The following is a 72,089-nucleotide window of genomic DNA, read 5'->3' as shown; positions in this document are numbered from 1 at the left end:
ATCGATATAGGTCCCGGACTAGACAAAAGACAAAACTGCAAATGTGCAAACTATGGAGACACAAGAGATTCTGCAGATGCTGGAATCTGAAGCAACACACACAAAGTGCTGGAGGAACTCAGCAGGTCGGGCAGCATTTATGGAGGGAAATAAACAGTCAACGTTTCGCATCAAGGCCCTTCATCAGGACTGGAAGAGGGCAGAAGCCAGACTCTGATTTTCTCACACATCCCAGGAGCTAAGTTAATTAGCTCCTGTAAATGATCCTCAGTATAGGTGGGAGGCAGGAGAGTTAGGGGGAAGTTAATGGACACATGAGAGTGTGTAGATTGCAGGGAGGTTATTGACAGTAGGTCTGAGAGCCAGCATAAACTCAATGGCCCAAATGGCCTCCTTCTGTAAAGAAATAGGAGAATGTGAGGTGATGCTGGTTTGTCTGCTGACCAGATGATGAGAGATACACCTGATGGAGGAAATTCCCAGCAGCTGGACACTCCTGAAATGTGCTCGTTGTACATGGGAGAGGAAATTCTACACCCCAGAGCTGTGGTGTGAGGGAGAATAAAAAGCCATCTGATCAGAGATCGTGAATAACTTTCAGCTCTAACAAAACAGCATCAACCTGAAACATTAACTTTCCATAAGATATAAGACCATAAGACATAGGAGCAGAATTAGTCCATTTGGCCCATTGATCCTGCTCCGCCATTCAATCACGGCTGATTTATTTGTCCCTCTCCACGCCATTCTCCTGCCTTCTCCCCGTAACCTTTGACACCCTTACTAATCAAGAACTTATCAACCTCCGCTTTAAATATACCCAATTACTTGGCCTCCACAGCCATTTGTAGCAATGAATTCCACAGATTCACCACCCTCTGGCTAAAGAAATTCCTCCTCATCTCTGCTCTAAAGGGATGTCCTTCTATTCTGCGGCTGTGCCCTCTGGTCCTAGACTCTCCCACTACTGGAATCATCCTCTTCCCTGAAGAGGTTGCCTGACCTCCTGAGTATTTTCAGCGTTTTCCATTTTCACTTTCAGGAGGAGATGTCTTTTGCCAAAGCATTGGAATTGGAATTGGTTTATTATTGTCACATGTACCGAGGTCCAATGAAAATCTTTGTTTTGCATGCCATCCATACAGATCATTTCATTACATCAGTGCATTGAGGTGGTGCAAGGGAAAAGCAATAACAGAATGCAGAATAAAGTGTTACAGTTACAGAGAAAGTGCAGTTCAGGCAGACAATAAGGTGCAAGGGCTATGACGAGGTAGATTGTGAGGTCAAGAGTCCATCTCATTGTACAAGAGGTCCGTTCAATATAACAGCGGAATAGGAGCTGTCCCTGAGCCTGGTGGTACGTGCTTTCAGGTGTTTGTATCTTCTGCCCGATGGGAGAGGAAAGAAAAGAGAATGTCCGGGGTGGGTAGGGTCTTTGATTATGTTGGCTGCTTTACCGAGGCAGCGAGAAGTGTGGACAGAGTCCACGGAAGGGGAGGGATGTGGAAGGATGTGGAATGTTGAAATCATTCTCACAAGGAAAGTGGCAAAATTGTGAGTACAAGAAGCCGGATGTACAAGAACAGAAGAGTGAGTGGATGGAGTAGACAGGAATGGTAGAAGGGTGCTCATGGGGAATACAAACACTCACACACAATAAATTACCCACTCATTGTGTTGCAAGTACCATCCCACAATAACACGCAAGAAGTAGTTGTATGAATACTGGAAAGGCAGAGGGTCTAATTAGATAACTATTCCAAAGAACCTGCAGGGTTGCATCGCGCTGCCATTATTATATTTAAAACCATCCAATATATATGATTACATTGCATCCTGTAACCCATTGCAAAGTATTTTTCTGCAAAATTCCTTTCATGTTGTTCTTCAGCTTCTGAAGATTATATTAGTCGGTAACTCAATTCCAGTACATTTCAAGGAAGCAGTGACAGAAAATTGTTTTAATGGAATAAAAGAAGATTTGTTTATCATTCTTCAGTCGAGTATAATGAAGCTATTAATGCTCTGGCAGAAGTAACAGTTGTCTAATCCTCTCTCATTAGCATAAATAGTTAAACAATTGTAGTTCAATAAAATGATGGGAGTCACCAAAATATCATAATGGGATGTTAATGTATCTTTAACACAAAGTGCTATTATGTCACACATTATGTTAATCAGTCAGGAAAATAACACTTAAGATAATTTGACATATTGAATAAAAATCATAAGAATTACAACACAATGTATATTGGAACATAGAACAGTACAGCACTGGACAGGTCATTCAGCCCACGATGTTGTGCCGATCTTGATGCCAATTTATATTAACTGCCCTCCTCCTGTGTATCATCCATATCCTTCCATTCCCTTCACATTCGCGTCTATCAAAATGCCTCTTAAACTCCACCAAACTGCCTGCTTCCACTACTACCCCTGGTAACCCATTCCAGGCACCTACCACTCTCTGCATAAAAAATTTGCCCCTCACGTTGCCTTTAAACTTCTTCTCTTAAAAGCATGTCCTCTGGTGTTTGACATTTCTCCCCTGGGGAAAAGATCCTGTCTACCCTATCTATGCCTCTCATAATCTTAAAAACCTCTATCAAGTCTCCCCTCAGCCTCCAATGCTCTAATGAGAACAACCCAAGTTTGTCCAACCTATATTCATGTATATGAACTCAAGTATTATTCCTCTACTTTTTCAGTATAGAATTGTACAGAATGTATTCCATACATTAAAAGAATGATCAAATATTAACAATAAACTGCATGACGCAAAAGGTTAAACTCTTTGACCTTTCTCTTTAAGTTTAAATCCAGAATGGTATTAGGTGGCTGGAAATCAGTTTATTGGAAATATCGGAGAAGATAGGATTCATTGTCTTTGAAGAGAGAAAGTTAAGGGAAGGTTTGAAGAGGGGTTCAAAATCATGCAGGGTTTTGACAGAGCACATAAGAAGGAACCATTTCCACTGGCAGAAGAGAAGCCACATGGATTCAATGTAAGTTATGACTGCCAAGAATACATGTTAATGTGAGGATTATTTTAATTCCCACTATTCCCTGATATATTAATAGATAATTACAGGAAATCCATTGTCCACTTGAGTTCCACATTCCTTTCAACTTAGCAACAAGAATGACCAGTATTGGAAGGGGATGACTCATGTAGGAATCAAGCCTCTCTGTTGCCTTACCATATATGTAATGAGGGACCTAACATAGTGATCCAAATGTGGTTGTACTGAGGTGTTATTGACATTCTTAGGATTACTCCTATTACATATTCTATATTTTTTTCCCATCTAATTCAAATAAACCCACCAAAATGGATACCTGATCAATAACCAGTTATTTTAATTGTGTGGGTCTTTTCTTCTGGTGAAGCACCACATTTTGTGGATAGATTCCATGCATCAGAGTGCTCATGTCATCAACAACTCGTTAGAAATATGCTGCAGGCACACTTAGCCTATATCAACAGGATTGTTGAAGACAACTAGTGATTTTACACGATGATGCTGGAAGAACTCAGCAGGCCAGGCAGCATCTGTGGAGAAAAGCAGCCAGTCAACATTTTGGGTCAGGACCCTTCTTCAGGACTGCCTTTCTCCACAGATGCTGCCTGGCCTGCTGGGTTCCTCCAGCATCATTGTGTTTTTCACCTCGATTCCAGAATCTGCTGTCCTTTGTTTCACCGGTGATTTTAGTTTGTTTGCAAATTGCAGAGGGATGTGAAGTGGAGAGGTCTAAAGATCCGATTTTAAGGATATCAGGAAAATTCTCCCAGTACTGGGGTCATGATTATTATTACGGGTTGTTATTATTGGTGAATGTCCCTTTAAGACAGTACAGTAGTGTGTACGTGTGGTGTGATTACAACAACAGGAGATAAGGATGGGATGATGTGTTTCAGAGTCAGAGGAGAGAGAGGGAGAGACACCTTGCCTGCTGGTCTCTGTATCACTGGATGAAAAACAATAACTGTGTCTGTCACTACAATCGACATATGGATTTTTGGAATAATCCAATGGAGTCCACTTTGTCGTTAACCTGTAGAAAGAAACAGGTATTTGTGTGGACGGCCATGTCTCGAGTGCCTTTCAGGGTGGCAGATACTTCAGAACAAAGTAGTGGAGTCCACTTTGTTGTTAACCTGTAGTGGGAAACAGGTATTTGTGTGGACAGCCACGATCCGAATGGTTTTCGGGGTGGCAGTGTCACAATGTCAAGCGAAGAGCGAGCTCGCGGACGACCCAAATGCAGTGCACTGGTACAAGACAGGAGTCGGGATGCTTCCTCAGAACAGAATGCAGGCAGCGACCGGAGGGAATCTTGCCTTGGGGTTCTGAGGCAGAGTCCCGACACGGAAACTAGAAATCCTAAGAGGAACAACAAAAGTAGGACTGCTCCAGAATCGATAGCCCTAAGCAGCCAGGAGATGAAGTATATCCAAAGGTTGACCAATACTCTGGCAACTAATTCTAGTTGACCCAGGGTTCTTATGCCTGTCTCCTGATGGGGCGCAGGTGTGTGTTGTTATGTGATTAGTAGCGCACGGATTCCATGTGCTGCACAACGAGGCACCATCAATGGAGCTGAATCCAGGGCCAGCACTTAGAACCATGACAGTACCCCCACCCAATAGGAGCCTCCAGGCAACCCACCGGGCTTGTCCAGATGGTTCTGATGGAATTCTCGAATGAGGGAGGGGTCCAAAATGAAGAAGCGAGGAACCCAGGAAAGTTCCTCCGACTATATCCCTCCCAATCGACCAAGTACTGCAGGGACAAACTGGGGGCCCCGGTCAGAGACAATGTCTGCAGGGATTCCGTGGAGGCAGAAGACGTGTTGGTCGACCAGGTCAGCTGTCTCCTGAGCTGTAGGGAGTTTGGGAAGGGCCACAAAATGCACTGCATTGGAAAAGTGGTCCACTATGGTGAGGACAGCAGTGTTCCCGTGAGAAGGGGGCAGTCCCGTGACAAAATCCAGGGCGATATGGGACCACGGACAGCTGGGTAAGGGACAAAGCAGTCCAGCAGGTGGTCAGTGGGAGGCTTTTCCACAGGCACAGAACAGGCAGAAACAAAGGAACAGGTATCAGCGTCCATGGAGGGCCACCAGAAGTGTTTCTTCAGGAGGAAAAGCGTCCTATCAATCCCCGGATGGCAGGCGAAACGAGAAGAATGTCCCTACTGCAGAACCCGAGACCACACAGACTCTGGTACAGAAAGGTGGTTGAGTGGTCCTTTACCTGGGTCAGGTTGGGTCTGCTGGGCATCCTTCACTATGGCCTTAATCTCCCAGGTGAGGGCCACCACCACACAGGACCGGGGAAGGATGACCTCGGGCTTAGGATGGTCCTCGTCGGTAGTGTATTGCTGGGAGAGAGCATCAGGCTTCCTGTTCTTGGACCCAGGATGGTATGTTAATGTAAATTGGAACCTGCCAAAGAATAATGCCCACCAGGCTTGACAGGAATTCAGGCGTTTAGCGGTTTGTATATATTTCAGATTCTTGTGGAATATCCAAATGATAAATGAATGTTCCGCTCCCTGTAGTCAGGGCCTCCAGTCCTCTAATGCAAGCTTTACTGCCAGTAACTCCTGGTTCCCCACGTCTAAATTACATTTGGCGGGGGACAACCGGCGAGAAAAAAAATCACAGGGGTGCAGTTTCTGATCCAAACTTGAGCATTGAGAGAGGAATGCTCCCACCCCGGAGTCAGAGGTGTCGACCTCCACAATGAATTGGCTGGACGGGTCTGGTTGGACCGGGATGGGGGAGGACGTGAAGCATTTCTACAGGTCCAAGAATGCTGAGTCAGCTTTGGGGTTCCACAGAAATGGGGTCTTAGGTGAAGTGAGTTGAGTAAGGGGCGCCACCACCTGACTATAATCCCAAATGAAACAGCAATAGAAATTCGTAAACCTCAGAAACTGTTGGAGTTGCTTGTGTGTCGTGGGTCAAGGCCACGTCACCACCGCCCGGATCTTTGCGGGATCTGCCCTTACTCATCCGCTGTCAATGATGTATCCTAAGAAGCTGACGGAGGGGACGTGGAATTCACATTTCTCAGCCTTGACGAAGAGCTTGTTTTCCCAAAGCCTCTGGAGGACCTGATAGACCTTCTGGGTGTGTTCCTGGAGACTGCTGGAGAAGATCAGGATGTCATCCAGATAGACAAACACAAAACGATTTATGAAGTCTCGTAGGACGTCATTTATCAGAGCTTGGAAAACAGTGGGAGCATTGGTGAGGCTGAATGACATTACTAGGTATTTGAAGTGGCCGAGAGGGGTATTAAATGCTGTTTTCCACTCGTCTCCTTCCCTTATCCTGACTAGGTGGTAAGCGCTTTGTAGATCAAGTTTAGAGAATATGGTGGCCCCGTGAAGTAGTTCAAAAGCAGAATTGATGAGAGGCAGTGGGTACTTGTCTTTGATAGTTATGTTATTTAGGCCCCAGTAGTCAATGCATGGACGCAGTGAGCCATCCTTCTTCCCTACAAAGAAGAACCCTGCATCTACCGGGGAGGATGAGGGACGAATAATGCCTACTGAAAGAGATTCATTGATTTACTCCTCCATTGTTTCTCTCTGGTCGGGACAAATTATATAGCTGACTGGTAGGTAGTAGGGCTCCAGGGAGACTGTCAATTATACAATCGTATAGCCGACGTGGGGGCAGGGAAAGACCCCTGTGTTTGCTAAATACTTGCCCCAGGTCGTGATACTCCGCTGGGACCCAAGACAAGTCTGGGGTTTCAGTGGCCGACAAACTAGCAGTAGCCTGTACTAGAAAAGGGGCCAGCTGGAGACGTGGAATGGCAGAACAGACTCCAACTGACTATCCTGCCCATGGCCCAATCGAGGTGGGGATTGTGGCGGCTCAACCAGGGGTACCCAAGGACCATCGGCGTCTGTGGGGAGGTTATCAGGCGAAATTGGACCTGTTCCCGATGGTTTCCAGAGATCGGCAATGATAGTGGAGGTGTATGGTGTGTGACTCAGGTCAACAGTCCGCCATCTAGTGCCCGAACTTTTAGAGGGGTATTCAGTGGCTCCTGAGGAATCCTGGCCTGGGAGGCTACATCTTCATCCAACAGATTTCCCTCGGCGCTGGAGTCCAAGGTGGAATGGGACAGGGACCGTTGGAGGTGACTTATGGTAGCTGGGATCAACATTCGATTCTGGGGGACAATAGGGAAAGTTGCCTGGCTCACCAGGACCCCCCTCTGTACTGGTGAGCCCTCTCCTCTTGGCCAAAGGGGAGAGGTAGCAAGAAAATGGCCAGGCTGGTCACAATAGAATCAACTCCCAGCTCTTAACCTCTGATATCATTCAGAGGGAGAAAAGCAGTTGCATTGGTTGCTTTACCTGGGTGGTGCAAGTGGCTGGGTCAGGAGCACCTCTAGCAGTGAAAGGAGCACAAAGACTCGGGGAGGCTGGGAAGGTGTCCCATGGGGTGAATGGAGGTGTTGGACAAACTGTCCTCTCTCTGCCATTCTCAAAGTCAGTTGTCCAGCCTGGTGGCTAGAGAGATCAATGCATCCAGGCTGGTTGTCTCATCTCACGCCACCAACTCATCCTTTATCCTGTCACCAAAGCCTTGCCGAAAAACCCCCTGAAGAGCCTCCTCATTCCACCGAGTCAGCCGCTAACATCCAGAACTCCAGAGTATTCCTCAACACTGCAGGGGCCCTGACAGAGGGCAAATAGTTATTTGGCTGCCCCTTTGCCCTTGATGGGATGGTCAAAGACCTCTCATTTCCTCAATAAAGGTGTAAAATGAAGAGCAGGTCTCTGGCTGATTGTCCCAGGTGGCAGTGACCCATTCCAGCACACGTAACAACCCCACAATAAATGCAATCTTGGATCTCTCAGTTGTGTATATGGAGGGCCACTGCTCAAACACTAACAAGCATTGTAGCAGGAAGGACCAACATTTTCCCAGATCCCACTGTAGGGTTCTGGGTTAGGTACATGCAGTTCCTTGGGTGGTCAGGTCATCAAACCATATGGTGGTGCTCTTACGGATTGTCTGGGCTGGTCAGACAGAATTCCTAGAGTAGAATCAGTAAGAAGGGCAGAAACTCAGCTGACCTGTTCACTGAGCTGCCCAACAGTCACTGTTAGGGTACACAAGTCTGCCATAACCTCCCAGAGCTGCTGGTCACGCTGGCCGAGTAGTCCAGAAGTAAAACCTGGCTGGGGAGGGCTTCTGGCAGGGAATTCACATCCACTGGGTTCATGGTGGCCAGAGTATTCCACTACAATGTCAAGCAAAGAGGAAGCTTGCAGAGAACACAAATGCAGCACACTGGTACAAGACTGGAGTCAGGATGCTTCCTCAGAACCAAACACAGGCAGCAACCAGAAACAATCTTGTCTCAAGGCTCTGAGGAAGAGTCCCAACACAGAAACTGGATATCCTAAGATGAAGAGCAAAACCAGGACTGCTCTAGAGTTGCCAGCTCTAAACAGCCAGGAAACACAGCATACCCAAAAATTGACTAACACTCTGGAAACTAGTGCTAGTGAAGCCAGGGTTCTTATGCTAGTCCCCTGATGGGGCTCAGGTGTGTGTTGTTATGAGATGAGTAGTGCATGGAAACCATGTGCTGCACAACAAAGCACCATCAATGGAGCTGAATCGAGGGCCAGCACTTGGAACCATGACAGGCAGATCCTTAGGAACAAAGCAGTGGAGTGGTCACTGCTGAGTAGACACTGAGGTGTCGTATGGGTTCCATCATGGAACATTTGGATTTCGTGATGTCTCTATTTTCTCTCTACATCTTGTCTTCAGTTAATGGTGGTTGTTGAGAAGCCTTTGCTCACGTTTCACCTTATGGCTTGCTGAACTGAACTTTGAGAACTATTCCTAGACTTGGAGTTTGGGAATTTGCCACACACACACTTCGAGTTTAGTTTTTGGGGTTAATGTTTAAGATCTAACATTTTTACTTTTAACATTCTAAAATTTTTACTTTTATTTTTCTTATTATCATAAGTAGTTATTAATAAAACAGTTTCTAACACTTATACTTGACTCGGTGTGTTCCTTTTGTTGCTGGTACGTAACAATTATCACCATGAGATTCACGTGCACCTCTTCCAACCTCATCTGTTGCATTCAGTGCTCTCAATGTGGCCTCTTCTGTATTGGTATTGGTTTATTATTGTCACTTGAACCAAGGTACAGTGAAAAACTTGTCTTGCATACTGTTCGTACAGATCAATTCATTACACAGTGCATTGAGGTAGCACAGGGTAAGAACAATAACAGGATACAGAGTAAAGTGTCGCAGCTACAGGGAAGTGCTTTGCAAGTAGACAATAAGGTGCAAGGTCAAACAAGGTAGATTGTGAGGTCAAGAGTCCATCTCATTGTATAAGGGAACTATTCAATAGTCTTATAACAATGGGATAGAATCTGTCTTTGAGCCTGGTGTTATGTGCCCTCAGGCTCCTGTATCTTCTGCCTGATGGGAGAGGGGAGAAGAGAGAATGACTTGGGTGGGTGGGGTCTTTGATTATGCTGGCTGCTTCACTAAGGCAGCGAGAGGTATAGACAGAGTCCATGGAGGGGAGGCTGGTTTCCGTGATGTGCTGGGCTGTGTCCACAACCCTCTGCAGTTTCTTGCGGTCCCGGGCAGAGCAGTTGCCGTACCAAGCTGTGCGAGACCAAGCGTAGACCAGGTGATCATTTTGCAGAGCACCACAGCTCTGTCCACAATGGCCATCTTGAGTTTGCAGTTGTATGTCATTTGAACTTCCCTTTCCAATCCCATATCAACCTACCTGTCCTTGGCCTTTTCCATTTCCGTGGTGAGACCAAATGCAAACTAGATCATCATATCCTACTTGGGAAGCCTGCAAATCATTGGTATGAATACTGAATTTTCCAGTTTCAGGTAACCCACACCCCCTGTGTTCCTTTCACTCATCCACCTGGGTTCCTTCTAACTTGCCCTACCCCTACTCCCCACCCGGTTCCTTCTGCCCGTCACCTCGGCCATATCTCGCTCCATATCACCTCCAGCCTCTTGTCTTCCCCCTTCGATCCCCTCAGCCCATCATCCCCCACCTCACCTGATTCCGCCGATCACCTTCCAGCCCCTGCCTCACCCTTCCTTCTCACCTACTGGCCTATCTTCCCTCTACACTCTCAGTCCTGATGCAGGGTCTCGACCCGAAATGTCGACCGTCCCTTTGCCTCTTGCAGATGCTGTTTGAACCACTGAGTTCCTCCAGCGGTTTGGTCCACCAGCATGAAAAGATGGACCAGCTATTCATCAGCTTGTACATAAAAACACGAGGAAATGCACGAGGAGTAGGTTATTTGGTCCCTCAAGCCTACTCTGTCATTCAGTAAAAGCATGGTTCATTCCGTGCATCCCTCACTTCCTTGCCCTATCCCCATCCCTGGATTCCTGGTGCATCCAAAGATCCATCCATCTCCTCCTTAAATAAACTCAACATCTGAGCACATTCAGGCCTCTAGGACAGTGAATCTGAAAGACTTATAACCTCTTGAATTTAAAAAAACGTCTTCACATCTCAATTCTAAATCATCACTGGCCATCTTAAGGCAATCGACGTCAACAGGTTGGAATAGACACCCGGAGATGAGCAGCCAGCCAATGAGGAATGAGGGGACGCCTCTACGCAGATCCACCACTGCAGGAAGTTGATGGAAGTCATTCAGGAGCCCCCGAAGAACAGCGTTAGAAGTGAGCAACACCACTGTGATTTCCCCAGGAAGAATTCTAGCAGGAGTGACCTGCAGATCTGGACAGCGGGACCAGTGCGGGCACATGGGCAGTTAAGTAGCTTCCTGCAGATACAGAGAAGTCGACCGCCTCTGCCTCCCCACCCTAGTGTCAGTCCAGATCTGACATAGTGAAACGTAGCCACGCTAAAAGATCCAAGATCTACGATCGTGGTGACAGGTAGACCACATGGCACATTTTGATCTGCCCAAGGTTAGACCATACATGATTTGGGATCTTGCTGAGGTCAACTTGAGACCTTTGCGCTAGACCTTTCAATGGAGAGATTAACGGATGCAAAAAGAAATCCCAAGGATCTCTGGCCTGAAGCATTATCTCCTTTGTTTCTTTCCACAGATGCTGCTGGCATTTTCTGTTTTTATCCAAGAAATCCTAAATAGCCAACACCTTTTCTTGAAACTTGTGATTCAGGCTAAGTAAATATTCTTGGGATTCAAGTCCACAGTGCCCTGAAAGTGGCTACACAGTTTGGTAGGGTGGTAAAGAAGGTGTGTGACATGCTTGCCTTTATTAGTTGAGGCATTGTGTTCAAGAGTCGGGAAGTTATGTTGCAGCTTTATAAAATTCTGGTTAGGCTGCATCTGAGGTATTGCATGCAATGCTGGTTGCAGGAAGGATGCGGAGGCTTTGGAGAGGGTGCAGAAGAGGTTTACCAGGATGCTGCCTGGATTAGAGGGCATGTGCTATAAAGAGATGTTGGACAAACTTGGGTTACCTCTGGAGCAGTGGAGGCTGAGGGGAGACCTGATAAAAGTTTATAAGAATATGGGAGGCATAGACAGAGTAAGCAGCTGATTTCTTTTTCCCAGGGTTGAAATGTCTAATACCAGAGGACATGCATTTAAGGTGAGGGGGGGAAAGTTCAAAGGAGATGTGCAGGGCAAGTTTTTTACACGGAGAGTGATGGGTGTCTGCAATGCGCTGCCAGGGGTGGTGGTGGAAGCAGCTACGATAGAGGTGTTTAAGAGTCTCTCACATAGACACATGAATGTGCAGGAAATTGGGGATATGGACATTGTGTAGGCAGAAGGGATTAGTTTAGTTGGGCATTTGATTACTAGTTTAATTAGTTCTGCACAACATCGTGGGCCTAGGCCCTTTTCCTGTGCTGTACTATTCTATGTTCTATGTCCAAATTTATAGTTTACAGTTCCAAGAGGCACAACATTGTGGGCCGAAGGGCCTGTACTGTGCTGTAGTGTTCTATCTTCTATGTTCTATATAACAATGGAAAATAATGAAAGGAATGAACTCTCCATTTAAAGTCCCAGAAATCCCCAGAGAAGAAAATGTTATGCCAAAAACACTTACAGATAATTTCAACAGGATAATGGGGAACTAACTGGTTTACTGTATTACACAAGGGTTTCCAATTTCTAAGTGCCAAAGTCTAGGATGTAAAAGCTCTCTTGCCTAGCTTGAGGGAATATTTGTCGAATGCCTGTGCTTTGCTCATTTTCTCCCTGTGTAGTCTCACTCGTTTTCACATGACACGATCAAATCAGACTAGTCAGGCACCCCGGGCAACCCTGACAGGAAGTAGCACCAGTTTATCATTGTTTCGATGTGTCTGAACATGAGCATGCCAGTTAACCATGTCCTGATATGCTCCAACAAGAAAACGTCACTTAACTATGCTTTAACACCTTTCAGTGGGATCATGATTAATATGCATGGAAAAGTTTCAACAGTTATCTCAACAGGAAATTTCATCAGTTAACCATGTCCAAACCTGTTGCAACAAGAAATGTCACCATTAACCATGTCCAAAGCTGTTTTAACAGGAAATTTCACCATTAACCATGTCCAAAGCTGTTGCAACAGGAAATTTCACCATTAACCATGTCCAAACCTGTTGCAACAGGAAATTACACCATTAACCATGTCCAAACCTGTTGCAACAGAAAATTTCACTGTTTAACCATGCCCAGACCTGTTGCAACAGGAAATTTCATGGATTAATCATGCCCAAACCTGTCTCAATTGGAAATTTCACTAAGTTAACCATGTCCAAACCTGTCACGACAGGAAATTTCATCAGTTAACTGTGCTCCTACAAGCTTCAACAGGAACAACTCACTCAACCGTAAATTGATCTGCTTCAACAGGTAACCCTACCAGTTCATCATGTGCTGACATGCCCTAGTAAGGAATAACAAATAACAGAGGGTATTCACAAAGCTTTGCAATAAATAAACAGGGTGTTTTTTTTCTACTGTCAGTGGATTCACTCGGGAGAGTCATCCTAGGAACCAGGTTTGTTATTCGGTAAAAACAACAGAATGTAAAATCCTCCAGCGCATTACTGCAATGACCAGCTGGAATTGTTTTAAATATATTTTGTTCTCTTGGCCAACATTCCTTTCTCAACCACAAACACCACCAGAAAAATACGGACTACAAAAGCTCGTTTGCTTTATTGTTGATTGTCGGCTTTTGCCTTACACAGAACGACTTCTACAAGTGTTAACATGAGACAAGTCATTAAAAACTCCCAAGTTATTCATCATATGTAAATTTCTTTGATTTTTATTTTTCCAGCTGTATATAAATGAGAGTTTATTCCTTACAATATCTGCTTCAGACCTCTGACAGATGGTGTGGGGCTCTGGCAGAGATACACTTCCACAGCTGACACCCCTCACTGCTTTCACTCTCCCCCTCTTGAGTACAGAAGGGTTCTATAAGTTGCTACACTGAGGGATTTGATAGACTTCATTTCCGGCTCTTAAAACACAATGGGTTGCCAACTTTCTATGAAAACTTAATTTTGTTAAGTTTTGTTGTGTTTATTTCACTGTATATTTATGCTTTAATTAAATAAATTATTTGATTTATTTTTTAAAATTATTATCAATATTTTATTTTTTTTATATTAATTTAAATCAATTTCAATTGCTTTGGAGAAATGGAGGGCTATGTGGGAGGAAAGGGTTAGATAGATCTTAGAACAGGATAAAATGTGGGCACAACATTGTGGGCCGAAGGGCCTGTACTGTGCTGTAATGTTCTATGTTCTATGTTCCTAACCTGCTAGGATATCATCTGCCCTTCATCATCATTGGGTCTAAGTGCTGGATCTGAGAACACCTTCATCAGAAGGACTACAGTGGTTCAAGGCAATTAGTAAAAGTTGGTCTTGCTAGTAATGGTCACATCCAATAAATCTAAAAACTAAGCGTGAGTATATAGAACATAGAACACTACAGCACAGTACAGGCCCTTCAGCCCACAATGTTGTGCCGACATCTTATCCTTCTCTAAGATCTATCTAACCCTTGCCTCACACATAGACCCCTATTTTTCTATCATTCATGTGTCTATCTAAGAGTCTCTTAAATGTCCCTAATGTATCTGCCCCCACAACCTCTGCTGGCAGTGCGTTCCATGCACCCACCACTCTCTGTGTAAAAAACTTACCCCTGACATCCCCCTTATACCTTCCTCCAATCATCTTAAAATTATGTCCCCTCGTGTTAGCCATTGTCACCCTGGGAAAAAGTCTCTGACTGTCCACTCGATCTATGCCTCTTATCATCTTGTACATCTCTATCAAATCACTTCTCATCCTCCTTCTCTCCAAAGAGAAAAGCCCTATCTCACTCAACCTATCTTCATAAGACATGCTCTCCAATCCAGGCAACATCCTGGTAAATCTCCTCTGCACCCTCTCTAAAGCTTCCGCATCCTTCCTATAATGAAGCAAGTTTTATGGCCCATAATATATCAAGGGCCATTTCCAGTAATATTAGTGTTTGTGTGTAAAGCAACCTAAACCAATGAAGGCCAGGATGGATTAGATTAACATGCCAAGTCAATGACAGATATACAACATGGGGAGGAACTCGACAACTGAGTCTATTCAAAGCTATGAATCACTCTGTACAGTTGTAGCGTACATTATTGAAGTCAGATGATGACAAATGAGAAAAAGCTGAAAAACTCAATAACATCTGCCCTTACTGCTCTGTAGTTTCCAACTAATCACATACAGATGCCATTGTCAAGCACTTGATTCCAGTTCAGAGATAACTGAGGCATCAGAGAACTTCCTGCTTCGCTCTGAGTACAAAGTGACACCAATATTAAGCTCCACCATTACAACATCACTTTCACCAACTCATCTGTTCCAGTCCTTTCCTTTTTGCACTTTCCTCTTCCCACATCCCTGAGCTCCATCACAAAACGGTTAGCGTCTGCAGTTCTGGTCATTTACTTCTGTGACTCTATTTCGTGCTGCAGATGCTGCCCAACTATTGGGTATTTCAGTCATTTCCTTGGATTTTCAACACCAGCTTTTGTTTTGTCCAGTCAGGGTAGGTCGTGCTGACAGCTAGCTGGCAGTTCCGTAGCTGGCCAGCTACAATGTGCCTGGCAGTGCATTCTAGACCTCCTCACTTGCAAAGCTTGAAAAACAAATTGGTATTGGTATTGGTTTATTATTGTCACTTGTACCGAGGTACAGTGAAAAACTTGTCTTGTATACCGTTTGTACAGGTCAATTCATTACACAGTGCAGTTACATTGAGGTAATACAGAGTGCATTGATGTAGTACAGGGTAAAAACAATAACAGTACAGAGTAAAGTGTCACAGCTACAGAGAAAGTGCAGTGCAATAAGGTGCAAGGTCACAATAAGGTAGATCGTGAGGTCAGAGTCCATCTCATTGTATAAGGGGATTCAATAGTCTTATCACAGTGGGGTAGAAGCTGTCCTTAAGCCTGGTGGTATGTGCCCTCAGGCTCCTGTACCTTCTACCTGATGGAAGAGGAGAGAAGAGAGAATGACCCGGGTGGGTGGGGTCTTTGATTATGCTGGCTGCTTCACTAAGGCAGCGAGAGGTAAAGACAGAGTCCAAGGAGGGGAGGCTGGTTTCCATGATGCGCTGGGCTGTGTCCACAACTCTCTGCAGTTTCTTGCAGTCCTGGGCAGAACAGTTGCCATACCAAGCTGTGATGCATCCAGATAGGATGCTTTCTATGGTGCATCGATAAAAGTTGATGAGTGTCAAAGGGGACATACTGAATTTCTTTAGCCTCCTGAGGAAGTAAAAGTGTTGGTGAGCTTTCTTGGCCCTGGCATCTATGTGATTTGACCAGGACAGACTATTGGTGATATTCACTCCCAGCAACTTGAAGCTCTCAACCTTATCGACCTCAGCACCATTGATGTAGACAGGTGCATGTACACCGCCCCCTTTCCTGAGCCAAAGAAATGGATGCATTTCATACCTGACCCCTCAGCTCTACCCCAGTCACAGCTGAACATCCAGCGTGGCCTTATTGTGGCTGTGGAGGCCAAGTCATTGGGTGTATTTAAGGCGGAGATTGATAAGGTCTTGATTGGTAAGGGGGTTAAGGGTTACAGGAAGAAAGCGGGTAAATGGGGTTGGAAACAAAAATCAACCATGATTGAATGGTGGAGCAGACGATGGGCTGAATGGCCTAATTTGGCTCCTATACCTTATGGTCTTATGGCCTTATTCATTTGAATGGATTCATCAACCTACGAACAAAATGGGTATTTAAAGGTAAGCTGCTATATTCCAATTTATATTAAAATTTGAATTTATTATCATAAGCTGGATATGGTTTTAAGTTAGCCTTACCAGCATTTATTTTTATTTTTTTTAGTTTTGTCATTATTTAAATGTTTTTCAGCAATATCTAAAAACCTATGATCACCATTGGGAATGACCTTTGACAGCTGAGCTGACTGACAGCTGTCAGGATGGTCAGGGCAGAGCCTCAGTGTCTGCCATCTGAAGCCCAGTTGTTGATCATCTCTGATTGTCTATCCTATCGATGCCCCTCATAATTTTCTAAATATCAATGAGGTCTCCCCTCAGCCTTCTACGTTTTAGGAAGAATAAACCCAGCCAATGCAATCTCCCCTTAGACTTACAACCCCAGGCAACATCCTTCTGAATTCTCTCTATGGTGACCACATCCTTTCTGAACCATTCGTACCATTCCAAGTGCTATCTAACCAAAGATTTGTACAACAGCAACATGATGTCCTAACTCTTATACTCAGTGCCTTAGCCAATAAAAACAAGAACACCAAATGCCTTTTCTCATTTACTAATGTTTCATCTCTCTACTAAGCTAGAGAGCTTAGTGACATGTGGAGTACAGGAAGGAGATAGAGAGCTTGGTGTCATGACAACAAACTTTCCTTCAATGTCAGCAAAACAAAAGAGCTGGTCATTGACTTCAGGAAAGGGGGCAGTGTACATGCACCTGTCTACATCAACGGTGCTGAGGTCGAGAGGGTTGAGAGTTTCAAGTTCCTAGGAGTGAACATCACCAATAGCCTGTCCAGGTCCAACCACGTGGATGCCACGGCCAAGGAAGCTCACCAGCGCCTCTACTTCCTCAGGAGGCTAAAGAAATTTGGCATGTCCCCGTCGTCCTTCACCAATTTTTATCGATGCACCGTAGAAAGCATCCTATCTTGGCTTGGTAAGGCAACTGATCTGCCTAGGACCGCAAGAAACTGCAGAGTTATGGACACAGCCCAGCACATCATGGAAACCAGCCTCCCCTCCATGGACTCTGTCTATACTTCTCAGTAAAGCAGCCAACATAATCAAAGACACCACCCCCTCCCCCAGACATTCTCTCTTCTCCCCTCCCTCATCAGGCAAAAGATACAAAAGCCTGTAAGCAAATTGCACCAGGCTCAAGGACAGCTTCTATCCCACCGTTATGACTATTAAACGGTTCCCTCGTATGATAAGATGGACTCTTGACCTTACATTACACCTCGTTATAATCTTACACCTTATTGTCTCCTTGCATTGCACTTTCTCTGTAGCGGTTACACTTTATTCTGTATTCTGTTATTATTTTTCCGTGTACTACCTCAATGCACTGTGTAATGAATGGATCTGTATGAATGGTATGCAAGACAAGTTTTTCATTGTACCTCGGAATTCATTGGAATTGGAATTGGAATAAACCAATTCCAATTCCAATACAAATTCCAATTCACTATCCTATCCACCAATGTCATGACTTTCAAGGAGGTATGGACTTGCACCCCGAGGGCTCTCTGTACATCAACACTCCTCAGGTCCCTGCCATTTACTCCATATGTTCCACCAGAATTTGATCTCCAATGGATAAGAGCATTACCTCACAGTTGTCTGGATTGAATTCCATCTGCCATAGCTCCACCCAACTTTCCAGCTGATCTATGTCCCACTATACCCTTAGACAACCTGCTCTGCCAGCAATGACTCCACCAATTTTTGTGCTGTTTGCAAACTTGCTAATCATGCGTCCTACATTCTCAACCAAGTCACTTATATGTATTACAGACAATAAAAGCCCCAGTGCCAATCCCTGTGATACAACACTCATTACAGATTTCCAGTCAGAAAAACACCCATCTACCTCAAATTAGTGTTTCAAACAATGGATGAAAGGAAGACAAATAGCGAACTACTGGGCAATAATAAAGGATATTGAAGGTTTGACCAGGAAGAAGAAGGAAGCATATGCCAGGTATTGGAAATTTTGAACATTAGCAGCTTGAACAAAACAAAACACATGTTATTGCTTATTACTTCTTTGATAGTTGACTTGCTATTTATATCTTCAATTAATCAACTTATTGTAGCACTCAACTGAGCTGGCTGTACAATATTGTGGATTGCTTGCTGTATACTGCAGAGCTCCAGAGAACTAATCATTCCACAAAGCTTTCCAATCATAGATCAAGGTGCCAAATGTGGACCTTTTATCTGTGCTAAATTCTTGACTGGTACTGTTGGAAAGCACATTCTCTAAATGGTGAGAGATTGCTGAGCTCTGAGATACAAAGGGATTGTGCTTTCCTGGTGCATCAGTCACAGAAGTCTTGAATGCAGATGATTAGGAGAGTTAACAGAATGATATTGTTTCTAGCAAGTGAAATTGAATACAGAAATAGGGATGTCTTGTTTCAGCTACATATGGCATTGGTGAGACCATTTCTGGAGTATAGCGCACAGTTTCTATCGCTTTGCTTAAGGAAGGATGTTATTGGATTGGAAGCAGTTCAGAGAAGGTTTACTAGACTAATATCTGGAATGGGTGGGGTGTCTTCTGAGGAACATTGGACATGCTAGGCTTGTTTAGAACACTTGAAGTTTAGAACAGTGAGTGACGACTTGATTAATTGATGGGTTTTGAGAAAGTGGATGTAGAAAGGATGTTTCCTCATGTGGGAGAATCTAGAACCAGGGCTCACCATTTGAAAACAAGAGGCCCATTTTTCCAGAGATGAGACACCATTATCTTCTCTCAGAGGGTCAAGAGTGTTTGGAACTCTCTTCCTCAATGGGCAAGGGAAGGTCTTTGAGTTTCCTTTAAGCAGAGGTAGATGGGTACATGAAAAGCAAGGGGGTGAAAGGTTACCAGGGGTAGATGGGAGTGCAGAGTTACAATGACAATTATATCAAATGGTTGAGTCTTGCTCTTAATTTGCATGCTTGTGTGAACAGAGTGCTGGAGGAAATGTCTAAACTCATACAGTGGTTCTCAGCATGGCTCAGTCTTGCCACAACAGTAGAAGGGACATTTATAAACCTGCTGGTGGTTGAAATAAAATGGGATGGGTGTCAGGGCATAGTATGTGGAAATTAGGCCTTGCAGTGGATGAGCTGACATCGGAAGGGGTGCTGGAAGGTACAAGGGATGGCAATAGCAACAGATTTCTTCTTGGTGGACTGTTGAATTAGTTTCGTTCATGTAGTTTGACGCCAGTGCGGTACGGTTTATTATTGTCACATGTACCAAGATACAGCGAAACACTTAGTTTTGAAAACCATCCATGCAGATCATTTCAAAACATCAGTACTTCGAGGTAGCACAAGGGAAAAGCAATAACAGAATACAGAATGTAGTGTTCCAGTTCCAGAGAAAGTGCAGTGCAGGTAGACAAATAAGGTGCAAGGGCCATGACAAGGTGGATTGTGAAGTCAAGAGTTCATCTTTAACATACAGCAGTCTTATAACAGCAGGATAGAAGCTGTCCTTGAGCCTGGTGGTTCGTATTTTCAAACTTTTCTATCTTCTGCCTGATGGCGTGGGGTGGGAGGTGGGGTTAGAAGAGAGAATATCTGGAGTAGGAGGGGTCTTTGATTATATTAGCTGCTTTCCCGAGGCAGTGAGAAGTGTAGACAGTGTCCGTGGAGGGGAGGCTGGTTTTTGTGCTGGACGGTGCTTTGTCCACCACTCTGCAATTTCTTACAGCCTTGGGCAGAGCAGTTGCCATACCAAGCTGTGATGCTTCCAGTTAGGATGTTTTCTATGGTGCATCGATAAAAATTGGTGACAGTCAAAGGGGACATTCCAAATTGAAGAGTGCTAATGATTCAATGGGTATCACAAACATTTTTTGCCATTGTGAAATTTGTTCAGTACTGAAACATCGAAATATTGAAAGTAGGAGAAGGCATCCGCCCCTTTACGCCTGATCCACTTTCATTGGCCAATCATTCAAATTCAGTCGCTGATCTAGAATACCCCTCAGACCCATTGATCTCTTCAGCTCTAAAAACAATATCTAATTCTTTCTTGAATATATTTAATGATTTGGCTTGAACTGCTTTCCATGGTAGACAATGCCACAGGTTCAAGCCTTCAACCATTCGGTTCTTGAACAAACTGGCACAACCCTAATCACTGGAGTTTAGCAACACTATGACCACTATGAACATTATGATTTTGATCATTTTGCACTAAAAAGGACTTTTTTTTTGTTCTAATTGTGTTCCTTCTTGTAAAAATCGTGTTTAATTTATGGTTAGTTTATGTTTTTCTTGTGATGGTAGTGTGGCTGTTAGTGTAACGCTATTACAGCGCTAGAGACCCGGGTTCAATTCCGGCCACTGTCTGTAAGGAATTTGTATGTTCTCCCCGTGACTGAGTGGGTTTCTTCCGGGTGCTCCGGTTTCCTCCCACATTCTAAAGACGTACAGGTTAGGGAGTTGTGGGCATGCTATGTTGGCGCCGGAAGCGTGGTGACACTTGCGGGCTGCGCCCAGAACACTCTACACAAAGATGCATTTCACTGTGTGTTTCGATGTACATGTAACTAAGATATCTTAATCTTAATCTTATCTGATGCTATGTGCCTGTGATGCTGCTGCAAGTAAGTTTTTCATTGCACCTGTGCGCACATGTACTTGTGCAGATGACAATAAACTTGACTTTGACTCTGATTTTGCTTTCTGTCAGCTGGTCAGTGTATAATATGTCTCCAGTGAATCAGGATCTGGCTTCCACTTACGATCATCATTTACTGTCTGTTCCTGTTCTGGTTTTCATACAGTAACAAAACTGTAGACACGATAGTGGTGTTTAAGAGGCTTTCAGATAGACACATGAACGTGTAGGGAATGGAGGGATATGGATCATGTGCAGGCAGAATAGATTTAGTTTAACTTGGCATCATGTTCGGCACAGACATTGTGGGCCGAAGGACCTGTTCCTGTGCTGTACTGTTCTATGTTCTACAGAAAGCACGTTGAACTGAGCAAAACATCATGTTGCTTTGCTGGAGCGTTCTCAAAGCAAATGTAATCCTGAACCACATCGAGGCGTTAGGATTAGTGGCCAAAAGTCTCAGTCAAAGGAATGACTTTTAATGAGGGTCTTAAAAGAAGAGAGTGCGGCAGAAAGGAGGACTGGTTTCAGGAGGGAATTCTAGAGCCCAGGTAGCTGAAGGCACCTGCTTCCTATGGTGGAGAGGTTAAAGTCAGAGGTGAACAAGAGAAGTGCATTCTCCCCGTGTCTGTGTGGGTTTCCTCCGGGTGCTCCGGTTTCCTCCTACATTCCAAAGACGTATGGGTTAGGAAGTTGTGCGCATGCTATGTTGATGCTGGAAGCGTGGTGACACTTGCGGGCTGCCCCCAGAACACTCTACGCAAAAGATGCATTTCACTGTGTGTTTCGATGTACATGTGACCAATAAAGATATCTTATCTTATCTTAACATTTAAAAGACATTTGGATGGGCACATAGATAGGAAAAGTTTAGAGGGATATAGGTCAAACACAGGCAAATGGGACTAGCTTAGATGGGCATCTTGGTTGGCATGGACCAATTGGGCCGAAGGGCCTGTTTCCATGCTGTATTATTCTATAATTCTTTTTCCCAGGGAAGGGGAACTTAAAATTAGATGGCATACGTTTAAGGTGAGAGGTGAAAGATTTAACAGGGACTTGAGGGGCAACCTCTTCACGCAGAGGGTGGTGTGTGTATGGAATGAGCTGCCAGAGAAAGTGATTGAAGCAGGTGCAGTTAACAACATTCAAAAGACGTTTGGGTAAGTACATGGATAGGAGGGGTTTAGACGGTTATGGGCCAAATGTAGGCAAATGACACTAGCTTGGTGGGCACCGTGGTCGGCATGGACAAATAGGGCCGAAGGGCCTGTTTCCGTTTTGTATTACTGTATCACTCTATGACTCTCACTGACCATCAACCACCCATTTACACTAATCCTACATTAATCTGATGTAAAAGGTACATTGGACTGTATTGAGAACATTGGGCTCATGCACTGGGAGCTCACAGAAGCTCTGTGTAAATAGCAGAAGGAACATAACACCTCACAACTACCTCCTCAGCCATCCTGCCAAACACCTCCTGCCCCGCATCTGGCAGAGTCTGTGGAACCCACACTGGCCTCAACAGACCTGGTGTGAAAGCAAATCATTCTCAGTCCCAAGGGACCTGCCAAGAAGAGGAAAATTTGGGATTGTGGATTTGCCCAGTGTTTTTTTTTAAATCAGTCTTTAAAATAGCTGAAATACTAATGCAAAACTGTCCACACAACAAGTGCCAAATTTGTTTCTAATAATTGTAAATGTGCTTATATCTGCATGCAAATTTAAATACACTGTAAAGTGACACAAGGTGATGTGTGGGTATCAACAGCAGATGGTACCAAAGGGAAAAACATCTGAAGAGCTGCAAAACAGTGCTTCTGGCAGCCAAGCTCTCTGGCTCTGATATAATCCTTTAAGAACGCTGTGATACCAGTAATAGAGTCATACAGCACGGAATCAGGCCCTTCAGCCCAATTCGTCCATGCTGACCAAGATGTCCATCCAAACTAGTCCCAATTGCCTGCATTTAGCCCATATCCTCCTAAATCTTTTATATCCATGTAAGGTAAGATAAGATATTTTTATTAGTCGCATGTACATCGAAACACACAGTGAAATGCATCTTTGCGTAGAATGTTCTGGGGGCAGCCCACAAGTGTCACCGCACTTCCGGCGCCAACATATCATGCCCACAACTTCCTAACTCGTACGTCTTTGGAATGTGGGAGGAAACTGAAACACCCAGAGGAAACCCACGCAGACACAGGGAGAACATACAAACTCCTTACAGGCAGCAGCGAGAATTGAACCCGGGTTGTTGGCGCTGTAATAGCGTTACGCCAACCGCTACACTAAAACAGTGCAATTGTACCCACCTTTACCACTTCCCCTGGGACTGGAGGACTTGGAGAGACTGGATAGGCTAGAACTTTTTCACCGGAGCGTAGGAGGCTGAGGGGTGACCTTATAGAGGTTTATAAAATTGTGAGGGGCACAGATAAGGTGGATGGTCACGGTCTTTTCCCATGGTAGGGGAGTCTAAATCTAGAGGGCATAGGTTTAAGATGAGAGGGGAAAGATTTAAAAGGGACCTGAGGGGAAACTTTTTCTCACAGTGCTGCCAGTGTGGAGTTTGCAAGCTCTCCATATAACATGTAGATTTGTCCCAGGTACTCTGATATTCTCCCACATCCCAGAGACATCAGGGTAAAAAGATTCTTCCTTTGATCCTCTCTAAACAACCTACCACTTACCTTAAACCTATGCCTTCTAGTTTCAGACACCAATGTTGTGGGACAAAATTTCCTGCCATCTAACGCTTTCTACGCACCCAATAATTTTGTAAGGAAAATTTATTCTGAAAATCAATTTGCCATATTATCCTGATGCATTGATATTTTCTGTCTTTCAAAGAATAGAATCATAAAATTGTCATGGCACAGAAGGAGGTTATTTGGTCCATTATATTTATGCTGGACCCTGGTAGAACAATCCTATCAGTCCACTTCCCTGCTCTTTCCCCACAACCAATCGAATTATTCTCTCTCATGGGCCTATCCCGTTTCTGAGAGCCCTGACTGACTCTCCTTCTCCAGTCAGTGAGTTTCCAGACCATAACTTCAAAAAAACAATGCTGTTTCTCCTCACATCCCTCTTATGTCTTTTGGCTCAAAGGTTTAAATCATTACCCTTGGTCCTTAAACTATGGTAGCACGACACTTTTAAACTGCAGTCATGATGTAGGGAACACAGCCAAGCTGTGCACAGCAAGATCCCACAGCCACCATGGTGGCATTGGGTGGGGTGGCCACATTGACCATGACAGGATTGACCTAGAGTTTCAGTGTACTCAACGTACTTAAATATTACATAAATCAGCTTCATTTATGCAGTCCACTAAACCTGCCAAGGTTGCTTTATGGGAGCATAAACCAAACAGATTTCGTTCAGACAGGTGACCTACAGCTCCAGCAGAGGGGGAGGTTTTAAGGATCGTCATAGTCCTGGTGAAGAGGTTTGATGAGGGAATTCCAGACCTTAAGGTTCAGTCAAACAAAGAAGTGCCAACAATGTGATGGTGAATATCTTATGCAAGGTCGCAGGATGGGATCACAGAGATAGGGAGATGTGTAGGGATCAGTGAGGTTAGAGAGATGTGGGGATGGGAGGAGGTTACAAGGATAGGCAGGAGTTATAGGCACTAGTAGGGCAAGCATGGTAGTGTAGCGGTTAGCGTAATGTTTTACAGCGCCAGCGACCCAGGTTCAATTCTGGCCGCTGTCTGTAAGGAGTTTGTATGTTCTCCCCGTGTCTGCGTGGGTTTCCTCCGGTTGCTACAGTTTCCTCCCACATTCCAAAGACGTACGGGTTAGGAAGTTGTGGGCATGCTATGTTGGTGCCAGAACCTTGGCAATGCTTGTGGGCTGCCCCCAGAACACTCTACGCAAAAGATGCATTTCACTGTGTGTTTCAATGTACCTGTGACTAATAAAGAAATCTTATCTTATCTTAGAGGGTACTACTTGGGGGGAGTTTAAGGATTGAAGAGAATTACAGAGTCAGGGAGAGGTATAGGGACTGGAAGGGGTTACAGAGATAGGCATGGGTGTAGGAAATAAAGAAGGTTCCATTGATAGGGAGACGGGTGTAAGCGCTGGAGAGATGGGGAGGATTATACAGACAAGGAAGGGTTTCAAAGATAGGTAGGGATTGGAGCAAGTTGTAGAGATAAGGAGCTGTGTAAAGGCTGGAAGGAGATACAGAGGTAGAAAGGGGAAATTGGTAAATTGGTAAACTGTTTTATTATTGTCAAATTACTGAGGTGCAGTGAAAAGCTTTGCTTTGCACGCCATCCATACAGTAATGGGAGTAAGGGATGGAACAGGTCAGAAGTAGGGAGTACTGATGGGGGTTACAGAGATTAAGAGAAGCGAGGCCAACATCAACAGTAAATCATATTTCTGTAAATATTTTGTGAAGAAGTCCATCTTGATTTCACTCCCAAAATGTCTCAATCCAGCTTTTGAAATTGTACTGCCTTGTCTTTGACTTCCCTGCCAGAAGAAATAATTTCTTTGGATGACCCAGATTGAATCAATTTTTAACATTTCAGCATCTCCGTTTGATTAATAGCAGAACACCAGGAATAGAACAATAGGATTGAGCAGAATCAGCAAAACTTAGGAAAGGGAAATCATATCTGACAAATTTGTTGGGGTTCTTGGAGGATGGGAATATTGGAAGGGTGGACCAGAGGATGTGCTATGTATAGGTTTTTAGAAAGCTTTCAATAAGGTCCCACAAAAGACGTTCGTCAACAAGAACACAAAAGAATAAAAGCAGGAGTAGGCCGCTCTGACCCTCAATCCTGCCCCTGATGATGGCTAATCTGCCCCAACTCCTCTTTTGTACCAGTTCCTTAGAGACTTCAATTCCCTGATCTTTCAAATATTTACCTTCCTCCTCTTGAAATACCACCAGTCATCCGACCTCCACAGACCCCTGGGGTAGAGAATGCCTGAGATTTACCAAACCCTGCAAGATGAGGTTCCTACACACCTCATCTTTAAATGACTGCCTCCTTATCTTGTAACCGAGTTCTCTCATTTGAGATCCTCCCACTAGCGGATGCATCTCAACATCTACCACGTTCTGCCCCCTGAGGATGTTATATATAGAGATGTAGATTTCTAGAGGTGTATGATGGTCCTATAGATGTACGAGCATTCTGACTGGTTGCATCACAGCCTGGTATGGAGGGTCTAATGCACAGGATTGCAAGAGGCTGCAGAGGGTTGTAGACTCAGCCAGCTCCATCACAGGCACAACCCTTCCCATCATTGAGGACATCTTCGAGACGTGGTGCCTTAAGAAGGCAGCATCCATCACTACAAACCTTCACCATCCGGGACATGCCCTCTGCTCATTACTACCATCAGGGAGGAGGTACAGGAGCCTGAAGACCCACACTCAATGATTCAAGAACAGCTTCTTCCCCTCGCCATCAGATTTCTGAACGGTCCATGAACCCATGAACACTACCTCATTATTCCTTTATTCTGCACTATTTATTTCTTAATTTACAGTAATTTTATACCTTTGCACTGTACTGCTGCCGCAAAATAGCAAATTTCAAGTCATATAAATCAGTGATAATAAACCTGATTCTGATTCTATATATTTCAATAAGATTACCACTCGTTCTTCTAAATTTCTTAAACGGCACAACAGTATTTGTGTCACCTGGTCATTCATGGTCTCCACCTTATCACAGACAAAACCTCTGATCTCTCCCCACCTCCCTCTCTGCAACTTGAAACACATCTGTTTTCTCACTTTTCCAGTTCTGATGGAAGTTCATTGACTTGAAACGTTAACTATGTTTCTTTCTCTCCTTCCACAGTTCTAATGAAGGGTCTTCGACATCTGTCACAGACACCTTTTATTGGAGGTGTTATGATCACACAGTCTTCACCATAACAGGCCTCAATATAAAGAGGAAAATCCAACTGGAAAATTCTTAGTGGAGTGAAGATCTGTATCAGTCATTATTTGCTGCAACAAACAATCTGCTGGAGCAACTCAGTTGTCCTGATGCAGGGTTTCAACCCAAATCGATAATGATTCCTTTCCCCCCACAGATGCTGCTCGACCCGTTGAGTTCCTCCAGCAGATTGTCTGTTGCTCCAGATTCCAGCATCTGCAGTCTCTTGGATCACCAATAATTCTTTGAATTTTTTGTTCTTCAGCAAGGCTGATGCCCGTCACATTTCTTCTTACTTTCCTGAAACATTAACTCTGTTTCTCTTTCCACAGATGCTGCCTGACCTGCTGAGTGCTTCCAACATTTTCTGGCTGTATTTTTCATTTCAGCTCAGCATCTGCAACTTTTATTTTATTTTCAAGTCCATTAGTTCAAATTTCCAGATATGCTCTGTTACGTTGGAAAGAGATACCCAGACACTGTTTGCAGACTGATGGATCATTCAAAATTATGGGTGGATGCCTTGACCTTGTATAAGAAATTCAGAATAATTACAACTGGGTCAGTTGGTTTAATGAGAGTGGAATCGTTACAGACATATTTTATTGGGCGTATTAACATAGAACATAGAACATTACAGCACAGTACAGGCCCTTCGGCCCACAATGTTGTGGCAACATTTTATCTATCTAACCCTTCCCTCTATCTAATCTATCTAATATCTATCTAACCCTTCCCTCCCAAATAGCCCTCCATTTCTCTATCATTCATGTGTTTAAGAGACTCTTAAATGTCTCTAATATATCTGCTCCCACAACCTCTGCAGGCAGTGCATTCCACGCACCCATCACTCTCTGAATAAAAATCTCACCCCTGACATCCCCCCTCATACCTTCCTCCAATCACCTTAAAATTATGCCCCCTTGTGTTAGTTATTTTCACCCTGGGAAAAAGTTTCTGATTAAGGATTATGATCACATACACTTCACTATAACAGGTCTCAACATAAAGAACAAAATCTAATTGGAAAATTCTTATTGGAATGAGGATATGTAGCAGTAATTATTTGTTCTTAGACAAGGCTGCTCTCTGTTACATTTATTCTTATTCTCCTGATCATTTCTTTCCTCTGAATCCTGTTTTATGAGCCAGATATTCTTCAAACTGTGTGATGTATTGTTGGATGATCACTCTCTTTCCACAGTGGGATCATTTTCTATTTAAAAGCCAATAACGTCTGCTACCCATCAACGTGTTACAAAAACTAAATCAATGGTATTTTCCATTGCTGGCTGCACCCTTGTTTGTTCCATGTGTCTAACCTTTCAATTTTTTTCAATCAAGCTAAAACTGTAACATTCGATATATATTTATTATTGGGGCTCTTAATTTTTCTGTCTCTCTTGGGCTATGCACAGTCCTGAAATGAGGGGTTGACTATTTTCTTCACAGTACAGTATCAATTATGACAATACAGTGTAGGTACATCTTAATCCTTGCCTGTAGTTGATGCATTGACAGCAGCACTGTGCTGTTCTTTAAAACCCCTTCATAGAATCACGAAGCAATGTCATATTGTCATTTAGCCCATATAGCTGGCATGGTATTTTGAAGGAACGATCCAATTTTCACCATTTTTCTCATCAGACATTTTTTTACCCCACCTTTCACACTCTCTTATGCTACACACTGACCACCAGAATTGGATGGGTTAAGGTGAAAAACACGATGATGCTGGAGGAACTCAGCAGGCCAGGCAGCGTCCTTGGAGAAAAGCAGGAGGTCAACGTCTCAGGTCAGGACCCTTCTTCAGGACTGAAGGTAGGAAATGGGGAAGCTCCCCCAGTGCCAGGAGAATTCCAAGCGTAAACTGGAGGAATGGCACCTCATTTTCCATCTTGGAACCTTGAAGCCTAAAGGCATGAACATTGAATTCTCCCACTTCAAGTAATCCCTACACCCCTTCCCCACAAAACCCGCGCCCCCCCCCCCACCACGCTTCTTCTCTTCTTCCCTTTACTAGCCTCTTTTTTCTACTTTTTTTCCCCTTTCTCTCCTTACCTCTGACCCATCCCCCGGTGGATCTGCTCTCCCCTCCTCCCCCACACCTGCCGATCACTATCTCTTACCGGCATCTACCTATCACCACCTTGTGCCCATCCCACCTCCCCTCTTTTGTCCACCTATCACTGCTCTGCTTTTCCCTCCTATACATTGGGCTTCCCCTTTTCCTATCTTCAGTCATGAAGAAGGGTCCTGACCCGAAACGTTGACCACCTGCTTTTCTCCACGGATGCTGCCTGGCCTGCTGAGTTCCTCCAACATCATCGAGTTTTTCATCTAGATTCCAGCATCTGCAGTCCTTTGTTTCTCTAATTGGATGGGTTGTTGGACATGCCGTGATTTGAATGAGGCTGTAATGTGACTGTAATGACAGCGTTCCTCAGCCAGTGAGGTACAATGAATGGCACAACAGACATGGCTGCTAGTTCACACATTGTGGGCCAAAGGGCCTGTACTGTAGTGTTCTATGTTCTATGTTCTTTAGTTCAATCCTGACTCCCCCGCCCTGCCTCCCCCAGTGCTCTATGTGTGGAGTTTGCATGTTCTCCCTGTGACCCTGCACGTTTCCTCCGGGTGCCCCAGTTTCCTACCACTTCCTAAAGGTGTGTGGGTTGGTAGGTTAATTGGCCTCTCATGTAGGTGGCTGGAGGCTGAATCAGTGGGGTATTAATGGGCATGTGTGAGAGGGTAGGTCACAGGGAAATAAGTGCAGGAATGTGATTGCTCTGTGGGCCGGTATAGACTCAATGGGTCAAATGACCTCCTTGTATATCATGAGAAAAGATGAGAAGTATGAGACAGTTCAATGCTGTGTCTGCTGGATTGAAGTAAAGGCTGAATGTTTGGGGATCCTGCTCCTGAGGCCTAGTTGTTGGCTCTCTCTGGGATGCATTGTGTGTGTGCATTCTTCAATATCAGGTGTAGTCAGGCTACCAAAGAACAAAAATCCATAAACTTTAGATTTAAAGTTAGCCAATAGTTTAACAATAATTAACTTCAGTGGCAGAGAATTCCTACCAACATCTGGATGTAATCACTTTTGAAAACCTTGGTTCCAATTTTTAGCACTTTACTCTGTATTCTGTTATTGTTTTTACCCTGTACTACCTCAGTGCACTGTGTAATGAATTGATCTGGATGAACAGTATGCAAGACAAGTTTTCCACTGTACCTCGGTACAAGTGACAATAATAAACCAATACTAATACCAATACCAACACAAGACAGCCCCCCTTCCAGTCTTCTCCATCAGCAGAAATAGCTTATTTCTTTTATCCTATCAGTTCACCTTAACGTCCTGAAAATGCAATCAAATGCAAGGAATATAACTGGTGTTTGTGTAATCTTGTCATAACGTCATAGAGCAATACAAAGTGAATATACGTCCTTCAACCCAATCAGTCTATGCCGACCATGGTGCCCACCCAGCTAGTCCCAATTTCCTGCATTCAACCCATATCCCTCTAAACCCTGCCCCTCTATGTACCCATCCAGGTGCTTCTTCAATGATACTATTGTACCTACCTCAACCACTTCCTCCGGCAGCTCGTTCCATATACTCACCACCCTCTATGTGAAAAAGTTGCCCCTCAGGTCCCCTTTAAATCTTTCCCCTCTCACCCTTAACGTATGCCCCTTAGTTTTGGACTCCCCTAACACGGGGTAAAGATTGTTGTCGTTCACCTTATCTATGCCTCTCATAATCTTAAACTTTTCCATGAGGTTGCCCCTCATTCTCTGACGTTCCAAGGAATAAAGACCTAGCCTGGCCAATCTAGCCATGGTAGTGTTGCGGTTGGTGTAACGCTATTACAGCGCCAGAGACCCAGGTTCAATTCCGGCTGCTGTCTATAAGGAGTTTGTACGTTCTCCCCATGTCTGCGTGGGTTTCCTCCGGGTGCTCCGGTTTCCTCCCACATTCCAAAAATGAACGGGTTAGGAAGTTGTGGGCATGCTATGTTGGCGCCAGAAGCGTGGCGACACTTGCGGGCTGCCCCCAGAACACTCTACGCAAAAGATGCATTTCACTGTGTGTTTCAATGTGCATGTGACTAATAAAGATATCTTATCTTATCTGCTTATAGCTCAGGCCCTCTAGTCCTGGCAACATCCTTGTAAATCTTTTCTGCACTCTTTCCAGTTTAACCACGTCTTTTCTATAATAGGGTGACGAAAACTGTACGCAGTACTCCAAGTGCAGCCTCACCAATGTCTTATACAACTGCAACATATTGTCCCAACTCCTATTCTGAATGCCCTGACTAATGAAGGCCAGCATGCTAAATGCCTTTTTCACCACCCTGTCTACCTGCGACGCCACTCTCAACGAACTATGCACTAGGTCCCTCTGTTCCATTACACTGCCTTGTGCCCCACCATTCATAGTATAATCCTACTCTGGTTTGACTTTATCATTTGATAAGTCCAGGTTTCATTCCAGTCAATTTTAAGTCACTCCCTCCAACTTAACCTTGGTTAACTTTTGTCGCTGTCAAACTGCTTTATAGGTTCATTGCAACTTGATTCAGCAGGTCACGAGGAATGACTGCCTGCTGCGGCAACATTGCGAATCAGCCCTGCTACTGATGTGTTACATCAAGACAGCTGTCTCCAGCAGATGACCCTGGCTGTCTGAAGAGTAACCTCTTGGGATCCTGCACTCTTGTGTTGCTTGCTGCTTTCATCAGTAGCTTATTATCAGTGACACTGGTGGGAAGAAAGACAAGGAAGATTTGCAGAAAATACCTTATCACTCAAGACTGATTTTTCATACGGTATTAGCAAGAAATTAAAATTGCAAGAAGACATTGTTAATTTGTTCATCTGTGGGTGGGTAAAACAGGGAATTGTTTCATGCTTAATAAATAAAGTACTGGAAACAGGTCAGGCAGCATCAAGGGAAGAAAAACAATTAACGTTCCAGATCTGGGACTAGGCTAACGAAGGATCATTCCATTTTCTCACGGGTACCCATCGGGCAGGAGGTACAGAAGCCTGAAGTCCCACACCACCAGCTTCAAGAACAGCTACTTCCCTTCAACCATTTGTTTCTTTGTTGTGAAAATTGGGTATAATTTATGTTAAATTTACGTTTTTCTTGTGAATGCTGCTTATCTGATGCCATGTGCCTGTGATGCTGCTGCAAGTTTTCCATTGTACCTGTGCATACATGTACTTGAGCATATGAAACTCAACTTGGATAAATGCTGGACTCGCCAGCAATGCCCACAGTAGGATATGTGCTCCTTATAGATTCTTAGATTTGTAGATACATGGAGCTCAAAAACAAGGCGTCCAAATTGACTAACTCTGGAACACCCTGTAAATAGTATTGCAGTCAGGCCCATGATCTAACCCTTAAAGAAGTAGAATACAGAACAGTGTAGCACAGGAACAGGCCTTTCAGCCCACAATGTCTGTGCTGACCATGATGCCAAATTAAACTAAACCTATCTGTCTGCACATGATCTATACCTCTCCATTCCCTGCCTGTTCGTTTGCCTGTCTAAATGTCTCTTAACCACCAATATCGTATCACTATCATACCTCCTCTGGCAGCCCGTTCCAGGCACCTACCACTCTCTTTGTAAAAAATTTATCCCGCACATCACCTGGAGCCATAGGGCTATACAGCACAAAACACAGACCCTTCAGCCCAACTCGTCCATGCTGACCAAGTTGCCTAACTGAGCTTGTCCAATTTGCCTGTGTTTGACCTATATCCCTTTAAACCTTTCTTGTCCAAGTACCTGTCCAAATGTCTTTTCAACATTGCAATTTTCCTTGTCTCTACCACTTCCTCTGGCAGCTCGTTCCATATACCCACCACCCTCTGTGTGGAAAACTTACCCCTCAGATCGCTTTAAATCTTCTCCCTCTCACTTTAAACCTACACCCTCTAGTTTTAGACTCCCCTACCCTGGGAAAAAGACTGTGAACATTCACCTTATCTATGCTTCTCATGATTTTATAAACCTCTATAAGATCACCCCTCAGCCTCCTATGCTACAGGGAAAAAAGTCCCAGCCTATCCAGCCTCTCCTTATAACTCAGACTGTCCAGTCCAGATAATATCCTCATAAATCTTCTTTTGCACCCTTTCCAGTTTAATCACATCCTTCTTATGGTAGGGCAACCAGACAGTACTCAATATGTGGCCTTAGCAATGTCTTGCACAGCTGTAACATGACATCTCAATCCCTGTACTCAATATCCTAAACAATGAAGACAAGCATGCCAAGTGCCTCTTCACCACCCTGTCTACCTGTGTCACCACTTTCAAGCAACTCTGTATCTGCAACCCTAGGTCTCTCTGTTCTATAGCACTCCCCAGGGCCCTACCACTTACTGTGTAAGTTCTGCCCTGGTTTGTCTTAACAAAATGTAATATCTCACATTTATCTGAATTAAACTCTATTCTTCAGCCCACTGGTCCAGTAGATCAAGATCCCATTATAATCTTAGATAACCTCCTCATTGTCCACTATGCTACTAGTTTTGGTGTCACCCACCATCGAGAACATTTACAAGAGGCGGTGCCTCAAGAAGGCAGCGTCCATCATTAAGGACCCTCACCATCCAGGACATGTCCTCTTCTCGTTACTACCATTGGGAAGGAAGTACAGGAGCCTGAAGACCCCCACTGAACATTTTAGGAACAGCTTCTTCCCCTCCGCCATCAGATTTCTAAACGATCCATGAACCCTCATTGTTTCTTATAGATTTTTATTTATAAACGTATAGATTTTGTCTTTGCACTGTACTGCAGCCGCAAAACAACAAATTTCACGTCATATGTCAGTGATAATAAATCTGATTCTGATTTTGGTTCTGAAACTTACTAACCATATCAACTGCATTCTCATCCAAATCATTAATATAAATGATGAACAACATTGGACCCAGCACCAAACCCTATGGCACGCCACTGGTCACAGGCCTCCAATCTGAATGGCAACCTTCTACTTCTACCCTCTGTCTCCTATCACTAAGCTAATTTTATATCCAATTGGCTAGCTCAGCCTGGATCTCATGGATCTAACCTTCTGGACCAGCCTGCCATGCAGTACTTTGTCAAAGGTTTTGCTAGCAGCCATGTAGACAACATCTACTATGGTGCCCTGTCTCTATCTTCTTGTCACATCTTCAAAAAACTCAAATTTGTGAGACATAATTTCCCATACATAAAGCCATGCTGCATGTCCCTAATAGCCCAGGCACAGTAATGTAGCAGTTAGCATAATGCTATTACAGCACCAGTCACCTGGTTTCAATTCTAGCCACTGTCTGTAAGGAGTTTGTACGTACTCCCTGTGTCTGCATGGGTTTGCTCCGGTGCTCCGATTTCCTCCCACATTCCAAAGACGTACGGGTTAGGAAGTTGCAGGCATGTTATGTTGGTGCCGGAAGCGTGGCGACACTTGAGGACTACCCCCCAGAACACTCTAATCAAAAGATGTATTTCACTGTGTGTTTCGATGCACATATGACTATTAAAGATATCTTATCTTATCTTTCCAAATGCATCTAGGTCCTGTCTCTCTGAATCCCCACCAATAAGTTATAAAGTCACTGATGTTAGGTTCACCAGTCTGTAGTTCCCAGGCTTTTCCTTTCAGCCCTTCTTAAATAAAGGCACAACATTGCACACAACACAAGGATATGGCCTCAAGATTCGGGGAGTAGATTTAGGACAGAGATGAGGAGAAACTGCTTCTCGCAGGAAGCAGTGAATCTGTGGAACTTTCTGCCCAGGGAAGCAGTGGAGGCTACCTCATTAAATGTATTTAAGACACAGTTAGATAGATTTTTGCATCGTAAGGGAATTAAGGGTTATGACGAAAAGGCAGGTAGGTGGAGCTGAGTCCACGGCCAGATCAGCCATGATCTTATTGAATGGCAGAGCAGGCTCAACAGGCCAGATGGCCTATTTCTGCTCCTATTTCTTATGTTCTTAACATTAGCCACCCTTCAGTCACCCGGCACCTCACCCATGGCTATCAATGATACAAATATCTCCATTAGGGGCCCCATAATTTCTTTTCTTGCTTCCCACAATGTCTTATGATACACTTTAAACTTAAATCTTCTTTAAGCTTTCCCCCACTCACCTTAAATCTATGCCCTCTGGTATTTGACATTTCTACCCTGGGAAAAAAAGAATCTGACTCTCTGCCCTATCTATGCCTCTTATCATTTCATACACTTCGATCTGGTTGCCCCTCAGCCTCTGACCCCCCCAGAGAAAACAAGTTTTCAAGGAACAGTTATTGTTCACAACCAGTGATATGCATGCTACACCCACATTCTGTGAAAGGATGATGAATAATCCTCAGTAATTTAGTGTAACAGCTCAACAGTGCAACATCAGGGAATGTTGAGCAATTGAAAGTTGGTAATCTGACAGGTTTTGGAGGATAATTATTCATTCTGTAGGGAAATAGCTATGGCATGATGCCAAGAGCAACAAGCTCTCCAACATTTGACACAAAGAGAAACACTTGTTGAACTTTTGTGAGGCTTTGCCATCTTTCAATGGCATGGCAATTCCTGCCCCCAGTGTCACAGGGAGACAGAGGCACCAGACTTCATCCACATATGGAACAGAGCTGAGAGAATTGTAGGTCTAAATTGGCTTATTATTGTCATATGTACCGAAGTCAGTGAAAAACTTGTCTTGCATACTGTTCATACAGATCAATTCATTCCAATAGTGCATTGAGGCAGTTCAGGGTAAACAATAACAGAAGGCAGAATAAAGTGTTATAGTTACAGAGAAAGTGCAGTGCAGGTAGACAATAAAGTGCAAGGTCATAGCAAGGTAGATTGTGAGGTCAAGAGTCCATCTTATCATACTGGAGAGCCGCTGAGAAATGTTAACAACCCACATTGAACCTCTGCAAGAGCTTCTGGGACTTCTTTAAACCAAAAAATCAACCTATAAATAAAAACTTACTTCAGCTGTGGTCAGCTCCCTTGAGTTATTTTATGGTCATCTAGATAGCCAGAATGCATAGAAGCTGCATTTTGATCATTTTCCTGGTTAGTTTTTGAACAATGTTCCAATTAAACATATGGTTTATTAAAGTGAATTTTTTGTGTTCCCTCCTCAGTAAAATTAAATCCAGACAGTACATTTATCTTCCCTAAGTCACCATATGACATTGCCAGACATGCTTGCACCAGATTTAGTGTAATGCTCCCTATAATCTGCCCCTGAAATAGAAGCAAAGTACTGAGATGATATATATCCACAGATCCACAGATCTGTATATCCACAGATCCCTGAAAGTTGCCTCACAGGTGGATAGGGTAGTTAAGAAAGCTTATGGGGTGTTAGCTTTCATAAGTCAAGGGACTGAGTTTAAGAGCCACGAGGTAATGATGCAGCTCTATAGAACTCTGGTTAGACCACACTCGGAGTACTGTGTCCAGTTCTGGTCGCCTCATTATAGGAAGGATGTGGAAGCGTTGGAAAGGGTGCAGAGGAGATTTACCAGGATGTTGCCTGGTTTAGAGAGTATGCATTATGAGGAGAGACTAAGGGCTTTACTCTTTGGAGAGAAGAGGATAAGAGGAGACATGATAGAGGTGTACAAAATATTAAGAGTGGACAGCCAGCATCTCTTTCCCAGGGTACCAATGCTCAATACAAGAGGGCATGGCTTTAAAGTAATGGGTGGGAAGTTCGAAGGAGATATCAGAGGAAGGTTTTTTACCCAGAGAGTGGTTGGTGCACGGAATGCGCTGCCTGGGGCAGTGGTGGAGGCAGGTACATTGGTCAAATTCAAGAGATTACTAGATAAGCATATGGAGGGATATGTGGGAGGAAGGGGTTAGATAGTCTTAGGTGAGGTTTGAAGGTCGGCACAACATTGTGGGCCGAAGGACCTTTGTGCTGTACTGTTCTATGTTCTATGTTCTATATCACAATGTAAATTCCATTCCAGAAGGTACATGAGAACATCAGCTTTATTTTGTGGGATACAGGGTGAGTTTATGTGTAGGATATTGACCTCAGTATTGATTGTTTCCACTGTTGTCTCAGTCAGTGACTTTCAAACAGTGAAATACTGACTTGGGCCTTAATTGTATCTGGGGGCAACATAATGTTGCCAAGATTTGGAGAGTAGATTGTTGACTCAAGGTTAATGAACAGCTACGTCTGTGGCCAGAAGCTAAAGCAAACCATTCTCTGGCAATGTGCTATAACCACACCCTTGGGAATGTATCTTGTAAAGCACCAGTGAGATATTTGCATTCTTGCAACAGCAGCCATTCTTCTAGATAACAAGATATGTGGTAACTTTGAAAAATAACCCTTCATAAACAATGCAATTGCAAAATAGCATAAGATTCATGCAGACACAAGAGACTGCAGATACTGGAAAGCTGGAGCAAAACACAAAAAAGATGGAGGAACAGCAGCTCAGGCAGCATCTATGGAGGGAAATGGACAGTTGACGTTTCAGGTTGACCTGGAACATCGACTGTTCATTTCCCTCCATAGATGCTGCCTGACCTGCTGAGATCCTCCAGTTTTTTGTGTGTTGCATAACATTAATGCAACTTCTTTTCCCAAGGCTGAACAGTTAAAAATCTCTCACAGTCTATAAGGGATATAAGATGTAAATGCTTGAGAACACATACCACCAGACTCAAGGACAGCTTCTATCCTGCTGTTATCAGACTCTTGAACCGACTTCTCATACGCTAGGAGATGAACTCTTGAACTCTTGATCTCCTAATCTACCTCGTTATGGCACTAGCATTTTATTTGTCTACCTGCTCTGCACTTTCTTTGTAACTGCTATACTATATTCTGCATTCTGTTTCTCCTTTTACTCCCTCAATGTAATTATGTATGGCACAATCTGTCTGGATGGCATGCAAACCAAAGCTTATCACTGTCCTTCAATACATGTTCCAATAATAATAAATCAAAGCCAATACAATAACGCAGAGGGTAAATCATGGGTCGAGTAACTTAGTGCATGAACGACCCATAAAGTGTGGGTTCAGATCCCTACATAACCTAATGTCAGGAAACAAAGCCACAATCTCAGGAAATACACCAGTATAAATTAAATCTATCCACTTCTCAAATTATTAAACTAAAATTGAATAAAAGTTACCAAGAAACTGTTAGACCACTGATGAAATCACAGCTGATTTGCTGATGTCTTTGCAAGAGGAAAAGCTGCCATTTTCACCAAGGTAGGCCTGTAGAGGACTCCATCCACATCCCATGATGGTTGAGTCTTAACTGTTGTCTGGATCATCAAAACATTGTGTTGGGGCAGCAGAGAGAATGAATAAATGTTGGATTTGCCAGCAATATGCACAAGACCAGAATGGACTAAAGCAAAAGGCCATACATTTGAATGTAGCTTTCCTCACTTTGTAATACGGATGTCAAGAGGTAGATTTTCCCCCACGCATAAAACTGGCATTGTGGATTAACCTTATGCAAGAAAACCGGCAACTATTCTACACTTTTTCCACTCGGGCTGAGAAGTGGCAGATGGAGTTCAACCTGGAAAAGTTTAACAACATCTTATTGATACACTTTGGAAGATTGAATTTGAATACAGCATACAAGGTTAATGGCAGGATTCTTAGCAATGTGGAGGAACAGAGGGATCTTGGGGTCCATGTCCATAGATCCCTCAAGGTTTCCATGCAGGTCGATAGGGTTGTTAAGAAGGTATATGGTGTATTGGCCTTCATTAGTCGGGGTATTGAGTTCAAGAGCCGCGAGGTAACGTTGCAGCTCTATAGAACTCTGGTTAGACCACATATTTGTGTTCAGTATTGTGTTCAGTTCTGGTTGCCTCATTATAGGAAGGATGTGGAACCTTTAGAGAGGGTGCAGAGGAGATTTACCAAGATGCTGCCTGGATTGGAGAGCATGTCTTATGAGGATAGGTTGAGTGAGCTAGGGCATTTCTCTTTGGAGAGAAGGAGGATGAGAGGTGATTTGATAGAGGTGTACAAGATGATAAGAGGCATAGATTGAGTGAATAGTCAAAGACTTTTTCCCAGGGCAACAATGGCTAACACGAGGAGGCATAATTTTAAGGTGATTGGAGGAAGGTATAAGGGGGATGTCAGGGGTAAGTTTTTTACAGAGAGAGTGGTGGGTGTGTGGAACGCACTGCCGGCAGAGGTTGTGGGGCAGATACATTAGGGACATTTAAGAGACTTTTAGATAGACACATGATTGATAGAGAAATGGAGGGCTATGTGGGAGGGAAGGGTTCAATAGATCTTAGAGCAGGATAAAATGTCGGCACAACATTGTGGGCCAAAGGGCCTGTACTGTGCCGTAATGTTCTATGTTCTGTGTTCTAAAGCAGCACAGGACATTCCACTTTACAGTCCAAGGGAATACACAGGGCCTCAACTTAACATCTTAACCAAATGGTGGTACCTCTGACAGCAAAAGACAACTTCTGGAGGAATTCTGTGGGTTGACCAGCATCTGTGGGGGGTAAGGAATTGTCAACGTTTCGGGTCGAGAGCCTGCATCAGGATAAGTCCTTTCACCCGCAGTTGCTGCCTGACCTGCTGACTTCCTCCAGCAGTTTGATTTTGGCTCCAGGTTCCAGCATCTGCAGTCTCTTGTGCAACACACAGAAAGCTGGAGGAACTCAGGGGGTCAGGCAGCATCTATGGAGGGAAATGGACAGTCGACGTTTGGGGTCGAGACCCTTCATCTGGATTGAAAACTAGTGCTGAGATAGCCTGTATACAAATGTGGAGGGAGCTGTAGGTGGACTCAGGTGAGGAGGGGTGATAGGCAGATGGGGGAGGGCAGAGCGGAACTAACACTAGAACCTGGGAGGTGATCGGTGGAAGCTCTTGTACCTCTCTTGTAGTCTATCGTACCTCTGAGAGTGCAGCATTCCCTCTGCAGTGCATTGGAAGTGCTGGCCTGCATTTTCCTGTTCATGTCTCCTGAATGGGGCTTGACCCCACAAACCTCTGACCTGTAACCACGTAAGAATTTTTCTCGCTGTGTGCAGGAAATACCCAGAACAAGGCTCTGAGCTTGAGCTGCATCTGAACCGGTCTCCAACTGGGAGTGGTGGCAGGGTTAATCAATATTGCAGAGAGAGCGGTCATTAATATGCACTGAATCTCTTTACAGTCACAGCAGAAGAAATGTGAAGCATTTCATCATTCTTTTTATGGCTGCCCTTCACCATGCTTGGCATGACAGATGAGACCCAATGTTCTATGCGCAAATAAAAGGAATTAAAAAATAAAAACTGGAAAGCCTATATCAATTTTTCATTCATTTCTTTTGCACTTCCCAAAATTCACTGGTGATGAAAAATCCAAAACTTTGAAACTGCGCTGAATCCCTCTCCAACATACATCCCATCCAACATCTGTGTCCACAGACAACCAGTCCAGTGTAGTGGCTAGCGTAACGTTATTACAGCGCCAGTGACCGGGTTCAATTCTGGCCGCTGTCTGTAAGGAGTTTGTACGTTCTCCCCGTGTCTGCATGGATTTCCTCCGGATGCTCCGGTTTCCTCCCATATTCCAAAGACGTACAGGTTAGGAAGTTGTGGGCATGCTATGTTGGCACCGGAAGCGTGGCGACACTTGTGGGTTGCCCCCAGAACACTCCACGCAAAAAGATGCATTTCACTGTGTGTTTCGATGTAGATGTGACTAATAAAGATATCTTATCTATAAGATATTTGGGCGGGTACATGGACAGGAAAGGTTTAGAGGGATGTGGGCCAAGTGCAAGCAAATGGGACCAGCTCAGGAAGGCATAAATGAGTTGGGCCGAAGGGCCTGTTTCAGTGCTATATAACTCGATGACTCGGAATAGACTTGGAAAATGGAATATTCTGACTGGCAGGAAAGCTGAAGGTTCACCCCGTTGTGTATCAGCTTCCAAATTTTCCCCAAGAGATAATCGGGTGGGTTGTTTTGTCAGTGTCACTTGTACAGTTTCTGTCTAGCCTGCCCTTACCTGGAGTGGATGGGAAGGGCCTGTCCCATCAGCCTCCAAACCACAGAGTGCGCTGAGCGGCTGCAAGGTTTTGGCAGGGCAGAGAGATCACGGGGCGGCATAGTGTTGCAGCGGGTGGAGCTGCTCTGTCATTGCTCCAGCAACCCTAGTTGGATCTTGATCTCTGATGGTGTGTGTGTGTGTGTGTGTGTGTGTGTTTTTGTGTGTGTCTTTATGTGTCTTTGTGTGTATCTTTGCGTGTGTCTGTGTGTGTGCATGTTTGTGTGTTTCTGTGTGTGTATATGTTTGTGTGTGTGTCAGTGTGTCTGTATTTGTGTGTATGTGTGTGTTTATGTGGATGTGTTTGTGTGTGTCTGTGTGCGGGTGTTTGTGTGTGTGTGGGGGTGTTTGTGTGCATGTGTTAGTGTGTCGGTGTTTGTGTGTGTGTCTGTATGTGTGTTTATGTAAGTGTATGTGTCTGTGTGTGTGTTGGTGCATGTCTATGTCTGTGTGTGGGTGTTTGTGTGTGGGTGAGTGACTGTGTGTATGTGTGTGTGTGTGTGTGTGTGTGTGTGTGTGTGTGTGTGTGTGCATGTTTGTATGTGTCTGTGTGTGGGTGTTTGTGTAGTATGTGTCTGTTTGTGTGAGGGTGTTTTTGTGTCTGTGTGCGTGCATGCAGAGTTTGCACGTTCTCTCATTTCCTCCGAGTTCTTCAGTTTCCTCCCACATCCCCTGAAAAAAAATGTAGGGTAATTGGCCGCTGTAAATTACCCGTAGTGTGTAGGTAAGTGGTAAAACTTGGGGGAGGTGGTGAGAATGGGAGGAGAATAAAATAGGTTAAGATATGATCAGTGTAACAATATGTAGCTGATGGTCAGCATGAACTCAGTGGGCTGAATGACCTACTTCTGATCTCTGTCTCTCTATGACACTGTAAGAAGTGGCCCAGACCTTGAACTCTCCAGACAGCCAAGCTGGGGGATGGAGCTTTGTCAGCTTTGCCAACAGTTTTAAGTGTCTCTGAATCATTTAAAACCCATACATTCACTTGTAAATAATTAAAAGTTACTAAAGTAAAGCAAAGTAATTCAACAAAAGGAACTGATTTCTTGCCTTTGGCTCCAAATTTATCAGCGGTGTCTCAGATCCCTTGCCTGGTTCAATCTGGCACAGGATATGAACAGTCGTTGCTCAGCATAGTGTTATAACTTCTCAGTTATATCATGGGGCCACGAACAGACCAGCAGTGGAGCAAGCTGCAACATTCAGCCTTCCAAAACTGTCAGTAAGTCTTCAGCACCCATGCTTCATGGTGCAAGAGGCAGATGATCCTGGCTAGGAGTCTAAATGCTTGTCAGAAGCCTACAGGTGACTTCACGGCCACAGTCTCGTGTGATGAAGTGCCACCTACAGTTGCACCAGGGAACCAACCCCAACACCTGGATACAGTTCAGCTCTCCATATGTTAACATGGGCAGCACAATGGCTGCTGCCACAGAGCTCCAGCGACCTGGGCTCTGTCCTGATCTTCGGCGCTGTCTGTGCGGAGTTTGCATGATCTCTCCATGATCGCATGCGTTTTCTCCAGGGGCTCCAGTTTCCTCCCATATCCTAAAGATGTGCTGGTCGGTAGCTTAATTGGCCACTGTAAATTGCCCCCAGTGTGCAGGTGAGTGGTAGAATCTTTGGGGAGTAGGCAGGGATGTGGGGGAGAATAGAATGCGATAGGGTAGGATTAGAGTAAAATGAGAGCTTGATAGTCACCACAGACTCTGAGAACTGCTGAAGTGAAGGGACTGTTTCCTTGCTGTATGATGCTATGGAAAGGAAAGTGTATGAGGCGAAGGACATGTTCCAAGCAATTTATGTCTTTTTGATTAATTGAATTTACTCAAATGCATGTAATTGTTTTGAGTGTTTCACTTTATTTACAGATAAAGTAAGTAATACTTTAAAAATATTTGAAACATATTTTTCAAAAATATTAATGATGTAGCTAATCAATTGTGAATGTTTCAGAGCATCAGAGACACTCACAAGTGGTCAAACTTTCAGAACATCTGACAGCAAGCTTAGCCTGGACTTGGCCAACTGTCGACATTATGTAAATGTTCCTGTGTACACGATTCGTTCAGCCTGTTGGCATTAATGTCCACAGGTTCCTGTGCTGGGCAAGACCTCACCAAGCAGGTCAGACCTGAAATACTGATGACGGTCAGCTCAAGTTATGCATAGACTTAGGAGACAGGTGAGAGATTAAACTAGAAAGCGCAGCACTGCTGGGAAATTCTGACCGAACAAAATGGCAAATTCATCTGCAACCCACTCAAGGTGACATTGGAAAATTGGTTAGTCATAAATATTGCAAACTTCTTACAGTTGACATGAGTGTGAATATTTACGTTCAAGAACTGTGTGTACTTTTGATGTATTGTTGTGCCAGCCAGTACTGTTGATTGAGATTTGACTGCCTTCAATAAAGGATGTCTCGTTGGTAGTTCTATCCTTGTTATTTGCTTCAGTGTACCCCGCAGCAACAGAGACCCTGTGGACTCCACACTGACACTGAATTGCTGTCTGAGGGAGCAGTCGGGCAGTATTAAAGATGAGGTAATAAAAGCTGAACCAGGTAGAGCAGAGATGAGGCTAAGAAGTGGACGTTGTGCTGTGTGTCGACAAGCTCAGGAAGTATGACTGGTCTCAGCCATTTAAATTGGTAAATTTGTCTATTTTTGTCACATGTACTGAGCTACAGTGAAAAACTTTAATTTGCAGCTATCCATACAGATCATTTAATCACGTCAGTGCATCGAGGTAGTACAAGGGAAAACAATAACAGAATGCAGAATAAAGTGTTACAGTTACAGCTCAGAGACATAGAATTTAGATTTAAAAGAGTAGAACGATTATAATGGAAGTAATGAGCAGATCTGCAGAGAGCAGCTTGCAATGAGTCACCAAGCTCCAACACCAAGTGCTTACAATACATTTCATTACAACAGGTCATTGAGGTAATACAAGGGAAAACAATAACAGAATGTAGAATAAAGTTATGCAGTTACAGAGAAAGTGCAGTGCAGGCAGACAGGAAGGTGAAGGTCATAACGAGGCAGAATGTGAGGTCAAGAGTCCATCTGATCGTACTAGGCAACTGTTCAATAGTCTTATAACAGCAGGATAGAAGCTGTCTTTGAGCCTGGTGGTACGTGCTTTCAGGGTTTTGTATCTTCTGCCCGATGGGATGGGGGGAGAAGAGAGAGTGTCCTGGGTGGGTGGGGTCTTTGATTATGCTGGCTGCTTCACCAAGGCAGTGAGAAGTGTAGACAAGAGTCCATGGAGGGGAGGCTGGTTTCCGTGATGTGCTGAGCTGTGTCCACAACTCTCTGCAGTTTCTTGCAGTCTTAGACTGGGAATTGCCACACCAAGCTGTGATGCATCCGGATAGGATGCTTCATTTACCCTGTGCATGGAACAAGTGCAAGTCTTGTCAGGGTGAACAGTATCAATAAAGTCCCAGGGGAGAGCACAGAACAAGGCAACATGCCATACTCAAGAAGAGCACAGAAAGCATCCCATCTGGATGCATCACAGCTTGGTATGGCAACTGCTCTGCCCAAGAACACGAGAAACTGCAGAAAGTTGTGAACACAGCCCAGTCCGTCACACAAGCCAGCCTTTCCTCCATTGACTCCGTCTACACTTCCTGCTGCCTTGGGAAACTACCCAACAGAAACAAGGGCCCCTCCCACCCCAGTAACTTTTTTTTCTTCCTTCTCCCTTGAGCAGAAGATACAAAAGCTTGAGGGTACGATAAGATAAGATAAGATAAGATAAGATAAGATAAGATAAGATATTTATTTACTAGTCACATGTACATCGAAACACACAGTGAAATGTGTCTTTTTGCATTACTGAGAATGTGCTGGGGGCAGCCCGCAAGTGTCGCCACTCTTCCGGCGCCAACATACCATGTCCACAACTTCCTAACCTGCATGCCTTTGGAATGTGGGAGGAAACCGGAGCACCTGGAGGAAACCCACGCAGACACAGGGAGAACATACAAACTCCTTACAGACAGAGGCCGGAATGGAACCCGGGTTGCTGGCGCTGTAATAGTGTTACGCTAACCGCTACACTACTGTGTCCCCTGTCTCAAGGACAGCTTCTATCCCCCTGAACGGACCTCTAATACACTAAAGGATGAACTCTTGAAATCTTGATCACCCAATCAACCTCGTTGTGGCCCTTTCTGACCACCTTCAGCCCTTGTCCTTCTTGGTGATAGAGGTCGCAGCCTGGGAGGTGTTGTTAGAGGAGCACTCACAATATGGAACTAGCTGCACAATGTAGATGGTTCACATGGTGCACCCAGGGAGTGAATGTTCCTTTAGAGGGATATGGGCCAAATGCGGGCAAATGGGTCTAGCTTAGATGGGCATCTTAGTCAGTATGGACCAGTTGGGCCGAAGGGCCTGTTTCTGTGCTATATTACTCTAAGTGTTGGCAGCAGTGAAAAGATTGATCAGTAATGACCACTGCTTGATGTCACACCAGAGAGCCTGACAACAATCAGTGCTACTAAATTTTGTGATTACTCTGCTGCACCTTGATTTGATCCATCTTACACAATGGGCATCATTTCCATTTTGTTGATACTGTGATGCTGTTTTCATTCAGCCAACAGCAAGCTCTGTGTTACACAGAAGCTCATGTGAGATGAAGAATTATCCATACACAATTTGCCCCAGTTTTGGAAATTACTAATATTTCCCGGTGAAAACTAAATCATTTGCAAATTGCACAGTGCATTTAACATGAACGGAAATGACTTAGCCTGGTATTAATTTAGTTCTGTAGGTCTGTGCTATAAAAGTGTGCCAAAATTAATAACAGTTGGATGGATGAATGAACATAGAACATAGAACACTACAGCACAGTACAGGCCCTTTGGCCCACAATGTTGTGCCGACATTTTATTCTGTTCTAAGATCTATCTTACCCTTCCCTCCCACACAGCTCTCTATATCTCTATCATTCATGTGTCTATTTAAGAGTCTCTTAAATGTCCCTAATGTATCTGCCCCCACAACCTCTGCCGGCAGTGTGTTCCACACACCCACCACTCTCTGTGTAAAAAACTTACCCCTGACATCCCCCTTATATCTTCCTTCAATCACCTTAAAATTATGCCTCCCCTCCCCCCCGTGTTAGCCATTGTCACCCTGGGAAAAAGTCTCTGACTGTCCACTCGATCTATGCCTCTTATCATCTTGTACACCTCTATCAAATCACCTCTCATCCTCCTTCTCTCCAAAGAGAAAAGCTCTAGGTCACTCAACCTATTCTCATAAGACATGCTCTCCAATCCAGGCAGCATCCTGGTAAATCTCCTCTGCACCCTCTCTAAAGCTTCCACATCCTTCCTCTAATGAGGAGAGCAGAAGTGAACACAATACTCCAAGTGTGGTCTAACCAGAGTTTTATAGAGCTGCAACATTACCTCACGGCTCTTGAACTTAATACCCCAACTAATGAAGGCCAACACACTGTATGCCTTCTTAACAACCCTACCGACCTGCGCAGTTAAATTGAGGGATCTATGGACGTGGTGGTGATGATGATGATGATCCATCTAATTGAAGTCATTGTTGAAACCTAAAATTATCATTGGTATGACCGCATAGTCACTCTCAGTGAGGAATCATGTTGGAAAGGATCATGCCCCAGTGAGTTGAGTTTTTGTACCCATCTGTGAATACATGATCAAAATAACTGAATTGCCTTTTCAAATTTAGAGACACAAGAGACTGCAGATGCTGGAATCTGGAGCAACACACAAAATGTAGGAGGAACTCAGACGATCAGGCAGCATCTGTGGAGGGAAATGGACAGTTGATATTTCAGATGAAGGGTCTTAACCCTTGCACCTTATTGTCTGCCTGCACTGCGCTCCTCTGTAACTGTAACACCATATTCTGCATTCCTTGCACTACCTCAATGGTCTGTATGGATGGCATGCAAAACAATTTTTTTCACTGTACCTCAGTACGTGTGACAATGATAAACCAGTTTACCAATCTGCAAATTTAAATGATAGAGATGCAAGAGACTGCAGTTGCTGGAATCAGGAGTAAAAAGCAAACTGCTGGAAAAACTCAGCGGGTCGGGCAGCATCTGTGGAGGGAAATGGACAGTCGACGTTTGGGGTCGAGACCCTTCATTTGGACGGAAAGATAGAGGGGAGTTAGCCGGTATAAAGAAGTGAGGGGAAGGGGTGGAGCAGGAATTAGCAGGTGATAGGAGGATCCAGGTGAGGAGGGGTGAGAGGCAGATGGAGGAGGGGAGAGTGGGAATAGCGACAGAGGCCGGGAGGTGAGAGGTGGAGGAGACAAAGGGCCGCAGATGAAGGAATCTGATAGGAGAGGAAGGTGGAGTATTTTATTCAAATAAGGGAGGTGGGGAGGCAGATGGGAACAGTGGAGAGGGGACCCAGTGGGAGGTCTGTGTGGGTGATGGACAGATAGATTGACACAGGTGCACCTCAAGGGAGTATGCTTAGCCCACTGCTCTACTGTCTCTACACACATGACTGTGTGGCTAAGCACAGCTCAAACACCATCTATAAATTCGCTGATGACACCACTGTCGTTGGCGGAATCTCAGATGACAATGGGGGGCCCACAGGAGTGAGATGGATCGGCTGGTTGAGTGGTGTCGCAACAACAACCTCGCACTCAGTGTCAGCAAGACTAAGAAACTGATTGTGGACTTCAGGAAGGGAAAGTCCGGAGAACACACACCAGTACTCATTGAGGGGTCAGCGGTGGAGAGGGTGAGCAGCTTTAAGTTCCTGTGTGTCAACATCTCCGAGGATCTGTCCTGAGCCCAACACATTGATGTAATCACGAAGAAGGCACACCAGCAGTTCTACCTCATTAGGAGTTTGAGGAAATTCGGTACATCACCAAAGACTCTTGCAAATTTCTACAGATGTACAGTGGAGAGCATTCTGACTGGTTGCATCACCACCTTGTATGGAGGTTCCAATGCACAGGATCGCAAGAGGCAGCAGAAGGTTGTAGACTCAGCCAGCTCCATCACAGACGCAATCCTCCCCACCATCGAGGACATCGTCCAAGAGGCGACGCCTCAAGAAGGCGGCATCCATCATTAAGGACCCACACCATCCGGGACATGCCCTCTTCTCGTTACTGCCATCGAGGATGAGGTACAGGAGCCTGAAGACCAACACTCAATGATCCAGGAACAGCTTCTTCCCCTCCGCCATCAGATTTCTAAATGGTCCATGAACACTACCTCATTGTTCCTTTATTTTGCACTATTTATTTATTTTGTAATTTATAGTAATTTTATATCTTTGCACTGTACAGCTGCCGCAAAACAACAAATTTCACGTCATCTAAGTCAATGATAATAAACCTGATTCTGATCCTGATTCTGGAGTGGAGGAGGGGAAAAAACAGGGTGATGGGGGCTGGAGGGTTGGGTGTAGAAGGAACTGGGTGGGTCAGGAGAAGAGGGAAAGGGACAGAGAGGGAGTGGGTGACTTGAAATTGGAGAACTCAAACTTCAATCATAAATCTGTACCGGACTCCAGTGAGGTGTTTCTTGCTGTTGTTCAGATGGTGGTCGTTTTTTGTTCACTTCAGTCCAGCAAGCCACCTGAACAGCAGCATCGTTGACCATACAGCACACCCTCTGTGCTGTTCAGAACCATCAGTCAAGACAGTGAGACTCGAACACACAAATGACAGCCCCGAAGAACAAGGTTACTAACAACTGAGTCACATCATGGCTTTGTGTGGCAACTGCTCTGCCCGTGACTGCAAGAAACTGCAGAGAGTTGTAGACACAGCTCAGCACATCAGGGAAACCAGCCTCCCCTCCATAGACTCTGTCTACACTTCTTGCTGTCTCGGTAAAGCAGCCAACATAATCAAAGACCCCTCCAATCCTGGTCATTCTCTCTTATCCCCTCTCCCATCAGGCAGAAGATACAAAAGCCTGAAAGCAAGTACCACTGGGCTCAAGGACAGCTTCTATCCCGCTGTTATAAGACTACTGAAATATCCCCTAGTATGATAAGATGGACTCTTGACCTCACAATCTATCTCGTCATGGCCCTTGCACCTTATCGTCTGCCTGCACTGTACTTTCTCTGTAACTGTAACGCTTTATTCTGCATTCTGTTATTGTTTTACATTGTACGACCTCAATGCACTGTTGTAACAAAATGATCCATATGGGTGGCATGCAAAACAAGGTTTTTCACTGTACCTTGGTGTTTGTGACAATAATAAACCAATTTACCAATATAATTTAGAGGAAAGAAGGACATAAGAACGTGAGGAAGCAAGAACAGGAGTAGGCCACTCTGGCCCTCAATCCTACCCCACCATTCAATATCATCATGGCTGATCTGCCCCAAGTCTCATCTCATTTCCTGTGTCAGGTCCCCACAATCCTCAGTCCACTGATCTTTCCAAACTCTATCTCCTTCCTCTTCAAGCACTCCTACTGATCAATCCTCCACAACTCCCCAGGGCAGAGAATTCCAGAGGTTCACCATTCTCTCCAAAAAGAAAATTCTCTCTCACTTCTGAGTTCAATAGATGGTTATGACAGCTCTTTAATATGTCTTTCCAGTGATATTGATGCAGTTAGAGTTTAGCTACATAATCCGGCCTCAATATCAGGAGCACAGCAGACACGAGTTCACCCCACACACAAGATCTTGTGATGAAGATCCAGGGCTTTCTTTAATTGGATAAGACCACCTACAGTCAGCTCTGCTCCAAGAGGAACAGTTGAATAATTGCAAGTTAATACCAGTTTGCAGCGGTAATTTATATCCAACAGAAATCATTCTGAATATCACAATTGCTGCTCACAGAGGCCATACTGTAATGCAGCCTCTGTCTCTGCTCTGCAGTAGCTGAAATGACATTTGTGACCTTTCTTGTACAAATTCAGATGCACTGCCCAGTCTGTTAGCTACAGCGATATCACCTTCCTTGCCTTCAGTGTCAGAACAGATCTTATTCAAGCACAAAGGAGATAGATCAGATTTGTGGAGTCTGCCTTGAAGCGCTATGTGAGAGTATATGAGAGTTTCCTCGTTAGGATAGATGAATTACTCATATGATTGACAAAACCAAGCAATTATTCACGGGAAAAGTTGTATAATGTGCTCATAATTTGAAGCAAGCTCATAAAAGTTTTTAATGCCTCAATTCCATACATTGGTATGACAACTCATTATATAAGAAGGTTAATTTTGAATAGGTAGCTCATCATTCTGTGCCTGAATGATGTCAGGTTTTAATCTTCTGGAGACATTGGGCCAAATCGACTGACTGATCGCTGATGGTTCTGTGGTCATCAGCCATTCGCAGCTCAGCTCACTACAGACAATTGTGGACAGTCACCAGATGTGGAGGTCCAAAAAGCCCTGCAACATCTGTGCCAGCATCTGACCTCTGTCCCTCTCTTCCCATCGCTGAACCCAGCATCCAGCTCAGCAATGGACCAGGTGCTCCCTCAGCTTGAGGCAAGGTAAGAAGAACAAGTCATTCATCGGAATGAAGCTAATCACCCTTTGGAAGAGACAAGTGCTGGAATTATTTTAATTATTCTTTGGTATTTTACAATTTTTCTAATTTAAGTTGTAATTAGTCTTTTAATCATTTCTTAAAAATTATTTAGATTTATTTTGATAGTTTTTGGATGTCTCTTTGCTATTGAAAATTACCCCTTTGTGCAGGTAAGAGACAAGTAAATCAGACGACAGTTGCTATTTAAGATATTTATTTATTAGTCACATGTACATCGAAACATACAGTGAAATGCATCTTTTTGCGTTTACTAAGAATGTTTTGGGGGACAGCCCGCAAGTGTCGCCACTCTTCTGGTGCCAACATAGCATGCCCACAACTTCCTAACCTGTATGTCTTTTGGAATGTGGGAGGAAACCGAAGCACCCAGAGGAAACACGGGGAGAACGTACGAACTCCATACAGACAACGGCGGGAATTTAACCTGGGTCGCTGGCACTGTAATAGCGTTACGCTAACTGCTACACTACCGTGCTGCCCCTCTACACTACCGTGATAGGCATTTGAAAGGGAGTAAGTTTCAGGGCTACAGGGAAAAGGGGAAGGAGAATTAGACTGATGAGATTGCTTTGCTGGAAGCCAGCATGGAACCGAAGTGTCAGAGAATCATAGCTCTACAGCAAGGAAACAGACTCTTAGGCCACTGAGTCTAGGTTGACCACCAAGCCCCATTCACACATCCTATGTTAAGCCCACTTTACTCGCCCTGCATCCCCACAAACTGCCCCCCCTTTCTAACACTCATTTACACCCTGGGGGAAAATTTACAGTGGCCAATTGACCTGACAACATTTATGGGATACGTGAGGAAATTCAAGCAGCCTGAGAAAGATTACTCTGCTATTGGGATAACGAGTCTTCACACAAAATCTAATGCTAAATAACCCCCTATGCCATAATAATTAAGTATACAGTGGAAATACTGTTTCTAAAATTCTGGTCCATTGACTTCAATGGAGTTTCAAAAGGAGAATCTGAAAGTATTACTCTGTAGGAGGCATGGTAGCATAGCGGTTAGCATAATGCTTTACAGTGCCAGCACCAGCGACCCGGGTTCAATTCCAGCCGCTGTCTGTAACGAGTTTGTACATTCTCCCCGTGTCTGCGTGGGTTTCCTCCGGGTGCTCCGGTTTCCTCCCACATTCCAAAGATGTATGGGTTAGGAAGCTGTGGGCATGTTATGTTGGCGCCGGAAGAGTGGCGACACTTGCAGGCTGCCCCCAGCACATTCTCAGTAATGCAAAAAGACACATTTCACTGCATGTTCTGATGTACATGTGACTGAAATATAAATATCTTATCTGTTGTATTGGACATTAAGCAAGTGCTCGTGGATATATTTCTAGCCTAAAGTCTTAGGACTTTTCAAGAGGGGATCTAAGGAAGAAAGTTTTCACCCAGAGATTGGCTAGAATCTACTGGAGAAGATGATGAAGGCAGAGACACTCACAATATTTAAGAAGTGTCTTGAACCATCAATACACAGAAGGTCAACTGCTGGACATTGGGATCAGTTTAGGTGGGTACTTGTTTGCCAGCTTGGACTTGGTAACCAAAGGAACTGCTTCTGTGCTAGATAACTTTTCATTTAATGGTTGTAAGTCTTATTAAGCCGGGCTACAGAATGCTGTTTCAAGATTGAAACCATCAGATTAACATATGGTTCAAAAGGAAGAAATATTTGGATTCCTTGAGTACATTTCTTGACTACAAGGCAACCAATAAGTACTTTTGGACATGTTCTCACTGCTGCAGGAAACATAGAAGACACAGTAAAGTGATGATTACCAGATTATGTTTCTGGGTTGGTAGCTGAGGGATAGCATAATGCTTTACAGCACTAGCGACCTGGGTTCAAATCCAACCACTGTCTGTGAGGATTTTGTACGTTCTCCCCGTGTCTGTGTGGGTTTCCTCCGGGTGCTCCGGTTTCCTCCCACATTCCAAAGACGTACAGGTTAGGAAGTTGTGGGCATGCTATGTTGGCGCCGGAAGCGTGGCGACACTTAAGGGCTGTCCCCCAAAAATCACTACGCAAAAGATGCATTTCACTGTGTGGTTCGATGTACATGTGACTAATAAAGATCTTATCTTATCTTATTGGATGGGATTTCAGCGAGAATCCTCCGCTACTCTCTGAAATGGCACTGCGGGTATTGGATATTTTATATCCACTACAGAGATGAAAGTTTGTTAGCAAACAAGCAGAATGGAGAAGTCACGTTTGTTACTCAATACTTAGATAGCAGTTTACAAAAGAACTACAGTCCTTTGTTAATCACAGGCGTTTTCACCAGCTTGGTTCTGCTCCAGATCATTAACGTGATATCGATAAGGATTGGCAAATGCTTGTGGGAACTGCAGTCCCCAGTGGGTGTCATTGATCCCAACCCATCATTAAGAGAAGTTTATATTTTCTGAAGTCATTGATATTCTCAATGAAAACTGAAAACAGCTGTAGATGCTGGAAATCTGAACAAAACACTCAGCAGGTCAGGCAGCATGCATGGATAGAAAAATAGGGTTAATGTCTGAGTTCAAAGACCCTTCAAGCTTCATTTTCTCTTTATTTCCAGGTTCTTATGAAGGATCTTTGGCTTGAAACATTGTCTGTTTCTCTTTCCACAGATGCTGCCTGTTTAGTATTTGCAGCATTTTCTGATTTCAGTTCGATATTCCCAATGACTTGTAATTCCAATTTCTCAGGGTGGTACAGGGTGGTTCAATCCTGACCTTAGGTGCTGTCTGTATGGAGTTTGTGCGTTCTCCCTGTGACTGTTTGGGTTTTCCCCAGATGTTCCACCTTACTCCCACTATCTAAAGATGTTCAAGTCAGTTAATTGCCAACTATCAATTGCCCCTAGTCTGTGTGTGGGTGGAAAGAGAGCCAAGAGTTGATGGACATGTGAGAGAGAATCAGTTACATAGAAGCATAAAAAAACTACAGAACAATTCATGCCCTTCAGTCCACAAAGCTGTGCCGAACATGTCCCTACCCTAGAAATTACTAGACTTACCCATAGCCCTCTATTTTTCTCAGCTCCGTGTACCTATCCAACAGTCTCTTAAAAGACCCTTTTGTATCCGCCTCCACCACCGTTTCCGGCAGCCCATTCTATGTACTCACCACTCTCTGTGTAAAAAACTTACCCCTGACATCTCCTCTATATCTACTCCCCAGCACCTTAAACCTATGTCCTCTTGCGGCCACCAATTCAGCCCTGGGGAAAAGCCTCTGACTATCTACCCTATCAGTACCTCTCATCATCTTATACACCTCTATCAGGTCCCCCTTCATCCTTCGTCTCTCCAAGGGAAAAGGCCGAGTTCCCTCAACCTGCTTTCATAAGACATGCTCCGCATTCCAGGCTGCATCCTTGTAAATCTCCTCTGCACCCTTTCTATAGCTTCCACATCCTTCCTGTAGTGAGGTGACCAGAAATGAGCACAGTACTCCAAGTGGGGTCTGACCAGGGACCTATATAGCTGCAACAATACCTCACGGCTCCTAAATTCAATTCCCCGATTGATGAAGGACAACACACCATATGCCTTCTTAACCACAGAGTCAACCTGCGCAGCTGTTTTGAGCGTCCTATGGACTCGGACCCCAAGGTCCCTCTGATCCTCCACACTGCCAAGAGTCCTACCATTAAGACTATATTCTGCCATCATATTTGACCTACCAAAATGAACCACTTCACACTTATCTGGGTTGAACTGCATCTGCCACTTCTCTGCCCAACTTTGCATCCTATCTATGTCCCTTTGTAACCTCTGACAGCCCTCCAAACTATCCACAACACCCCCAACCTTTGTGTCATCCGCAAACTTACTAACCTACCCCTCCACTTCCTCATCCAGGTCATTTATAAAAATTACAAAGAGAAAGGGTCCCAGTACAGATCCCTGAGGTACACCACTGGTCACCGACCTCCACGCAGAATAGGACCCTTCAACAACCACTCTTTGTCTTCTGTGGGCCAGCCAGTTCTGGATCCACACTGCAATGTCCCCTTGGATCCCATGCCTCCTTACTTTCTCAATAAGCCTTGCATGGGGTACCTTATCAAACGCTTTGCTGAAATCCATATACACTACATCTACTGCTCTCCCTTCATTGATGTGTTTAGTCACATCCTCAAAAACAGGGTAATATGTTACAGGGAAATATGTGGGAGAATGAGGCTTGGAGAGCCAACTCAACAAGCTGAGAGGACTCATACAGCATGGAAAAAGACCCTTCGGCCCAACTGGTCCATGCCAACTGTGAACTAGTCCCACCTTCCCGTGTTTGGCCCATAGCCCTCTAAACCTCTCCTATCCATCTACTTGTCTGGATGGCTTCTAAATGTTGCTAATGTGCCCACCTCAAACACTAGTACTGGCAGCTCATTCCAAAAAAGCACCACCTTTTGGGTGAAGAAGCTAAGATAAGATTCCTTTATTAATCACATGTACATCAAAACACACAGTGAAATGCATCTTTTGCGTAGAGTGTTCTGGGGGCAGCCAGCAAGTGTCGCCACGCTTCCGGTGCCAACATAGCATGCCCACAACTTCCTAACCTGTACGTCTTTTGGAATGTGGGAGGAAACCGGAGCACCCGGAGGAAACCCACGCAGACACGGGGAGAACGTACAAACTCCTTACAGACAGCAGTGGGAATTGAACCCGGGTCCCTAGCACTGTAATAACGTTATGCTAACTGCTACGCTACTGTGCTGCCCCTGATGTCCCTTTTAAATCCCTCGCCTCTGATCTTAAACCTATGTCCTTTTGTTTTTAGCACCCCCTCATTGGGAAAAAGACTATGTGCTTTCACCCTGACTCCTTTAAGGTTGTAAGGAAATATGAAACCAATTTTAGTCAGAGTCATACAGCAGAGAAACAGGCCATTCGGCCCACCACGTCCATGCTGACCTTTATGCCCATCTACACAAATCCCTTTTGCCCGCATTAGGACTGTATCCTTCCATGCCTTGTTTGTCTGAATGCCTCTTGATGCCTGTGATTCCGCCACTACCTCTGGCAGTGCGTTCCAGACATCAACCAATTTTGAGGCACAAGTTACCACAGAGTGAAATCACCAGAGTAAAAGCAAAATAAATGCTTAACTCTTCCCTGTCCTCCACCTCAGAAAAAACACAAAGTGGGGATAAAGGCAGTAAATGTTGTCCCAACAGTAACTATTAATCTCAAGGATGCAATCTGACAAGCGTCAGGATTATCTGACTGGCCAAACGACAAAGGTTCCATGATTTGTGGATGGTGATTCCTCAAGAACTTTTCCCATTTCCATTGAAAGGTACATTAGCTTCGCAAATCTGTATCCGAGAAGACAAGCACAATGAGCCAGTGGGAATGCCATTACCTACAGGTTGGCTTCCAAGTCACACATTAACCTGACTTAGAAATACATCTTCTCAAAAGCACTTGGGGATGGGCAATAAATGCTGGTTTTGTCAGTGATTAGTGACAAACCTGGAAAAGTGTGAAGTGATACACTTCGGGAGATCGAATTTGAAGGCAGAATACAAGGTTAATGGCAGGACTCTTAGCAGTGTGGAGGAACAGATGGATTTTGGGGTCCGCGTCCATAGATCCCTCAAGGTTGCCGCGCAGGTCGATAGGGTTGTTAAGACTGCGTATGGTGTGACTCTTGAACTCAATACCCTGACTAATGAAGGCATTGAGTTCAAGATCCCGCGAGGTGATGTTGCAGCTCTATAGAAATTTGGTTAGACCACGCTTGGAGTATTGTGTTCAGTTCTGGTCGCCCCATTACAGGAAGGATGTGGAAACTTTAGAGAGGGTGCAGAGGAGATTTCCCAGGATGCTGCCTGGATTGGAGAGCATGTCTTATGAGGACAGGTTGAGTGAGCTAGGGCTTTTCTCTTTGGAGAGAAGGAGGGTGACTTGATAGAGGTGTACAAGATGATAAGAGGCATAGATTGAGTGGACAGTCAGAGACTTTCTCCCAGGGCAACAATGGCTAACACGAGGGGGCATAATTTTAAGGCAATTGGAGGAAGGTATAAGGGGGATGTCAGAGGTAAGTTTTTTACACAGAGAGTGGTGGGTGTGTGGAACGCACTGCCGGCAGAGGTTGTGGGGGCGGATACATTAGGGGCATTTAAGAGACTCTTAGATAGACATATGAATGATAGAGAAGTAGAGGGCTATGTGGGAAGGAAGGGTTAGATAGATCTTAGAGCAAGATAAAATGTCAGCACAACGTCATGGGCTGAAGGGCCAGTACTGTGCTGTAATGTTCTATGTTCTATGTTCTAATTCAATATTGAGTCCAGAAGACTGCAACGTGCCCAGATGGAAGATGAGGTGCTGTTCCTCAAGGTTGTGTTGGGCCTCATTGTAACAGGAGGTCACAGGTCAGGGTGAGAGTGAGATGAAGAATTAAAGTGGCAGGCAACAGAAAGATCAGAGGCTGTGGTCTGAACACAGGTGTTCAGCAAAGTGGTCAGCTAACCTGCCTTTGATTTCTCCAGTGTAGTGGAGACCATATTGTGAACACGGAACACAGTACGTTGGATCAGAAGAAACGCCGGTGGACATCAGCTTCTGCTGCTTCACTCCTCCCCTAACTTCTCTGTAGCTCTACAAGCTTTTCTTTGTCTTTCCTTTCCAGTTCTGACAAAGGGTCTTCAAGCTGAAACACTAACTCTGTATCTCTTCCCACAGATGCTGCTTGACCTGTTGAGCATTTCCAACAATTTCTATTTATTACTTGAGAAACAGAGTCATTGTTTTGGATCAAAAACCTTTCATCGGAACCAGGAAAATGAGAAATCAAGTTGCAGAGACAGGGAGGGGTAAGTAGAGCAGAAGAAATGTCTGTGCACACCAGAGTTGCCAAGGTAACAATTACTTTAATAACTAGCAGTTGGAGACAGTAGAGAGAGAGAGAACGAAAAATAAGGAAAGTGAAACAGAGGTTGCAGCCATGTCTGTGGAGAGAGAGGACCCTGTACTACCTCAATGCACTGCGTAATGAATTGACATGTACGAACTGTACACAAGACAAGATTTTCACTGTACCTCGGTACAAGTGACAATAATAAACTAGTACCAATACCAAGAGAGCTGGTTACATGAGATTCTTAAATTCAATATTAAGCCCTGAGGGTTGAAACATGCCCAGATAGCAGATGTGGTGGTGTTCATTGAGCTTGCATTGGGCATCATTGGGAGGCCAGATACAGAGTGGCAGAGAATTACAGTGACTGAACACTCAGGCTTGTCCCAGTGAACTGAATGAAGGTGTTCTGCAAAGCAGGCACCCAATCCACATTCATTTTTTCCAATGGAGATTGTAAGTATATTGGTGAAGACTCCCTCTGTCTGATGCCTCTAATATATTGTAATCATGTCCCATGATTTCTCCTGGAAGTGCTGAGTCAACACTTCAGCAGAAAACTGGGATAGCTGTTAACTGGAGGAGATGCTTTCGCTCAATGCCAGCTTTCAGTTGGCTGACATGTGACTGTATGAGTATGTGTTGTGCAATGAATCAGATTTGATTAGAGTGCTTAAGGTAAAGGAAACCTTAAGAGGCAGTGATCATAATATGATAGAATTCACCCTACAGTTTGAGAGGGAGGAGCTAAAATCAGATGTACTGATATTACAGTTGAGTAAAGATAAGCACAGAGGCATGAGAGAGGAGTTGGCCAAAGTTGATTGGAAGGGGAGCCTAGCAGGGATTACGGTAGAGCAGCAATGGCAGGAGTTTTTGGGAGTAATTCGGAAGACGCAGGATCAGTTCATCCCAAAGAAAAAGAGGCGTTCTAAAGGGAGGATGGGGCAACCGTGGCTGACAAGGGAAGTCAAAGACAGCATGAAAGCAAAAGACAGGGGTTATTGGCACAAAAATTAGTGGGAAGCCAGAGGATTTTAAAAACCAACAGAAGGAAACTAAAAAAGCAATAAAGAGAGAAAAGATGAAATATGAAGGTAAGCTGGCCAATAATATAAAAGAGGATACCAAAAGTTCTTTTCAGATATATAAAGTGTAAAAGAGAGGCAAGGGTGGATGTCAGACTGCTAGAAAATGATGCTGGAGAGAGAGTAATGGGGAATAAAGAAATTGCAAACAAACTGAGTAAGTATTTTGCTTCAGTCTTCACTGTGGAAGACACCAGCAACCACCAGAAATTCGAGAGAGTCAGGGGGCAGAAGTGAGTGTAGTCACTATTACTAAGGAAAAGGTGCTTGGGAAGCTGAAAGATCTGAAGGTAGATAAGTCACCTGGACCAGATGGACTACACCCCAGGTTTCTGAAAGAGGTAGCTAAAGAGATTGTGGAGGCATTAGTAGTGATCTTTCAAGAATCACCAGAATCATGAATGGTTTCAGAGGACTGGAAAATCGCAAATGTCACTCCACTCTTTAAGAAGGGAGGGAGGCAAAGGACAGAAAATTATAGGCCAGTTAGCCTGACTTCAGTTGTTGGTAAGATGTTGGAGTCCACTATTAAGGATGAGGTTTCGGGGTACTTGGAAGCACATGATAAAATAGGCCAAAGTCAGTATAGTTTCCTTAAGGGGAGATCTTGCCTGACAAATCTGTTGGAAGTCTTTGAAGAAGTAACAGGCAGGATAGACAGTCAGTGGATGTTGTATACTTGGATTTTCAGAAGGCCTTTGACAAGGTGCTGCACACGAGGCTGCCAAACAAGATAGGAGCCCATGGTATTACAGGAATGGTACTAGCATGGATAGAAGATCAGCTGACTGGCAGAAGGCAAAGAGTGAGAATAAAGGGGACCTTTTCTGGTTGGCTGCCGGTGACTAGTGGTGTTCCACAGGGGTTGGTGTTGGGTCCACTTCTTTTCATGTTATATGTTAATGATCTGGATGACGGAATTGAGGGCTCTGTGGCCAAGTTTGCGGATGATACAAAGATAGGTGGAGGGGCAGATAGTGTTGAGGAAGCAGGAGTCTGAAGAAGGACTTGGACAGGTTGGGAAAATGGGCAAAGAAGTGGCAGATGAAATACGGCATAGGAAGTGTACGATCATGCACTTTGGTAAAAGGAATAAAGGCACAGACTATTTTCTAAATGGGGAGCAAATTCAGAAATCAGAGGTGCAAAGGGACTTGGGAGTTCTAGTGCAGAATTCCTTAAAGGTTAGCTTGCGGGTTGAATCAGTAGTAAGTAAGGCAAATGCAATGTTAGCATTCATTTCAAGAGGACTAGAATACAAAAGCAAGGATATAATGCTAAGGACTTGGTCAGACCACATTTGGAGTATTGTGAACAGCTTTGGGCCCCATATCTAAGGAAGGATGTTCTGGCATTGGAGAGGGCCCAGAGGAGGTTTACAAGAATGATCCTGAGAATGAAGGGGTTAACACATGAGCATTTGATGGCTCTGGGCCTGTACTCACTGGAGTTTAGAAGGATGAGGGGAGACCTCATTGAAACCTACTGAATATTGAAAGGCCTGGATAGAGTGGACGTGGAGAGGAAGTTTCCAGCAGCGGTAGTGTCTGGGACCAGAGGGCACAGTCTCAGAATAGAAGGACGTCCCTTTAGAACAGAAATGAGGAGGAATTTCTTTAGCCAGAGGGTGGTGAATCTGTGGAATTCATTGCCACAGACGGCTGTGGAGGCCAAGTCACTGGGTATATTTAAAGCCGAGGTTGATAGGTTCTTGATTAGTGAGGGCGTCGAAGGTTACGGGGAGAAGGCAGGAGAATGGGGTGGAGAGGGAAAAATAAATCAGCTGTGTTCGAATGACAGAGCAGACTTGATGGGCCGAATGGCCTAATTCTGCTCCTATGTCTTATGATCTTATGGTAAATAAATAGCAACTAAACTGTAGAAATACTCAAACTCAAAATTAAAAGGCTTGTGGTCCAAAGCTTACAAGGTTAATCTGAATTTGAGACAGAAATCTCAAGCATCAGTCTACTTAAAAAAAAGGTACTTTTAGACCTACCTTCTCCAGCTGTCCAGTCAGGCTCTATGACAATATCTCGTAATATATTTAAGCCAAATTCATCTATCTGCTAGTTAATAGCGGCAGCAGCTTGTTTAAAATAAACGAGTATGTGTAAAGAAACAGTCTGATGTAATTTATTTGTATGATGGTTTTGTGGAAAACATTTCCAAACTGTAATAGCATCCAGATTTGATTGTAAAATAAAACTAGCCAGCTTCACCAGACTAAATATTCCAGCCAACATAATTTTCAGATTATGTTTAATATGGCAATGTGCTCTCTCACATTTTGATTGGAAGGTTATACTTCAGACCACAGTCTTGCATTTCAGTGCTTGGAGTCAGTCTTATCATATCTCTTTACTTAAACGGGCAGATATCTAAATGGCCCATCTAGTCTGGCTGGTCATGAAGATATTGGTCAATTGCATCATTTCACATTGCTCTGAGTCATTTATGGTGACTTGCTTTAATTTACAATACTCTTGAGTTCTCAAACAGCAATTTCTTACTTGATTCTGAAGTGTATTCCTTTTTCTCTGTGGGTTAGGGTTCCTCTCCTCAGTACGTGTACCCATGTACCCACTCTGTCCTTGAATATAAGCCTCTCTTGCTTCAGCATAACACTGGAAGCAGTAATTGAAGGTAGACCAGGACTTGCTCCAAATCTTGCCCCTTGTCTCTCAGTGGGACACAGCTCCGCGAGACGTCTTTTCATCTTACAATTCATTCTTGCAACGTGGACATCATTGGCAAGTCAGCATTTTCTGCCTGCCTCAAATTGTCCTGAAGGGGGTGGTAGTAAGCTGCTTTCTTCAACCATTCCTCTCAGAGTGGTTTAACAGAGTAGCTTCCTGAATCATTTCCATAAGACCATAAGACAAAGGAGCAGAAGTCGGCCATTCGGCCCATTGAGTCTGCTCTACCATGCTATCATGAGCTGATCCATTCTCCCATTTAGCCCCACTCCCCTGCCTTCTCACCATAACCTTTGATGCCCTGGCTACTCAGACACCTATCAATCTCTGCCTTAAATACACACAATGACTTTGCCTTCAGAGCCGCCTGTGGCAACAAATTCCACAGATTCACCACTCTCTGGCTAAAGAAATTTCTCTGCATCTCTGTTCTGAATGGTCGCCCTTCAATCCTGAAGTTGTGCCCTCTTGTACTAGACTCCTCGACCACGGGAAACAACTTTGCCACATCTACTCTGTCCAGGCCTTTTAACATTTGAAATGTTTCTATGAGGTCCCCCCTCATTCTTCTAAACTCCAAGGAGTACAGCCCAAGAGCCATCAAGGAGACAGTTTCAGAAGACAGTCACTCTGGATGTTGGTCTGGAGTCATGTAGAGAGTAAATTTCCTCTCCAAGGTGCTTTTCAGAATAAATCAACCAGTTACTTCACTTGCTTAATAAGTGAAGTTAAATTAACCAGCTACCAAGGTGGGATTTGACCCATGCTTTCATGGTCCAATGCATGTTCTCTCTGTCTGCACCTGGATTTGCTTTGGGTGCTCCCGCTTCCTCCCACGTCCCAAAGACGAGCTGGTAGGTTAATTGGGAGGAAGTTGATGGCTTAGGAAGGGAAACTGTGGTGGGGATCAAAGACAATTCCTTTGTCTTTTCTGGTATTTAGTTGGAGCAAGTTTCCCAGCATCCTGTACTGCCATATCCATGCAAGTCCGCAGTCAGGAGCAAGACTGTGAGAGATTATCAAGTAAAAGAGGGAAGATGAAAGGGAGAGTGAGAGGGAGAATTTAAGGGAACGGAGATATAGGTTACATGAGGAGGAACAATTTGGTTGAAAGTAATGACAGTGCCAGAGATCACTATCAAATTAAGGTCATTCGGTGATGTTTTACCTTGCTAGTCCACTAATGTTACCACTGCGCTAATCAAGCTTCCTTTGACAGCAGCAACAGTGTTCTTTCTTGTAAAAATTGTGTATAATTAATGTTTAATTTATGTTTTTCTTGTGAACGTTGCATACCTGATGTTATGCGCCTGTGATGCTGCTGCAAGTAAGTTTTTCATTGCGCCTGTGCACACATGTACTTGTGCAGATGACATTAAACTTGACTTTGACTTCCTTTCGTCCTACCCATCCCTATCCCTTTGACTTCCCCTTCTTCAACCCTACCCCATCCTCTCTGCAACATAAAACAAACTTGTTTCCTCTCTTCCCCAATTCTGATGAAGGGTCTAAAACCTGAGACATTAACTGCTTCTCTCTCCACAGATGGTGACTTTGACTTTGATCAAGCCCATGCCATCCCCTATTTAATCCAATCCTACGCTAATCCCATTTTATTCTTCCCACATCCCGTCAACTCCCGCCATTTTCTACCTGCACACTAGGAGGAAAGTAGAGTGGCCAATTGACCTACTGGCCCCCATATTTTTGGATGTGAGAGGAAACCAGAGCACCCAGAAGAAACCCGTGCAGTCGCAGGGAGAATGTGCAAACTCCACACAGACAACACCAGAGGTCAGGATTGAACATGGGTCATTGGTGCTATGAGGAAGCCGTTCTTCTAACTGCACAACTGTGCTGTCCCTAAGTTACCAGGCTTGCAGGTTTTACTTGAATCCTTTCAAGAAATAACAAAATTATGTCAAATGTACTTCTTATGCAGTCCTTGCATAACTGTCTCTATTTATTTGCTCTCTGAAATATGGCATAAATTTACATATGGCTCGATGTGGATTCAGTAAACAACGAGGGTTCGGTTACCATGGAGAAAACTGTACAGGCGCATGGAGATTATTGTCTTAATGAGTCCCAGAGCTTGTTAGTTGAATCAAACATTGATCACACTACCCTGAATGGAATGTGTGTTGGGACTGAGGGATGAAACAATAAACATCTGAATTGATTGATCATTGAATTGCTCTGCTTTGTATACCTGGTTCTCTCTGAACTATATCTTGAAGGTAATAATGGGCATTTCTCAAGGAATTTCCACTATGTTTAAATGTGTCAGGGAAACTCTTGGGTCACTTGCCAAGAATGATGAAAACATTAGTTGAGATGGAGGTAATATACAGAGAACAGTACAGCACAGGAACAGGAGATTCAGCCCACAATGTCTGCATTGAACACTATGCCAACATGGCTTTGTGCATGGCAGGTCAGGTCTAACCAAACTAATCCAGTTTTTCAAGGAGGTTACCAGGAAGGTTGATGAAGGGAAAGTGGTGGACGTTGTCTGTATGGACTTTAGCACGGCCTTTGACAAAGTCCTGCATGGGAGGCTGCTCCAGAAGGTTAAGTCGCTTGGCATTCAAGATGAAGTAGTCAATTGGATTCAACGTTGGCTTTGTGGGAGAAGTCAGTGAGTAGTAGTAGATGGTTGTCTCTCTGACTGGAGGCCTGTGACCAGTGGTGTGCTGCAGGGATCGGTGCTGGGTCTGTTGCTGTTTATCATCCATATTAACGATTTAGATGTTACTGTGGTAAACTGGATCAGCAAATCTGCGGATGACACCAAGATTGGGGGGTAGTGGACAGCGAGGAAGGCTATCAAAGCTTGCAAAGTGATCTGGACTAGCTGGGAAAATGGGCTGGAAAATGGCTGATGGAATTTAATGCAGACAAGTGTGAGGTGATGCACTTCGGGAGGACAAACCAGGGTAAGACTTACACAGTGAATGGTAAGGCTCTGAGGTATGTGGTAGAACAAAGGGACCTGGAAATGCAGATCCATAATTCCTTGAAAGTAGCATCGCAGGTAGATAGAGTCATAAAGAGAGCATTTGGCACATTGGCATTCATAAATCAGGGCATTGAATACAGGAGTTGGGATGTCATGTTGAAGTTGTATAAAATGTTAGTGAGGCCAAACTTAGAGTATTGTTCTGGTCACAGGAGAGATAGCAATAAGCTTGAAGGAGTGCAGAGAAACTTTACAGGGATGTTGCTGGGACTTGAGGACCTGAGTTACAGGGATAGGTTGAATAGGTTAGGACTTTATAAATCTTATAAAGATCTCTATAGGAGTATACAAAATTATGAGGGGTATAGACAGGGTGAACGCATGCAGGCTTTCTCCCCTCAGGTTGGGTGAGACTTGAACTGGAGGTCATAGGTTTAGGGTGAAAGGTAAAATGTACAAGGAGAATCTGAGGGGGAACTACTTCACTCAGAGGGTGGTGCGAGTGTGGAACGAGCTGTTAGCGGAAGTGGTGGATGTGGGTTCAGTTGTAACATTTAAGAGAAGTTTGGATAGGTACATGAATGAGAGAGGTATGGAGGGCTATGGTCTGGGTATAGGTAGATGGGACTAGGCAGAAAACCAGGCTGGCATGGATCAGATGGGCCGATCGGCCTGTTTCTGTGCTGTAGTACTCTACGACTCTATTAAACTAATCTCTTCTGCCTGCACATGATCCATATCCCCCCCCCCATTCCCTGCATATACATGTGTCTATCTAACAGCCGCTCAACCATCACTAACGTATCTGCCTCCATCACCACCTCTGGCATCCCGTTCCAGTGACCTCCCTCTATCTGTGTAAAAAAACTTGCCCCGCATATCTTTAAACTTTCCCCTACGCACCTTAAATGCATGTCCTCAAGTACTTGAATCTTGAGACAAATTTTGACAACTTCTGTAACAACTTTCTGTGATTTAAGCATCAAAAGCTATCGACTTTGGGTAAATTGAGTAGGCTGTGCATTTTATACAATGCCTTTCATTATGAAGTACTCATTTAAAGTTGAGTTGTTGTTGTAACGTAGGAAACTGGAATGATTACAGTTTCCATTGTCTGAAAGTGTAGAAATTAATTCTCCTTCAAATTTATGTGGACATCCATAGTGGTAAGTTCTGCCTACTAATATAACTTCAGACACACCCGTTATTCAAAGGCTTTGTCATTGAGCAAGAAGGGTGATTAAGACTTAATGGTTGTTAGTTGAGATCATCCTACAAATTCAAGGGTGCACAAGAGGCCAGAATTAGAGGAATGCACCCATACTGGAGAATGGTAGGGTTGGAGCAGATTACAGGGATAGAGACCATGGAGGCATCTGAACACAAGAGAGGAGGTTGGTAGGTTAAGTGGCCACTGTAAATTGTCCCTCGTGTGTAGCTGGGTGTTGAATCTTGGGGGAGTGACTGAGAATGTGAGGAGGATAAAATGGGATTAGTGTAAATGTGTGTTTGATGGTCAGTGTGGATTTGGTGGGTTGAAGAGCCTGATTCTATGTTTCTGTGACAGATGAGGGTATGGTATCAATGTCAGTGATCCCTCAATTCACAGGTGGTTTCCATCATGTTCATTAATGATCCAGCACCTCCAAAACCTGGGACTCCTTCCAGTAATAAGGACAAGGGCATCAGGTGCAGGTAAACACCATCCTCTTCCCCTCTGCCTTCAGATCTCTGAACGGCCCATGAATCCATAAACACTACTTTGTTATTCCTTTTTTTTGCATTATTTATTTACTTTGTGATTTACAGTAATTTTATGTCTTTGCACCTTATCAAAACAACACATTTCACGACATATAAGTCAGCGATAATAAACCTGATTCTGATCCTGCAGGTTCCCCTCCAAGTAAAACAACATCATGATTTGGAAATTAATCTTTGGTCCTTCATCATAATTGGGTCTAAATCCTGGAACACCCCACTCAAACAGCTCCATGGGAGCACCTTCACTGGGTCTTAGCTCTCTGAAAGTGGCAGTGCAGGTCAATAAGGTGGTAAAGAAGGTATATGGCATGCTTACCTACGTAGGTCGGGGCATAGTATATAAGAGTTGGGACGTTGCAACTTTGCAAAACACGAGCTAGTCCACACTTGGAGTACCGTCTGCAGTTCTGGTCGCCACACTATAAGAAGGGTGTGATTGCCTTGGACAGAGTGCAGAGGAGACAGACCAGGATGTTGCCTGGATTGGAGGACAAAATTCATGGAATGGGGCAGACCATTTTTCACGTAATGTCTGTGCTGACCAAATAAAAACTCACACCAGTCTATTCCCACTTACCAGCCTTGTACAAGTGCTCATCCAGGTATTTTTTTAAATGTGGTCTAAGTTTCTGCCCTCGCTATCCTTTCAGACAGTGAGTTCAACTTCCGATTGGGTGGGCAGAACCATACAAAATCCTTGACCTGAAGACTAATTCATGTTTGGACCATAACAGTCTCACTTTCCTGCTCTTACATTTGATCACTTACTCAATAAATGGGAGCACCCATGTGCCTTCTTAATCACCTCATCCATCTACCCTCCAGCCTTCAGAGCTCTGTGGACATGCACTTCAGGAACCCCCTGTTCCTCTCCATTTACTACATCCTGCCATTTATCACCTCTGTTTGCCTTAACAATGCATTACCTCTCATACTGCCTGACCTGCTGGGTTCCTCCAGCACTTTGTGTGTGTTGCTCCAGATTCCAGCATCTGCAGAATTTCCTGAGTCTCTCATTTCTTGTGATTGAATTCTATTTGCCATTATCCTGCCTACGAGACCAGTTCTTTAATATATTCATAGATTTAAAGAGTTATACAGCTATAAACCTCTATAAGGTCACCCCTCAGTCTCTGTCACTCCAGGGAAAACAGTCCCAGCCCATCCAATCTCTCCTTATAACTGAAGCCCTCCAGTCCAGGCAATATTCCTGTGAATCTTTTTTTCATCCTCTCTGGGTTAATCACATCCTTCCTGTAGTCCGGTAGCCAAAATTGCACACAATACTCCAATTACATTACAATGAACATAGAACAGCACAGAAACAAACCCTTCAGCCCATCATGTCTGCACTCATTCTATGCCATTCTAACCAACCAAGGTTGCCCACACATGGTCTGTATCCCTCTATCCCTTGCTTGTTCATGTGTCTGTCTAAATGCCTCTAAAGAGTTGCTATAATATTTGCTTCTACCATCTCCCCAGTCAGCCTGTTCCAGGCACCTACCACTCTCTGTGTGATAAAACTTGCCTCGCAAATCTCCTTTAAACTTTCCCCCTCTCACCTTAAACCTATGCCATCTAGTATTTGACATTTCCACCCTGGGAAAAAGATTCTGAGTACCGACCCTCTCCATTTTCACAAGATCACAAGACAAGGGAGCAGAAGCAGGCCATTCGGCCCATCGAGTCTGCTCCAAGGAAAGGGAAATAGAATTGAGAAATGGGGAATGGGGAAAAAAAAACTATTCTAATCCCAATTTCCGGCCTTATCCCCATATCCCTTGATATCCTGACTATTTAGATATCTATCTATCTCCTCCTTGAACGCCCCCACTGATCTGGCCTCCACTGCTGTACGTGGCAAGGAGTTCCACAAATTCACCACCCTCTGGCTAAAGAAATTTTTCCTCATCTCTGTTTTGGAACTGTACCCTCTAATTCTAAGATTGTGCCCTCTGGTCCTGGACTCACCCACCAAGGGAAACAGCCTAGCCACCTTTACTCTGTCCTTTCCCATCAATATTTTAAATGTCGCTATGAGGTCCCCTCTCATTCTTCTGTACTCCAGTGAGTACAGTCCAAGAGCCGACAAACGCTCCTCATACGTAAGCCCTTTCATTCCTGGAATCATCCTCGTAAGTCTCCTCTGAACCCTTTCCAACGTCAACACATCCTTCCTAAGATGTGGGGCCCAAAACTGTGCACAATATTCCAAATGAGGCCTCACTAGTGCCCAGTAGAGCCTCGTCAACACTTCCTTACTTTTATACACTATACCTCTCGAAATGAATGCCAACATAGCATTCGCTTTCTTTACCACCGATCCGACCTGGTGGTTAACCTTTAAGGTATCCTGCACGAGTACCCCCAAGTCCCTTTGTACTTCCATGCTTTGGATTTTCTCTGCTCCTAGATAATAATCTGCCCGCTTATTTCTGCTTCCAAAGTGTACAACTGCACATTTTTCTACATTGAATCTCATCTGCCATTTCCTTGCCCATTCTCCTAAACTGTCTAGGTCCCTCTGCAACCTTCCTATCTCTTCAATACTCCCTACTCCTCCCCCTATCTTGGTGTCATCTGCAAACTTAGCCACGAAACCATTTATTCCATCATACTATCAGATGTCCCCTCAGCCTCTGACACTCCAGAGAAAACAACCCAAGTTTGTCCAACCTCTCCGTATAGCTAATACTCTCCAATCCAGGCAACATCCTGGTGAACCTCTTCTGCACACTCTTCGGAGCCTCCACATCCTTCCTGTAATGCAGTGACTAAAATTGCACACTGTGCTCCAAGTGTGGTCTTACTAAAGTTTTATGCAGCTGCAACATAACTTGCTGACTTTTATACTAAATACCCCAACCAATGAAGGCAAGCATGTCATATGCCTTCTTTACCACCTTTTTGTTTCGTCTACGTTTACATTTGAGAGGATGAAAATTAACTAACAGAAGGAGAGGGAAGGGAAAAGGTAATTCTGACTTTGGAAACTAATGTTCAGGAAACAAAGGGCTGCAAATGCTGGAATCTCGATGAAAAACACAATGATGCTGGAGGAACTCAGCAGGCCAGGCAGCATCCGTGGAGAAAAGCAGGCGGTCAACGTTTCAGGTCAGGACCTTTTTTCAGGACGGAAGATAGGAAGAGAGGAAGCCCAATATATAGGAGGGAAAAGCAGAGCAGTGATAGGTGGACAAGAGGGGAGGCGCGGTGGGCACAAGGTGGTGATAGGTAGATGCAGGTAAGAGATAGTGATGGGCAGGTGCGGGGGAGGAGGGGAGAGCAGACCCACCAGGGGATGGGTCAAAGGGAAGGAGAGAAAGGGAAAAAAAGGTAGAAAAAAAGAGGCTAGGAAAGGGAAGAAGGAAAGAAGCGTGGTGGTGGTGGGGGGGGGTGGGGTTTGTGGGGAAGGAGCGTGGGGATTACTTAAAGAGGGAGAATTCAATGTCCATGCTGTAGAGGAGGCCACACTTGGAGCACCAAATGCAGTAGATGATATTAAGGGAGGTGCAGGTGAATCTCTGTCTCACCTGAAAGGACTGTTTGGGTCCCCAGATGGAGGTGATGGAGGTGGTGTAGGGGCAGGTGTTGCACCTATGATGGGGGCAGTGGAAAGTTCCCTGGGTGGGAGCGGGATGGGTGGGTGGAGGGGGGGAGGAGTGAACTAGGGAGTCACAGAGAGAGCAGTCTCTGTGAAAGGCAGAAAGGGGTGGGGAGGGGAAGATATGCTTGGTAGTGGGGTCCCATTGGAGACGGCGGAAGTGGCGGAGAATGATGTGTCAGCTACGTAGGCTGGTGGGACGAAATGTGAGGACAAGGGGGACCTTATCCCTGTTGGGTCTGGGAGGGGTGGGGGTGAGAGCAGAGGTGCGGAAAATGGCAGAGATGCGGGTGCGAGCTCGCTCGACCACAGTCGGCGCAAAGCCCCAGTTAGAAAAGAAGTTGGACATTTCGGATGTCCTGGAGTGAGAAGCCTCATCATGGGATCTGATGCGGCGGAGGCAGAGAAATTGAGAAAAAGGGATAGCGTTCTTGCAAGAGACAGGGTGGGAGGAGCTGTAATCTCGTCTCACCCTGTTACTTGAAGGATTGTGGATCAACTCTCTGGCACAGAGCTGTCTTTACTTTCAATTCTTAATACATAACCCCCAGCAGTGAGAAGACTGAATATGTTTAATTTTCTATTAAATTATCTCCCTACTTTAGTGGCTGAATATTCAGGTAGATTTATGACCGTAATAATTATTTTTAGTTTTAGGAGCTGGAAGGGAAACTGAAATTTCTCTGGGGTGTCAGTAATCTAACAACCATGACACCTTCTATTTATACAGCACATTAAGAGGCGAGATGTTAGCAAAGCAAGTCATGTTGGGTGATGTTAGGACAGATGACCATAAACTTGGTCAAAGAGGTAAGTTGTAAGAAACATCTCAAAGGAGGAGAGAGAGTGAGATGTAGAGAACAAGGTGTGGTGTTTCAGATCACAGGGGCTCAGCAGTTGAAGTCATGTCTACCAGTGGTGGAGCATTCATACTTAAGGATGATCAAAAGGCCAGAAGTAGAGAGGGGCAGATATCTTAAGCAGGAGATCAAAGAGATTGAGGCTATGAAGAGATTTGAAGACTAGAGTGAGAATTTTAAAATCAAGACTTTGCTAAGGTGCCAGGCAGTGACAATATTGAACAAGAAACAGGTACAATAACAAGATTTAAAAGACATTTTGACAGGTACATGGATAGGAAAGGTTTAGAGGGATATGGGTCAATCGTGGGCTAATGGGACTAGCTTAGATGGACACCTTGGTTGGCATGGATGAGTTGGGCCGAAGGGCCTGTTTCCATGCTGTTTTACTCTATGACTCAAAGAGAAAATCCAGCTATCACCTCCTGGCATTCAACAGCATTACCATCACTGACTGCCCCATTATCAATCTCCTGGGGTTGTCATTGACCAGACACGGAACTGGAGTAGCCACATACACAAAGTGGCTACAAGAGCAGGTCAGTCACTAGGAATCCTGCAGCGAATAACTCACCACCTAACTCCCCAAAGCCTGTCTACCACCTACAAGTCTTAGGTCAGGAGTGTGACAGAACACTCTCCACTAGCCTGGATGAGTGCAGCTTCAACAAAACACTCGAGAAGCTCAACACCATACAGGACATAGCAGCCCATTTGATAGTCACAACCATTTACTCCACCACCCATGCACAGTAGCAGCAGTTTGTACCACCTATAGGATGCACTGCAGCAACTCACCAAGACTCCTTAGAAAACACTTTCCAAATCCATGACCTCTACCAGCTAGAAGAACAAAGACAGCTAAAACACCACCTGGAAGCTGCCTCCCAAGCTACACACCATCCTGACTTGTAAACTTATCAACATTCCTTCATCGTTGCTGGGTCAAAATCCTGGAACTCCTTCCCCAACAGCACTGTGGGTGTACCCACACCTCAAGGACTGCAGTGGTTCAAGAAGGCAGCTCACCACCACCTTCTCAAGGACAATTAGGGATGGGCAATTAAATGCTGGCTCAGCCTGTGAAGCCCACATCCCTCAAATGAATTAAAAATATGGAATGAGAGCAGCTGAACAAACACAGGGGAACAGGAGTGAGGTGGGCTTGGGCATCGGGTGTGTGTGTGAGTGCTTTTATATTCCTGCAAACGTTGGAAGAGCAAAGATGGTGCCAGCTGAGCGGGTTGCTTTATCCTGGAGAGTAGTTGTGTGCTCATCCGGGCAAGTAGAGAGTATTCCATTACACTCCTGACTTCTGCACAGCATGGTAGTGTAGCGGTTAGTATAATGCTATTACAGTGCCAGAGACCCAGGTTCAATTGCAGCCGCTGTCTGTAAGGAGTTTGTACGTTCTCCCCGTGTCTGCGTGGGTTTCCTCCGGGTGCTCCGGTTTCCACCCAAATTCCAGAGACGTACAGGTTAGGAAGTTGTGGGCATGCTATGTTGGCGCCAGAAGCATGGCGACACTTGCTGGCTGCCCCCAGAACACTCTGCGCAAAAGATGGATTTCACTGTGTGTTTCAATGTACGTGTGACTAATAAACATATGTTATCTTATCTTATCAGAAAGTGGAAAGGCCTCTGGGTGTCATGAGGGGAGTCACT

The sequence above is a fragment of the Pristis pectinata genome, chromosome 6 (genome assembly GCF_009764475.1).
Source record: "Pristis pectinata isolate sPriPec2 chromosome 6, sPriPec2.1.pri, whole genome shotgun sequence".
NCBI classification, from domain to species: Eukaryota; Metazoa; Chordata; class Chondrichthyes; order Rhinopristiformes; family Pristidae; genus Pristis; species Pristis pectinata.
Note: the sequence above shows the minus strand (reverse complement) of the source record.